The sequence below is a fragment of the Podarcis raffonei genome, chromosome Z (genome assembly GCF_027172205.1).
Source record: "Podarcis raffonei isolate rPodRaf1 chromosome Z, rPodRaf1.pri, whole genome shotgun sequence".
Lineage (NCBI taxonomy): Eukaryota > Metazoa > Chordata > Lepidosauria > Squamata > Lacertidae > Podarcis > Podarcis raffonei.
This window is the reverse complement of record NC_070621.1, coordinates 25,654,987-25,723,099: the sequence shown is the minus strand read 5'-3', so window position 1 is coordinate 25,723,099 and position 68,113 is coordinate 25,654,987. Positions and strand designations below refer to the sequence as shown.

General features: G+C 43.3%; 1 protein-coding gene and 1 long non-coding RNA gene across 2 annotated transcripts; one reads left to right on the top strand and one right to left on the bottom strand.

Annotated features, from left to right (window-relative positions):
- Positions 1 to 15,562: 15,562 nt before the first annotated feature.
- CHRDL1 (chordin like 1) lies at positions 15,563 to 64,490 on the bottom strand. Its single transcript, XM_053373840.1, has 12 exons — positions 63,889 to 64,490; positions 56,748 to 56,849; positions 49,660 to 49,772; positions 48,199 to 48,292; positions 37,786 to 37,931; positions 35,570 to 35,663; positions 34,233 to 34,300; positions 30,874 to 31,048; positions 24,805 to 24,999; positions 24,378 to 24,545; positions 22,701 to 22,790; positions 15,563 to 18,615 (listed from the first exon to the last, which is right to left on the bottom strand). Exons 2-12 carry the CDS (start codon positions 56,842 to 56,844, stop codon positions 18,485 to 18,487), a joined length of 1,371 nt encoding a protein of 456 aa, XP_053229815.1. The 5' UTR covers positions 56,845 to 56,849; positions 63,889 to 64,490; the 3' UTR covers positions 15,563 to 18,484.
- On the top strand, positions 31,025 to 34,530 carry LOC128406435 (uncharacterized). The gene is made up of 2 exons (XR_008328495.1): positions 31,025 to 31,334; positions 33,967 to 34,530. It is a non-coding gene; the product is annotated as an uncharacterized LOC128406435 (long non-coding RNA).
- Positions 64,491 to 68,113: the final 3,623 nt, after the last annotated feature.

Genomic DNA, 68,113 nt, shown 5'->3' with positions numbered 1-68,113 from the left:
CTGAGATCCCACTGGGTGCAGGCAGGGACTGAACTTGGACCTTTCTATATGCAAAATATATGCTCTTCCACTGACCTGTGCTCCTGTTTTATGCAAGCATGAAGTCGCTATTTATATACAGCGAACTCTCCATTTATGTGGGGTTTACATTCCAAGGCACCACATATCTAAGTGAAATCACATATATTTCAAACACCATTGTGAAAGCATGCAAAGACCATGTCCCGTTCTGCCCCCTTTGAATGACATTTCTATGACATTTTGAGGTCACTTCTGGGTTCAGCGCAATGCGTGTGTGCATGGTCAAATACCTATTGAACACACGTAAATGGTAGGGGTTGCCTGTATGATGAAGCTATCTCATAATATTGCACTTGTAGTAAAGGCTGCACCCCTATGTACATATATATCTGGGAGAACTCCCACTGAAAGTGGGGCTTACTTCTGAGTAGGATTGCACTGTAGAGAGTCTGTCCAGAGGCACGCCCCATTGATTTCAATTGGAGTTGCTTCCAGCAGGTATTAAGGGTGGTTAACCTGTGGTCTACCTCCAGATATTATTGGTCCACAATTCACATTAACCTCAGCCAGCAACATGGCCATTGGTCAGTTGGAGTTGGAAGGTGGAGTCCAAAATGTGGAAAACCAAAGTTTCCTTGCACCATGTTTATAGGATTGCAGCCTTATCAGCCCAGTCCTAACCTTGGACTCAGCTATACAACTGCAAATGAAACGCTTTAAAGTGTGTTTTAAGTGCAATATACATAGTGGCACTAGATGGCAATGGTGAGCCTTATGGAAAATTCAATGTATTTAAAAAAATGCTTTAAAAAAGCATTTTCAGGATGGTTTTGATATGTGTGTAGATTCCACCCTTGTCTAAGTAAGTCCCACTGAATTCAGTGGGCTCACACTCAGGTAAATGGGGTTAGGATTGCAGCCTTGGTTTCTTAATTGTTACATCTCCTGTACTGCTCTTGATTAGGGATGGGTGGCTCTGTCAATTTTGTTTCCTCTCAGTTTCTCATTTTTCTAATCTTAAATTGTGTTCTCCACATTGCCATATCAGTTTGAAAATTCATTTCCTTTTTCAAAGTCTACATAAAAACCCACCAGCATTTTAGTCCTTTGCATTTTTGCAAAGCGATTTCCTCTGCGATAATGCGTTTTTCTTACTTTCACCAATTTATGATTTTTTTTGGGTGCACATTGTACCCTAGTACAGTGGTACCTCGGGTTAGGTACTTAATTCGTTCCGGAGATCCGTTCTTAACCTGAAACTGTTCTTAACCTGAAGCACCACTTTAGCTAATGGGGCCTCCTGTTGCTGCTGCACCGCCGGAGCGGTGATTTCTGTTCTCATCCTGAAGCAAATTTCTTAACCCGAGGTACTATTTCTGGGTTAGCGGAGTCTGTAACCTGAAGTGTATGTAACCTGAAGTGTATGTAACCCGAGGTACCACTGTATATGAATTTTTGTTGACATTATTTGACTGCACAACTTAATTGTTTAACTTGGGAGAAGTGAGAATTCTGAAGGATGACTTTGTTTGGTTCATATCTTCTTTTGGAATGTGCGAATCAGGTAGGCTTCCCATCACAGAAACTAAAGTGCATTTAGTCCCCCCATCCCGCTTGATACATTAGCTCTTGTCACCTTCCTGTAATGTTGCATTTGGCAGGAAGATAAAGCCCACTGTTGCATCTACTCACTGGGGCTGGAGGAAGATGATGGTGAGAAAATGACGAGGCTTCACTTCCCATTATAAATGCCAAGAGAGATACCCAATTGCAGTCATACTCAGAGTAGACCCACTGAAAGTAATGGATCTAAGTTAGCGATGACCATTAATGTCAATGAGTCTACTATGAGTAGAGCTAACATTGGATATTTTCCATTTATTTCATTTGCCTTGCCCAATCACTGCTTCTAGTCAGTGAAAACGGATTTATTTATTTTATTTTTTTAAAAAAACACCTTCTAATTTAGTAGAGGCTAAAATGGGATGAGGAGGACATGTCGGGAGCAATCCTGAACTCAGCTCTCTGCAGAAACTATTGTTGGTCTCCAGCACATACTGCAAAAAGGGAATGGAAAGTTTTACTCTTCTGTTTTGGTACAGAGCAACCTGATCTGCACAGGCTTGGCTATTTTTGTTCTCCTTTGTTTACATTCTCAGTGCCTTTTCCTTTTTTTAAAAAAAAGACATGCAGGCACTTATCCTCACATTTACCCTGATCATAATGAATACATCATAGCCAAGCACATCCAAAGGTACATAAATGGTGAGAATCATTTCTGCATTATTTGAGCTGACATCCCCCATGCAGGCCCTAGGAAACTAGCTAGGTCAAATATGTCCCTATGGATCTGGTTTTTCAGCAAAAAGACCACTACATCTTCTCCTGCCCATTCTCTTCCCCCTGCCAGCACTTTGCTGTGAATTTCTGACTACATTGTATGTTCCACACTGACGCCAGCACTCCTTCAGTGGAAGCCCTCTGAGCCATCCTAATATAGCTGCAGAAGCAAAGCTATTTATTCTAGCCAAGGTGGTTAATCTCTGACACTGTGGATATTTAAGTTTTGTTATCTATGTTGGGAGGGAGCTTGAACTGAAGGGAGATGTGTGTTAATATCTCCAAACAATTTATGGAAATATAAATCTAAAATACGTTGCTTCACCAAATCCAAAGTTTGCTTTTCGCCTTACTTTAGCTAAAATTCTATTGAGAAATCCTGTTGTAGCTATCAACGTATGGACTAATTTAACCCAGCCACTATCTGGAATGCTAATGAGTGCTAACCTGGAAAGTTTCTGGCACTCCCCATAACTTGATCCAATAAGTCGTTGTTGTTGTTATCAGTTCTATACTGATATAAACACATATATCCAGAACTAAACATTACAGTACCTCGGGTTGCATATGCTTCAGATTACATAAGCTTCAGGTTACAGACTCCACTAACCCAGAAATAGTGCTTCAGGTTAAGAACTTTGCTTCAGGATGAGAACAGAAATCCGGCAGCACGGTGGCAGCAAGAGGCCCCATTAGCTAAAGTGGTGCTTCAGGTTAAGAACAGTTTCAGGTTAAGAACGGACCTCCGGAATGAATTAAGTACTTAACCCAAGGTACCACTGTACAAAAGAAAGTTTAAAAAGGTATACATTCTACATAATTAACAGGAAACTAAAATACTATCCTAAAGATTTCAAAATAAAACATTAAAAAGGTCACTACAGAATGCACATTTAACACAGCAAAGTTAAAAACAGAAAATAGAGCAGGGAGCAGCAGGGCTGACAGTGATACCTGGAGGCCCCCACAAGCCTGCAATGACTACTGGTCTGAATGGAAACATTGCAAGAGCATCCCAAATCTGTTCCAGTACTACTATACCTATGGGGAGGCACCTTCCTGTAAACAGTGGAAGAGGGATTATGAGAACTGCAAAGCATGGGAGAAGACAAAAAGTTCAGAGGCTAAGGACTCCCTATGCAAGAGCGAAAGAGAGCGGGTTATGGAGAAACAAAAGTATGCTCCGGAACTTGAGGAAAGGTCCTCCCGTAAGCTGATATCTGCCTCTGGATGAAGACAAACCCAAATGATGAGGCCCTGGAATACCAGGTGTTGGACTTCTGGGTGATGCCTTCTATGGAATCCTAACGCTGTGCTGTATAGAAGAGTTCTCAGCCATAAACCCCTGCTCCCAGCAACAACAACAAAATCCAACCCCCCACCCCAGAAAACATTACAAAAGGAAATCAAATATAAATGTGCATTTAAAACAGCATAATTAGCAAGATAATAAATTATTTTATACTATGTACTAAAGATGCCATGTTTGGCAAATTAGCTAAAGCTGATAACAGGAAAGATAGTGTACAGTTAGGTACATGAAATATCGTTCTCAGGCATTGATTTTGAAAAGATTCAATTGTTTGCAAATCTGTTACCCCAGAGCTATACAGACCAGCTGTTACACTGCTTTTGTCTGAAAACTTTAAGTGTAGGCTGAATTACTCGACCTCCTTTGCCAAAATAAGAATTGATTATTACCTTAATTGTTTGGCCAACATTTCTCTAGTTGACATGCAGGCACTTTCAAGTTTTACCCTGAACTAGTAAAAGTGATCTCTAAATATTTAAATTGTTTAATTTGAACTGTGATAGAGGTCCACCAACATTGTCTTCAATCCTTCTCAACCCCCATAACCTGTGCTTTACCATAACTGATAGCTAATAGTTCAGATGCAGAGTCACTTCAAAAACATAGAGGCAAAGGCTCAGCATAGCTTAAAAGTCAGGGGAGGGGAGCCTCCGCCTTCAAGCAAAGTTTAGCCTGCCAGGCCATGAGCCCCAAATCATGTTCACTTGCCCCACATCTGCCATTACACCTAACAGCTGGATCCTGAGCTGGAAAGCAGGATCAGACTCCATGTCTGAGTGGCCCTGGGGAGACCAGAGAAGAAAGACGCTTAATCAACTGTCACCATCTAGCTCCCATAGTGGCCCCGCAGCGGTCACCACAGAAGAACCTGAAGAACCATCTTGCACTGAGGGGAGGAGAAAAGAAAGAAGTTTGAGGAATTGTCACTGTTTACCTCCAGCCACACACTCTTTCCTCAGAGCCAAATCTGGCACTGGCCTCCTTTCTGGTTGGCATGTGTCCTTGAACTCTGATTATGAGTCTTGCTTTCCTGGATGGATGATAGGGAGAGGTGTGTGTGGAAACTATCCTACCACACAAAGGTAACATTTACATTTGTTGCGCTACCCGCCGCCTTGGGTAACTGGCCCCTGGAAGGTTTCCCTTGGCCTGGACAAAAAGGCTCCCCACTTCTGGTCTATATCAACGGGCAGCAGCTCCCTGGGGGTTCAGGTCAGAACCTTCCCCAGCCTTACCTGGATGTGATAGACTGAAACATGGGTCTTTTGCATGCTCTACGCCTGAAGTATGGTCCCTTCCAGTAGTGGAGGAGTTTGTGTCCCAGAATGACTCCTCCAGGGTGAAGGTTTCCAAGTGTGGGTCTTGGGCCATGATCCGATGGGAAAATTTCCATTCTGCATTTGCACCCCCCTGCTTGGAAAATTTTCCATGACTATTTTTTTCCATGGAAATATTTCCACTTTTGGAAATGTGCTGTTTCATAAAATTAATCAGTAACATAACATGAATTAACATAACAGAGATCAAACTGGGCACCAGTAGAGAAATATGAATAGTTGGTACAAATTATATATTTTCCCCATTTGTTTTCCTCATTCATGACTTACTTTATTTGTGTATCCCCTCCTTACCGTTTTCCTTGCAATTTTTTTGTTAATACTCTTTCATCTTTTTTTAAAAAAGTGTGTGTGTATTATATTATACACACACACACACACACACACACAAGTTTTTCGTTTGTATACCTACAATGCCCATGATGTGTATTTTGTTTTTCTTTTTTAAAGCAGTAAAGCTGTTGAATTAAAAATAAACAGTTAAAATAATTTTCTTTTTTAAAATGTTTTTTATTACAGTAAATATTTCTTAAGTATACAAAAACAGTGTGATGTCTCTTTCTTCAAGTTGTGATTTCTACAATTCAGTTGCATTTGTTATGAGACATTAATGATACATACAATGTTAGGTTAGGGGGAAAGAGGGGGAGTGGTGCGGGAGGTGGGGTCAGGTGGTTATGTTTCTATTCTTCTGTTTAGTGTATGTGTGGAGTTTTGTGTCAGCGTTACTTGTATGGGTTTTCTTACTATTCACTTGTTGTGTTTCCTTGGTGATGAGAGAGGTAGAGGGTGGCCTCGAGTGTGATTGGTTGTCCTTGGGTGGCTGTAGTGAGATTGATTTATTTGTGTGTGTGAGCGGGGTGTGTGTGTGTGTGTGTGTGTGTGTGTATCATCAGGTTAACCAGATTGATTTGTATGCTGTTGGCGGAGTTTTGTCATTATCTTGTTGGGCTGTGTACGTGATAAAGGGGAGCCATACTGGGGTGAAGGCGTCTTCTTCTATTTGTCCCCGTGTCAGTTTCAGTTTATTGGTTAATTTTTCTAATAGGGCTGTTTCCCATACTACTTGATACCAGTGGTCCATAGTTACTCCTGACAGGTCCCTCCAATGCCTGGCTATGATGATTCTGGCTGCTGAGAGTAGGTGGGTTATGAGCTCAATATGATGTGAGTGGGCATTATTGTCTTGGAAGATGTTTAGCAGGGCCAGTTCTGGGGTGACTTCTAATACTTGCTTAGTTATTTTGCATATTTCTTGTATGATTGCTGTCCAGAATTGTTGGATTTTGGGACATTCCCACCACATGTGTAGGTATGTGCCTGTGGAGGTGCATCCTCTCCAGCAATTTGGCAAGGTTCCTGGGTGTATTAGCACTAGTTTCCTTGGTGTTAGTTACCATCTGTAGGTGAGTTTCAGGGTGAGTTCCTTCCTTTTTGCTGAAATGGATCTAAAGATAGGTTTAGACCACATTCTAGTCCATTGAGTGAGGTTAATCTCATAGCCCATGTCATCCTCCCATTGTTTTTTGATTATGTCAAGGGGGTTTGTGGGATTTTGGAGTAGTATTTTATATATTGTGGATACCATCCCTTTGCCGTGTCCCTTTGTTGTTAGGAGGAGGTTTTCGAAAGTTGTCAAGGGCCTAGTTGCTGTTGATTTCACTACTGAGTAGTTTAGGAAGGCATGTAGTTGATGGTGTGATAGCCAGGGCATTTGGGTATCTCCTAGTTTGTCTTTTATTTCCTGTGTTGATATGGGTTTATTGTTTTTGTAGAAGTCTGCTAGGCGGTATAAGCCCTTGGCCTGCCAAGTTTTTATCTGGAGGTTTTGTTCTGCGTGGTGGAATAGTGGGTGGTGTGCCAGGGGTATTAGTGGGGTTGGGGTTGGGGACAGTTTACCTACTTCTTCTCTCCATGCTTTAAGCATGGTCTGTGTAAACCTGTTCAGCGCTGTGGGGATTTTCCTTAGTTTGTTTGGGAGGAATGGGTATGCTGTGGTGCGGGTATTTTCAATTGTGTCTCTTTCCAGGTGTACCCATCTAATTATGTTCTTACTTGTAGCTGTATTTGTGGAAGTTGCTCATATGCATTTTACTCTAAAGTTTTGGTGGAGTAAGATCTGGGGATTTAGTTTTGGAGCAGAAATTGTCAGAGCACAATAGACAGACTAGAGGAGCTCAAATATGGAAATCTGTCTTCATTACCTGGTACCCCTTCATTGTTTATATGAATAAACAAGATGGTAAATTACTTCCTCTGATTTAGCAAAGACCCTTGTGGTCAGACATGATTCCTAACCATTACTGGTCATTGGTTTTATGAGAACTTAGCCTATTTTACATTCTATTGTGCATTCTCCCTCAATTGTGAGAGTTTACAGCATCAAATATCAAATCTGTACCAAGAAATGAAAAATTTCCTTAATAAAGGATTGTGGTTGGGGGAAGATACGTAATAACACCCCATTTCATTGGGGGGGGGACTTCACATGGAAACATGCACACTGAGTCATGTGTGCACAAGGACACATCCTCCCATTTTCCAAAGCATTCCAGATATTTTCCTTTCACAACGCCACCAAGCATCAAAAGGACAGACTGCCGGCTCTTTGGGAAAGTTTTGCAACAAATAACTTCTGCAGCTGTTGAACATAATGGCTTAACACCACAGAAGGGTAACGTTTCCTTAAATAATTTGCCTAAATAGGCGGCACATGGCTGAAAGTAATGCCAACATTTAAAAAAGAACGAGACAAGCAGGAAAATTCGCAAAAATAGCCATGCTGTCAGCAGGGCCAGCTCAAGAAATTTCAGCGACTAAGACAAGTCATCAAATGCATCTCTTCCTGCCATGCAACCTGACTAGTACATTTTCTACATTTATATAGCACCAAGCACTCACCAGCAATTTGGCATCTCCACAGTGCTGAGCACCTGATAGCAATTATAATAAAGAAAGAGGAATATTTCTATGGTTGTACAACAGCAAGCACTCTCCAGCCCCTAGGCAGCATAGCCAGTGGTCAGGGATGATGTAACACTGAAGAATCAGTGTGGTGTCGTGATTAGAGTGTTGTACTAGGTCCTGGAAGAGAAGAGTACAACTCCCCATTCAGCTATGATGTTCACAGTAATAACGGTAAATTAAATCACAGTTACCCAGTAATGTGCCACTCTGGTTTAATGGAATGCCAGGAATGAAGTGCAAAACAGGTGAGCATGGCAACAGAAGAGCATTCCACTTTTACTCTTGTTACTGGGTTGATAAACCATGGCTTGTATGAATCTGGGAAAGATCATTCAAACTTAGCTCGTTTGCATTTCCACTTGTCCTGTGACTTCCACAGGTCCGAGTAGTTTTACCTTTGCCCACTGCTTTCCCCTGGAAAACCCACTCTTTAGTGATAAATCTGAACAAACAGCAATTGATTGCCATTTGTTCTGATTCCATGCTAAACAGTGGGTTTTCCCAAGGGAAAGCAGCAATGCAAACTGAAATATGGATAAGCCCGCAGTCAGTGAGGGCTGGCAGAAATGGAGTCAAAATGACCCAAAGGACAGCATACTTGGAGATCCTCGATATCTTCCTTTTTTAAAAAAGAAAGGAACAACTCCCCATTCCCTTAGCATATGTGTCAATGGCACTGCAGTCTTCTGGAATCATTATAGATTTTATTATAGAGATTGTAAAACTATCATTTCCAGACTGACGTGTATCTTTTGTTTTAATTCCCCCTCTTCAAATGATGACACAATTTTAAAGCTCCCCCTGCTCCTGCTTGTAATAGGAATAAAAGGTATCATTTATTTCAATGACCAAAGAAAGGCTTTTCCAGGATTTCTAAAGACACTTTCCAGTTGACTCACTGTTATGTTAACTCTTTCTTTTTTTAGTCTTTCTTTTTTGGAGTTGGGATAGTGGATGAGAAAAGAGGTGGAACATTGTTTGCTTTCCCTGGTTTTTAATATTATACCGGCTAACCCCACTCCAAGAAACCCCTTGTTACACACTATCAGGGTCTCTAGGTATGGTGTTAATGCTGGTGGCACTTTGAAAGACAGACGTGGGTAGACAGCCAGCCTATATAATCCTTCCTAGGCTGCCTTTAAAGGTCTATAAAATGTAATAAAGGAAAGAGCCTCATTAGTTGGAGGTAGGGGGGCTGATTGCATTGCCGACCACACTCAGCTTACAGCTGCTTCGTATGCAACTGTTTACCCACACAGCAAGACACGGGCTTAATTCACTTAGTAGACATAACATTTTAATTTTCTTACCTAGTACAACTTGTTCCATATTACCTAGCATGTATCTCAGACTGCAATCCTAAACCCACCTACCTTGGAGAACACCCTTTGAATCCCCTTCCAGCTCTAAAACTCTATGGTTCTATAAGATTTACTTCTGATTAGACATGATAAGGATTACTGCCTAAGTGAGACTGGTGGTCTTTGTCTCATTTCAGTTTAACTCTCTTCTGTGTTTGAATGCATGTTCATTTTGGATGCACTCAGCAGAATGTCATTTCTGACTATGGTGGGGGGGGGGAGAAAAGGAGATTCTCAGGGAAGTTTGAAGGTCTGCTTCTGTACATGTTCTGTGGCCTTTTGGGTAGAAACACTTTTCTTCCTCTCTCATAATACTGGAACTTGTGAACATCCCATGCGAAGAATGTTGGAATATTCAGAACAGATAAAATAAAGGACTCCTTCACACAGCACATAGCTAAACTATGGAACCCACATCTACAGGAGGCAGTGGTGGTCACCAACTTGGATGGCTTTAAAAGAAGATTAGAGAAATTAAGGGAGAGCAAAGCTACCAATGACTACCAGCTGTGATGGCTCTGTTCTACGTTCACTGTCATAGGCAGTATATCTCTGAATACCAGTGGCTGGAAATTACAAGTGGGCAGAGTGCTGTTGCACTCATGTTCTGTTTTGGGGCATCCAACAGACATCTGTAAGAAAAGAATGCTGCACTAAAGGAGTCATTGACCTGACACAGCAGCCTTCTCTTCTGTTCTTCTGTTCATACAGACTGACTTGAACTATATTGGAAAACCAACAGGAAGTAAAGCCTAAAAGCAAGTGATCTACTTTACCAACAAGTTAGTTTGCCTTTCTGCCTGTTGCCACACCCACCCACCGGTTCAGGTCAATTTTGCTTTACTCCTTATTAAAACAACATACTGAGTATTGAGAGTAGGGGAACAAGTGTGCTAGCTCCACCCTGCATTCCTGATGCCCTCCACGTTGGAGGGCTACCTTGTTCACCAGGGAGCTGTTCTATCATGTAGCTTCCCTTGCATGACACAGAACCCTGGAAAATCAGGGTTCTACATTTTAGAGCAGGCATTCTAGAGCACTGCAGGCAGGCAACCAAGAAGGCAAGTATGGTAGGATCTCCAGTCACACATCTCTCCTCCCCTTCATGTAGTGATTTCATTCAGTAGACTAACACTTCTAGCTTGGGTCAGAGGGTAGAGAGGCCCTGGGAAACAAACATCTGGAAAGTTAGGGACAAATCCTGGAGGAAATTGGGAAGGCAGGAGTGGAGAAAACATTGGTTCTGAAGAGTGCAGGGAAGAGCAAAGATGAAATCTGACAAAGTTCTGATCACTGCCAGAACTTTGATTTTACTGGATTTTCAGACACTAATACTGGCTGATACAACATTGGGCATGATTTCATTTTTTTAAGTCATTGGATCAGCTAAATACTGGCTGCGTTAACAAACAACATGAAAGCTGATCAGGGCAGCAGAGGATTAATTTCCTGCACAAATTAACAGTCACCGTTGGCTGCAGTAGCAGAAAAAGCTTGCTTACATACCAGTAGCTGTTGTGCAATTAAGCAGATCCTTCCACTACCTTTTTAAAAATTTTACATCAACCCTTGATTATATATTTGGGATTAGGATTACTTCCCCCCTGCTGCCTGCCCAATATGTAATAAATCTATTTCTTCTTCATCATAAACCAGCTGGGAAAAGAGCCACTGTGCTTGAAGCTGTTTGTCTGCTTTTAGTGGCTGACACATTAGCTCTTTTATGTTGTGAAATAAGTCTTCACTTTCTTAACATCAGCCAGGCCTGGTACATAAACCTCTTGCCCTGAGGGAGGCCTTACCTTTGACTGCTTAAGTGGCAATGTTTTTGAAATTCCACCCCCGAGCTAAACTGGGTTTATGATCATCCCAGCATGCATTGCACCCATGCTGATGGCACAGGGCCTGCCGGGACGAGGTGAAGTGATGCTGGCAAAATCCTCAAACTCTGTAAATTGTATTTCCACTTACACTGGCTTACAGGTGATTTCAATTGTACAACTACAGATTGCCCTTTCCTCAGATATATCACTTCAGACTGTAGTCATATTTGTGGGAAGCTTCCCATCCATCGCTGTGAAAAACAATAAAGCAAACTCTCTGCATACCAGCAGCCAGAAAAACCATCTCATCAGGAAGGAGGCTAGGCTACAACATTATTTATACATACATACATACATACAGTACATACATACATACGTACGTACATAGTTATAACCCAGCCTTCATCAAATGCTCCCTGGGTCTCTGACTTACAGAAACATCACACTTAAAATAAGCACAATGTTCCTTTAAAATACTAAAGTAAATCCACAAACACCACCAATAGGAAGATAACAAAACAGGGGGACAGAACTGCAGTGCTCAGCCATGCACAGGAATACAGGAGGATAGTAAACACCCATGCAAACAAAGGCCTGGGCAAATATGTGTGTCATGACTGATCATTGAAATAGCACATGGTGATGGCCCAAGAAGCATCCATTCAAGAAATGGGGAGTCACCATGGAGAATGCCCTCGCAGGTGTCATCACCCCTCGAACCACAGAGGGTGGTAGCACTTCCAACAGGGCCTCCCCTGCTGCTCCCCTTCACGCCTAGGCAGGTCATTTTCAGATAAACCTCTCTCCCTGACTTTCTAGCTTTTCATTCAAAGTAAATGGAGGTTTTGTATTGTTGTTTTCAGCATTGAGGAGCACTCATACTATGTATGATTCCTACCTATTTGACTCCATATTTAGTCCTGCTGCTAAATTGGGTTTAAAAGCAAGGATGCTGGGTTAAATGACATCTGCTGTAATTGGCTGCATTCACACAACAGTTTATTCCATTTTCCCGATGTTTCTCTAACAGTTAACTTCTGCATTATATTTGAGTAATAAAACACAGCATAAAAGCCATGTCTGGAAATATAGCACAATACTGTATAGGGCATGTTTAGCTCTTATTTCCGTGTTACTTGTTTTCAGAATAATCTGTTTGCAAATAACACAGAAATTAGCACTAAATTGCAATTATAAGTACTTATGGTAAGAACAATATATTAACAGTTAACTATTCCGAAATCAAAATACTTTTTTGTTTGTTTGTTTGTTTACATAGAAGAAATTCAGATTCTTTGACTGTATGGGGCACAATAGAATTGAACAAGTTTCCTCCTATAAATATCTAGGCATATGGTTTCCTGAAACTGTAAGAGTGGAGGGTATAGGAAAAATATGCCAGGAATAACGTGGAACAAAAACAATTTTCTAAAAGGATGGGGAATTTCTTCCAGTAGCTATCCAGGTTTATAAAGCCAAATATTATTTTTGGGGCACAAACTTGGTTTCCTGATTTTAAGCATTCATTCAAAGGAACTCAAACATTTCCCCCTTAAGGTTAATATTCAACATTTCAAGGCATGGCACTTGAGCCACCCTTAATCTGGAAGCCAGCTTGAACTCTTTAAAGTGCCTAGTGTGGATTTATTCTATTCATTTTTTGGCTTTGCTGCTATCTTGTGTTTACTCCTAATGCCTTGGCTTCTAAGGTGATGTTCTGTTCTTTTGAATCACATTGGCTGAAGGCTGTGGTGCAAAAGGTCACTTCAAGGGTTTTTCGCCTTCTTACCTGTTCACTCAGGATCTAAAGGGTGCCAAATCAATTGTTTAATAGCGGCTTTCTGGATATAGATTTCCAAGCGCTCCAAGGAATTGCACAGGGATCCTGCTTCTCCCAGTGGATGTGGTTAATCATGTCTCCCCTGCAGAAATTGAATGCCATATTTGGAATGGTAAACTATGTATCCCTGAATGTAGGAAGGTTTCATCTTTGACAAAGTTTAATGTTCTCCCTTCCAGTTTGTTATAAGGTAGGTACCCAATGAACCATAGATGCTGCCCTTGTAACAATGTCGAGAAGGAGTCTATCTTCCATGTCCTTTTCTGGCAAGCAGTTACAAGAGACCTAATAGATCCCATTATACAGTCACTGCCAGGGCACTCTTCTGAGTCTCTTATGGTCGGTTTGCTCCAGGGTTCCAGTCATGGGGCAAGTGGCAAAGTTTGTGACTATGTCCAGCCATACTAGACCACTTATGACTCTATCTCTCTATATCTAATCTATCATCTATCTATCCGTCATCTATCATCTATCTGTCTATCTATCTATCTATCTATCATCTATCTATCATCTATCTATCTATCTATCTATCTATCTATCTATCTATCTATCATCTATCTCTATCTATCATCTATCTATCTATCTATATCTATCTATCTATCTATCTATCTATCTATCATCTATCATCTATCTATCATCTATCTATATCATCTATCTATCTATCATCTATCTATCATCTATCTATCTATCATCTATCTATCATCTATCTATCTATCTATCTATCTATCTATCTATCTATCTATCATCTATCTATCTATCTATCTATCTATCTATCATCTATCTATATCTATCTATCTATCTATCTATTATCTATCTATCATCTATCTATCTATCTCTATCATCTATCTATCTATCATCTATCATCTATCTATCATCTATCTATCTATCTATCTATCTATCTATCTAATCTATCTATCATCTATCATCTATCTATCTATCTATCTATCTATCATCTATCTCTCTATCTATCTATCATCTGTCATCTACACACACAAACATTTAGCATTATAATTCTGTGTTTTTCAGTTGTATTAATGTGTACTTTTATTACTTTTAGTAATTGTCAATTTTTATAAAATTAAATGGTCTGTTGAATGCAAATAAAGTGTTGTTGATGATGACTACTGCAATGCATTGTTTGTGGGGCTGCCTTTGAAGACAGTTCAGGAACTACAGCAAGTGCAAAAGGTGGTAGCTATATTGTTAATTGGGACAAGAAGGCACAAGTTCTAGCCTGACTGCACTGACTGCTGATTTTGTTGGACCCAATTCAAACAGCTGTTTTTGACCTTCTGTGGCTCAGGGCCCTGATAGCTAAAGTCGCCTTTCCCCAAATGAACTTTCCTAGACCCTGATATCAACTGAGACCCTTCAGGAAGGTCTGGTGAGTAACACTGAGAGAACAGGCCTTCACTATATTAGTAACCCATCTACAGAATGCTCTACCCAAGGAGGTCATCTGGCATCAACTTTATTTCTCATTTGGTACCCGGCGAACATGTTTTTGTTTTTCCAGGGTAGCATCAATGAATGGATGTTTTATTCCGGTTATGTTTCAATATGTTTATGTATATTTATTACTGTTTTACATTCCTGTTGTAAATAACTTTGGGACTTTTGTTGTGGGGAACGATTCATAAATTCAATAAACCTAACCCTAGCCTGCCTTTCATTGGTCACCAGCAGTCACTGACTAACATGCCTCATGGCGTTGTAGTGATGACCAAACGGAGGGGGAAGTTATGCATGTCTCCCTCAGTTCCTTAGAGGAAAGACCAGGATAGATAATGGAAAATGTTTGGCTCATTCTGCAGACAAAGAACACATTACGTAGGTGTTGGTTCTGAGAAACTCTCAAAATTAGAATATGTGTTGCCTCTTTTGTGAAAAGACTGCTTTACAGAATGGCAATTGTCTAACACAATGAAATGCACATTAGGCCCATCCCCATGAGAGAGAAACTTTCCAGTTTGGAACAACTTCAAGTTTATTAACTTATAAAAGTGATAGAACAAATACATAAATAATGGTTACAAGTATGTGTCTTGGGAAGTGGGTGGGGAGAAGCCCAACCTAAACCCAGGCTATGGTGTATATTTGTTAATCTTAAGCAAACTCACTATATTGGTGCTTCCTTTTCCTTAAAAAGTTGTTATCATACAAATAAATACACAGTCTGCACCCCACCTTTCTTGTCACAAATACAGAAAGTAATTCACTTTTCTTTCAAAAATAAAAAATAAGTACTGTACACTTTCCATGAACTTCCCACCTCACAGTGGTATACTCCAGAAATAGGTATACCACACCTTATCTGCTAATAATTAGGCCTAAGTGCTCATTCAGTTTCCACTGAGAGAGGTGCTTGATGCTTCAGATTATACTTCCATGTCTGGGAAGAATCACTTTGTAGACCACTCTGGCTGTGGTGGGACTAAATCCAACGCTTCTCTTCTGTTTGCAAAACAACTCCCACTTGCACAACATAACTTCCCCTCCCTGCTACAACCCCCTCATGCAAAATCTGTTCCAGATGGTGTGTGTGTGTTTTTTTTTTGGGGGGGGGGTCCTCTGGAACAGCCTTTGTGTGTGTATGGGGAGAAGCAGAGGAAAGGGAAGTGGGGTGTTGGATACAACTCCAGCATTGCACCTGACAAAGTAGGCCTTTGGCTATGAGAGCCCACACAGCAGACTTCAAATGTGCACCAGCTGTTGCCGTAACTTTACTGTGATGCAGGAAGGTGCCTTCTGCTGAGTCAAACCATCAAGTTCAGTATCCTCTACAACAGGGACAAGACAACATGGTGCCCTCCAGGTTGCTGGACCACAGCTTCCACATTCCTGACCATAGGCCATGGAAGTTGAGGGCTGATAGGAGCTGCAGTCCAATAGCATCCGGTGGGCTCCACGTTGGCTATCCCTGATCTGCACTACTGACTGGCAATGACTCTCCACTGATTCAAGCAGGAGTCCCACCCAGTCCAGGCTTACCTGGAGAGTGAACCCAGGGACTAAACCTGGAATAAAGTGTGAGTTCTACCACTAAGGTAAGGCCCCTTCCTTGCTGTGTCATTTGCCAGTTTTGGTGAGCGCTACCTTCCTGAAATGAATCATAACTAAAATATTGATCAGCTCCTACCTTCCGTTTTACATGGTGTGAAACAATGGACAGAAGCTGATGGCAGGGAGGTTGCTTAGAAAGCCAGGTGCAAATGATATAGCAGTGAAGCCATTAGCATAGCTTAATGCATGAAGCAGGAACTGGTATAGTTGAAAGGATCAGTGGGAATGTGGGCTGCAGTTTTGGCAAGAAATGATACTTCCTTCCCCAGGCCAAACTGGAGGCTCTTCCAGACCTACTGTTTACAGCACTATAGGTACTGTTACTTCTTGTTTTCTGGAGTGAAATTGTAGCAGACTGCCCACCCCATTGGTCACTTGTCATTGTTCTTTGGAGAGTGGTATCATATTTTCACATTGAGAAAAGTTCTGTGCCTGTAGCCACACCTCTTCCATTCTCTTGTTCCACCAACCAGTAAATCTCAGAATTATGAGCACAAACACAAGTTACTGATAGGCTTTTTGCAGCTGGGGTGTCTGTGTGCATGTGCATGTAGGTATATAACACTTGGAATTCTGACTCTATGGGAATTTAGGAGCATAGGCAGCAGGAACTACTTGAGTTCACTGCTTCTGACTGAGCTAGCCTCTAGTGTCACTCTATCAAAAAGGATAGGGAAAATATGGGAAACAGAAACTGCTGAAACTCACCCCTCCCCCCAAAAAAGAAATTGGGAAATTGCATGACACCTTCCTCACAACGCAGATCTTGCAGAACTGTTCCAGAAATTCCACAAATGCTGGATATTTTGTGACGGAAGAAAAGGTAGTCTTGAGGACTGCAATGTTGCAGAATAGCAATGGAATGACAATGATGCCATGTGGAAACACGTAGAAAAATCTGGAAAAACAGCAGCTGAAGGTATGATTGGAAGGTCCCTTAACTGTGTGATTACATTGTGTGAATGTATTTTTTAAAGACTAAATAGCAGAAGTATGCATGTAAAGGAGCTGCAACTCTTCATTTCCCAGCTACTCAATGCATAGGATTGGGCCCCCTGGCCTACTATTTACTCTTAAAAAATCATTCTCAAAATGCATATTTCTTTTTCTCCTCTTCTCCATCCCTGCAGGACATCATAAGCAGTTTAAAGTTCTTCATGTGCTCCAGGGATTATGACTTCATTAAGGCTGCTTAGCGGCCAAGATGCATGCTAAAAGGGACCACAAGAAAACAGCTTTGAGCTACCTATACCGAGTTGGAAATGAGTGAAAATGATTTAAAAAGGAGCCTTTCCCTCAAATTAGTAGAAAAATAGAGTAATTTGTGCTAATGTCTGCTATTTCAACAGTTAACAGGAAAACTATGCATTACATGCTCATGCACGCAACAACACCCTGATGCCAGTTTTCGGAAAGCAAGGTTAAGAGTGGAGAAGCAGGGGAATGGACAGGGAGTGCTTAAACTGAGGTCAGAGGCAAATTATGCCCTGCCTCTGCCTCTCTGTCTGCCCCTTGGAACTCTCCTCCAGCCACAATCCCATCACCCTGCCTGTCCCATGAACTGTAAAAATATCCCTGGATTGCTTGGATAGAGAGATGCACGCCCAGAAAGCAGCATGGCTGGACTGGAGCCTACTCTGTAAAGGTAAGAGTCACATCCATCGCCACATCCACCCCTGGCAGGTTGCGCATGTGGAAATGTGACCCTTCAGCTGAAAAATGTTCCCTGCATCTGGCTTAATCCTTTCATCACCAGCCCTTTTTATGATGATGATGATGATGATGATGATGACTAAAATCATTTCTCCAAGCTACTCCACCTGGGCAGGGGGTTGTTTTCCACATCTGTGTTTATGAGGGATAAGCACCTTTCCTGCCTGCCTGCCTGCCTGCCCCTACTCTTGAAGCTGCTATGCTCTTAAAACAAAACAAGACCTGCATCAAGGCAGTATTGTACATTTTAACATGTAATGTGTCATTAGCCCCAGAGGCACTGTGTCAAAAGCCATGGTACCTGTTAGTCTGAAATCTCACTTTATATTCCAAGCTCTCCAATACTGCTGTCAGAGTCATTTCCAGATCTGCATATAGAACATTTTCATTTTTGTTGTTAGGCCTTTTCCTTGATCATTAAGCTTGCCGGATCTAATTATTATTTTTCCCAAACCAGTAAAGCCACGACCCTTTACATGAAGCTAAACCCTCCCGTTGTCTCCTGCCAGTAACACAGCCTCCTAAGTCTTCCGGAGAGATACTGAAAAGCCTGAGACAGATCTACATGAAGGAGCAGGTTACATTGGGCATGAGATGAATATTGACTTGCATTATAAGTTTGGCTTTTAGGGCTTTTAGGAGAAGCAGATTAAGCCCGCAGTCCAGCTGCAGATCCATGCCTTCATCGGCTTTCTGGCGTTTCTCTCTTAGCAGTGGTCCTTCTCTGACTTCTCCAGGTACAAAACCTTTACCAAATCTTCCAGCTCTGTCCTGCACACCCGAGCTTCACACATTTGGCTTATCTGAGCTTCTCCCTCACTGAATATTTTCCACTGGCCTAAAACAAAAACACAAACAAATATTTCACTTCAAAGCAGGGGCACCAAATATATCACAGCACAGAGAAGCTTTTTATCATGTGGAAGCACATCCGAACCCCAGAAGGTTGATGGCAAGAGCCTCTATACGTTCATGTCTTTCCTAGGAGCATTTTTATCCCAAAGACATTTGGGTCTCACTGGTTTACATTAGCATCGCACAGTTCCCTAAAAGATCATGGAAACTGTAGTTTGCCCCGTGCAGAGCTGCAGTTCCCAGTGCCCTTAACAAACTACAGTTTCTGGGCTTCTTAGGGAGAAGCCATGTGCTTGAAATGTACGGTGTTGATGTGACCTATAGTTATCATTGGAGGAGGACATGGCTGCCTGTCTGGAAGCTTGAATAGCAGCACTTCTGCTAAGAGGTGAGGAAACACACGGCAACATTTTGTTGTAGACATAATACCAATGAAAGAACTACATATTGACTCAAACCACAAGGCTTTAAAGAGTCAGTCCATCCATTCAGTTGCCTAACATCAACTCTAGAACCGTGAAGTGCAGAGTGACTGAGAGATGTACGTGCAATGGTAAGCTTTACATGCCTACTTTGCTACTCTTTGCTGTGGCCTTGATGTCAAACTAGGCATTATTGGGAAGCACTTGAATAAAATCTCTTGTGGGCTTCCAAGGCACTAACAACGGCTACAGACAGAAAACAGAGAAAATCCTGTTTGCTATTTGTTCTTTCCTGCAACTAACTGTGGAAACATAGAAAGCAATGCATAGGCAGAGGCAGGTGCTTTCCCTTTTGTATCATGCTCATTCAGTGGAATCTATTTGGATACCTCCAAGGTCTTCTTTACACAGCAAAAAAAATCCAGAGATTGCAATTTGAGAGCAAAGGCATCTGGCAGCACAGACAAGGAATTCTAGGGTGTTCTAGCTCTTGCTGACTATCTCTGATCAGATTACAATTTGGCTCTAGGGAACTGTGTATCCCACCCACTTGCTACATATCAGAAATTCCTGGAAGAGATCAGTTAAGAAGGCTTAATTTTGCCAGTCATTCTTGACTTTCAGTAGGCTTCAGCTTTTGACTCACTCCACGTACATGTAAACAAATCAGAGGCTGAAAAGAATCAAGGGATTGTTTGTCTAGTACCACTGATCATGTAAACAGCCCTTTGATTCACACAAATGAAATAAAGATCAGAATATTTTCGAAAGTTGCTGCCTTGGAATTTTTCTTGGTATGGTCAGATTGTGGGCTTCTCTAGACAACCTGTTTATTGAGCACCCATCAGGGCTGGATTTAGATGAAGAGAGGCCCTAGGCTACTCCACTTGTGAGGCCCCTCCCCCACCCTCACGACTAGAAGAAATGGAAGTTTTATAAACAAAATTGAGTGAAGCCAAGGATGATGGTGGGTATTTAAAATTCTGCAATTCACAATTTCTCCTCTAAAGGAGATAAGATATTATTGTTTAATACCATAGTGATTTTTAAAAAATGCATAAATGTTAAAATTGACACTGAAAAACATTTGCAATAACTGAACTTTGTAAACCTTTTGTGGAATAAGCATTAATTTTTAGAAAAATGAAGTTGTAATGTTATTCTTAAAAAGAACACACATTGAGTTTACAAATGTTATTGCCTGGGAAGTGTAAATAATATGATCATAGTTACCTGACAATGTGGCACTTTTAGAATCTACTTTATGTTGTCATTAAACAGTCAGTTTTAAAATACATATTAAGAAGTAAACTACAACCATCAAATACAGTAAGACTAAAAATGTTCCCCCCCTAGCCTTCCTTATAGCAAAATCATCCAAAACTTCATCAAAATTTGTTTGTATAAGTTTGTCACTTTCAGTGTACAGAATGCTCAGTGCAGACAACCTCTCTTGAGACATTGTGGCCCTTAATTCATTTTTAATCCATTTAAGTCTTGAAAAACTCCTCTTCTGGGTATGCTTCCATCAACAGTTCAACACCTTGCTGAATTTCTTGCTTAGATGCTGTCAGATTAGCAAGAATGGAAAACAATTGTGCAACATCACTGTACACAGTACTTCTTCTTTTTAAAATGGCTTCAAGTGCATCTAATGTAGGAATTAAGGATTTTATCCTAAACTTATCTCTTGAAGAAAGTGCATCTAAGGCACCAGGTGCACTTCTGTCATTTCTTTACCGTTCCCTTACTCTTTGTCTCCTTGTTTTGTAGTTAACATTTGGCAAGGTGGCTTTTGCTTGTTTCTCAAGCTCATCAAAATCTTCTCTAGTTTTCCTTAAAAAATCCAGAAGTGAACTGTACAAACTTGCACAAGAACTCAATAACAGGTCTGATTTCTGAAGGGCTTTGCTGACCTTGTGAAAATGACCTAGCACATGGGTCAAAAAATAGGGCCCTACTGGCTGGCCCTGAGTCTCATAGTTGCTGGGCCTGAGCTGCCCTGCCCTCACATGAAGTTTGCAATTTTGGGAGAGGGGAAACTGCCTGCTGGGGGGTGGGTGGGCTGGGGAGGCCCCCTAGATTTAGAGGCCCTAGGCTTCAGCCTACTTAAAGGTAAAGGGACCCCTGACCATTAGGTCCAGTTGTGGCCGACTCTGGGGTTGTGGCACTCATCTCGCTTTATTGGCCAAGGGAGCTGGCGTACAGCTTCCGGGTCATGTGGCCAGCATGACTAAGCTGCTTCTGGTGAACCAGAGCAGTGCACGGAAACACTGTTTACCTTCCTGCCAGAGCGGTACCTATTTATCTACTTGCACTTTGACGTGCTTTCGAACTGCTAGGTTGGCAGGAGCAGGGACCAAGGAATGGGAGCTCACCCAGTCGCGGGGATTCGAACCGCCGACCTTCTGATCGGCAAGTCCTAGGCTCTGTGGTTTAACCCACAGTGCCACCCACACCCCCTAAGCCTACGTAGCCCATACATAAATCCGGCACTGGCACCCATCCTGATTTGCTTGCAGGAAGCTTCTGTGGAAGTTAGATTATATCTCATCTAGACTGAGCACTCATTCTGATTTGTTTGCCTTGTGAATATATGACAAAGGACATCCTGACTTGCTCGGAGGGTGTTTATAGGTCTTCCTATTATTTGTTCACTCCACACTTTCTAATGCATTTCTGTCTCACTTTCTAAACTGCAAAAAGTCAGATTCTTTTTTTTTAAAAGGGCTTTGTTTCGCTAGGGTAACAAAACCTTTAACTGTGGAAATCTAAAGTTCTGATACGTGCTTAAATTTCGCCCACAAAATAGTGACAATGTGGAAGCACCCTTTATCGAGACATTGGCAAGCGAAGTTAATTTGCTTGATGTGCTAATTCATATAAGCACACAAGAAGAGCCTGCTGGATCTCCTCAATGACCCATCATCCTGTTCTCACAGTGACCAGCGAAGCATGCAATCAGGATTCAAGCACAAGAGCACCCTCCCCTGCTGTGATTTCCAGCAACTGGTATTCAGACACATTACTGCCTTCAAGTATGGAATCTACATTACGGCCAGTAGCCATTGATAACCTTCTCCTCCATGAATTTGGCTAATCCTTTTTTAAAAAAATCATCCAAGATGGTGGCCATCACTTCTTCCTGTGGAAGCGAGTTCCATAGTTCAGCTATGTGCTACGTGGAGAAGTACTTGCTTTTGTCATTCCTGAATTTCCCAACATTTGGCTTCATTGGAAGTCCACAAGTTCTAGTGTAACAACACAGGGAGAAAAACATTTCTCTAGCCACTTTCTTCATGCCATGCATAATTTTATAAATGAGGGCTGCCATACGTCCAGATTTTCACTTTTTGAAATATGGCAACCTTATATAAACGTCTATCACAATCATTTTGCTTTATGTTCCAAAATGATCAGATCCAAACGTCTCAGAGACAATGGTACAATTAACCCAATTAGTAAATTGAGGATGCAACCCTATGCACACATTGAGACCAGTGGGACAGACTGAAGACATAAAGGTCTAGGCTCTGCGTATGGAGTGTGTGTGTGTGTGTGTGTGTGTGTGTGTATGTGTGCGTTGGAGAACGTATTTCTTCACAACCAAGTTTTTGTGAAAAATCAAAGAAGGTGTTTGACTTACTCAAAGTGGTCTTTGTGATCTGCTTGAAGTGGCGTAGTTCGCTGAACTCATCCTTGGATACTGTTTGCTTGTCAAAGTGGCTCAGGATACCTGCAGCAAATGGTTAGAAGATCACACTCATGAACCACCTTCTGCTTCTTGACACCATGCCTTGCACAACTTGATTGCACAGCTTGAACCACCAGCGAACTGCACCATATTGTGCAGCAATTGGGCACCAGTAATTATCAGGATTTTCGACAGGCTTTAAATGTTTCCATTTGCTCCAGCGTCAAAAAAGAATAATTTTGTACAGACAAATCTGACAACAGGCTTTCCTTGCTTTATCCACAAAGCTTCAGCTCATCCTGGCTTGACTAAAAGCAAATCCCTTATCAATAGTGGGCTGGGGGAGCAGGTCTGCATATTTTCTGCTAAAATGTTTTAACAAGTAAGAAAAAAGTCGAAACATACAGGGGTTCAACACAACCCTGTGTACCTTGTAAAAACCAACAAGTCAACCAAACAACAACCAAGTAGACTTTGAAGAGTGCCTACCTTTGTTTGCCCATGAAAAGTTGTGTCAGAATAAAGTGGTTAGTTTGTTAAGGGGACACAACTCATTTTGTGTGTGTTTTTTAGTGCTAGATGCAGAAACTTGTTTTTATATCACATTTGGAGGTGGTGCAGGGGGACTGGGGAGACATTAACCTGGATCATGGGTTTCCAAAAATTTTGGACCAGAGGGCATTCATTTTGGACCCATCACAGAATTGCTACTGTGCAGGAATTATCACAGATGGATGTTGAAAGGACATAGCATAATGGCTGATCCTGTTAAAGAGAGAGGGGACCACAAAATGCTGCATCAGTAGGGAGAGAAAGCACCTACATGAGCTACCAGCATGCTTGTTTGTTTAGAGAAGCTCTTTACACTCTTCTCTGCTCAGAACAGAACTGGGCATCAAATGAAACATGGGTATGTTGAAGGGGCAATATTCAATGTAGGAGAGGCTGAGCCTGTGCAAAGAGGAACTGAGCAGGAAGAACAAGCAGACTCTCTTCTGATGTGACTTTTAAAGGGGATATTTACTGAAACCTTTTGAAGGTGTCATAGGAGGTACTGGCAGGCACACTCCAACCTAGATACTAGGCAAACTCCGTTTGGCAAACTCCGACCTAGATACTAGATAGAATGCCTTTCTCAAATTGTTTTACATAGGCACAGCAATCTTCTGGGGAGGTGCTTCTTATCATCTTGTCTTATTTACTGTTTTATTTTCTCCTCCCCCACTTTAATGGATTGTCCTAAATGTATTCCTTTTGCTATTCCCGTTCCTCGCCTCTCTTCCTGCCACACCCTCTCTCTCTCTCTCTCTCTCTCTCTCTCTCTCTCTCTCTCTACCTTCTCAGTCTCCCTCACTTTCTGCTACTCCTTTTACCCCTTTCTTCCCAATTCCACCATTCCTTATATCTGCATAGAATAAGGCTGAGAACCACAGGTTGCCAAGCTCTGCTTTAAGTTCTTAAAAATACTTGACTCCAATTTGTTTGCTTTAATCCTAAAGTCCAAAACCCACTTGCTTGGGAGTAAGCCTCACTGAATTCAATACAACTTCTGAGTAGGCATGGTAACACAGATCCATCCCCCCCCCAAACACACGCCTTGATGATGGAAAGAGAATGTTCTCTGCTCACCTTTTCTAATGGTCCACATGTGGATTTTGACTTGCGGTGGTTGATCTGTCTCCAGCGCTATCTTGCGTATGGTTTCTCCTTCCTCAGAGAGAACAGCTTCATAGACAGGGAGCATCTCTTCACCACAGAAGTAGTCTTTGCTGTCAAGGTTCTGACTTCCAATTTCATCTATAAGGGAAATAGGTCGATGCATTCATATTTTACTTATTACATTTTATTCTCTCATTTACTCCAAGGATTCCATGCCCCCCTCCCTGTTACAACTCACAACAATCCTAGGTTGTATGTTAGGGTTAGGTTAGACTGAAATGCCTGCCGGGTCGTGGCTGTTCCCCTGTGCCCCGTTCCACAGATGCTAAAAGACTCAGGGTCTGAGAATGGGGTTGTGGGCTGCCCTTTTAAACCCAAAGCAACCTGTTATCCATACCTGGGCAGACTTTACAGCACTTCCCTTCAATTTTCCTTGGATGCTTGCAAGGATATTGATCGGGGCAATTAATTTTTTTGCATTCTTGCTTGGTGACGTTGCAGGTGCACAACACACACTCCACGATTCCGTAGGACCGAAGGTTAGGGTGCCAGGATTCTCCGTGGGAGTAGGTTTTTCCATTGGAAACACAAACTGTGGTGAAAAATGAGGGGAGGGGAGGACAAAACAAGTAGAACTTAGATAGCTGCAATAGGGATAAAGTAACCACAATCTTGCCCATTAATTACTCAAAAAACATGGCACATTTTACCAGCCCATATTTTACCCACTTCATCACAAGAATATTGTGCGGGACTTTATCAAAAGCCTTACTGAAATCAATATACACTGCATCCACAGCATTCTCCTGATCCAACAAGCTTCTAATTCTATCAAAAAAAGAACTGAGTTTTGTCTTGCATGATTTGTTTTTGAGAAACCTTCTCCCTGCAACTGTTGGCTACTTGTGTATACTCTTCCTTCATGGTTTCCCCATTTTTCCATTTCTTATACATGCCCTTCTTAAATCTCAGCTCATCTTTAAGCTACAACCACACTGGTTTCTTTAAACGCCTTCAATATTTCACCTTTAAGAAGCTCCCATCCCTCTTGGACTTCCTTGTCTTGGAGCATTTCTGACCATGGAACCTCAACCAATAGTCCCTTAAAAGCTTTTTGAAATCAGCCTTCTTAAAGTCCAGTGTGCATGTCTCACTACACTCAGCTTTCCCCTGCCGCTGTATAATGAAACCCAGAAGGACATGATCACTTCCTCCCAAGGTTCCCTGTACTTCCACTTTGTTGATCAGTTCCTTCCTGTTGGTGAGGACCAGGTCCAAGACCCCCTTGCTGCTTCTTTCACCTTCTGGGAAATGAAATAGTCAGCGAGGCAATTGAGGAATTTGTTTGACCTTACATTCTTGGCAGAGTTTGAGTTCCAACAGATATTGGGGCAGCTGAAGCCTTCTACAACTACTATATCTCTTCTTTTTGAATGTTTGGTAATCTGCTCCAAGTCTTCAGTCTGGCTTGGTGGTCTGTAGGGTTAAGGTCAACATTGTTTCCCTCTCCTACAATTTTTAGCCAAATACTCTTAATCTGCCGCCCATGCTCTAGGATCTCTTCACAATTGTACACATCCTTTACATATATGGTCTGCAAATAAAAAGCCAATGGTGCAACCACTTAAAAACAAACAAAACGCACAACAGACCATTGAGAACTGAGCATGCTCAGTAGCCATGTAATGCTGAAAGTCAGTGGGGTGGGGGAGCCGAATGCCCTGTCTGAGCCTCTAACATGGCCGACAGGAGCTGTTAGGAGGTGAGGAGATACACAGCAACATTTTGTTGCAGTTTTATATGTCACCAGTAATCTTAAAGGCATGTTTAGGTTCTAATGCTTAATACAGTGCTATCTTCTAAACACATACAGTATGCATGTATGTTTAGGAGATCCATAAAAGTTTAACACTGCAGGCCTGTGCATGTCTACTCAAATGCAATACTCACTAAATACTCTCAAGTAAGGTTGCAAACCTAAGCATGTCTACTCAGAAGTAACTCCCACTAAATTCAATGTGGTTATCTGCCAGGTAAGTACATCTGGGATTGCAGCCCAAGCATGTGTAAGACTGCAACCTAAATGTATCTCTATTTAAATAATAATAATTAAAGCAATACTTTCTGCATTAGGACTTGAAAAAGCCAAGCACATCTAGCTGTGAGAAGTCTACAAACCCAAGCCGAGTAACAAATTTGTCTGGCTGGCATCCAAATGTGCCTTTCAGACCTTTCTAAACATCTGCAATGAACTTCATGGTCATTGATTTGGTATTTCAGGAATCTGGAGTTGTGTCGTTTGGCGCCAAATGTGTGACAATAAGACCGTGACTTCAAAGGGGAGCCTCTCACCCAATGAGATGTTCTATCCCCTCTTTCCCCTGGATGAAGTAGCCATCCAATCAGTAGATAGCAATATTTCTGATCTATTTGCACAGGTTTAATAGCAATTGCTTGCTTGTCGACTGATACAGCTGCCTCCATGTCTCTGCCAGCTAGAGGTGACTACTTAAAAAAAGTTTCAAAAGACACTTATCAAGTGTATACATTCTATCACCACCAAATAACCATAGAAAACTGCCTTATTCCAAATGAGATCACTGGTCAACCTGGCCCATAATTTTTCAACACTGACTAGCATTAGCTCTCCAAGGTTTCAGATAGGGGTGTCTCTTCCACCCTCAAATCTGGAGATGCTGGGAAGCTTCTGCATGTGAAGGATGTAGTCTGACACAAGGGATGTAAGAAGGCATCATTTTCTATTCTGCCCTTTATTCATCCCTAGCAGAACTGTTTCCACTATGCTGCAGTTCAATTTCCACCAGAAATGATGCTATTTATCTCACATTCTTCTGTGGCATAAGTATGTAACTTACATAATTTTTTCAATTCAATATGTCAGTTATTCCACGCAAAGGAAATGCAATGCAAATGAGGACAATACATAATCAATGATTTATTATTTGTAGATCGAAAGCAGCAGCAGCAGCAGCAACAACAACAGTGAATACTAATCATATTCATTGGTTTGATTTCTGTTCTGGACATGAATAAGTAAACAATAGTAATCTCCACTACCATTTCTATTTTCGTTGGAATTATTTGACATCCTTATCTCGCAGTTAGCTTTTTACCTTCCCCTTGCATGTTCCTAAATTAGGGGTGCTGCTCTCAGTCTTACTTTGGACCCGCTAGTCCCTCTTTTTCAATATTAGTTCTCAGGCAAAATCTGACATCTCAACCACTACTACTGCTTCTATTTGGATTCCCTGTTCTACAAATACCACAGCACAGATGCCTGCATTTTTTTAAAAAACAAGATTTTGGGCAACTTCCAAAAATCTTTGTTGGAAGTGGGGAGGAAGGGGGAGCACTGATGTTGGCATGCCCTTCTCTCGCTAGATAGGGTGGGTGCCTGTAGAAAGTGGAGGCCTTTGTCTGCATTTACAATGGGCCATAAGAACCTCGAATCCTATGGCATTCATGCCCATGACCTTTTTGAAGTTACCTCTCCAGTTAATTAATAACACTCACACTAATTGCATAGAACAAAAGGAAAAGACCTCATCAGCATTCTTGCTTCCATCTGGGGGTGGGGAGGGAATCTTGGACTCTGTGAGAAGCACATACAAGCCCCCCAAAACTGCCCCCCCATTGATGTGGTATCGTGCATGGGAAATGTGCTATTCATTTGGAGGCTTTTTATGTACTGAAGCAAATCAGTTAGAAATTGCTTTGATGATATCTTCGTGTGTGAACTGGAGGTCGGAGACATTGCAGCGGGCGGGGATTTCTTGCTTTGAGATCCAACATGAAACATCGGCCTGAGCTGAATGTTATTCCATGATTGTTCAGGTGGATAATAGACTCTATAGCCAACATTCCTTCAGTTAGTTAATACCTTGAAAGATTAGCTGGCCATAAATCAAAGGCTTTTACCATATTGCAGGCCACTTTTGAGATTCCGTGGACTGTTGGCTTTGTGCAGAACGGCTTTTTCTACTTCAAAACCTTTTTACTACCCTTTTGGGTTTCACTTTGCAAACCTCCGAGCTCATTCACACAATCACTAGTGGGAAATCCTATGCATAAGTTGGGGGGAGGGTTCTGCTTTGTGTGTGTGTGTGTGTGTGTGTGTGTGTGTGTGTGTCATTAAAGCTTTGGCACCATCCTTTAGTCTGCATATTTTGCTGCAGGGGTAGCCAATATGGCTCCCTCCAGACAGTTTGTTGGCATTCCAATTCCATCTGCTCCATCCAGCATGGCCACTGGTCAGGGCAGATGAAAGGCACAGTCCAACATGTAGAGGGCACCACATTGGCTGCCCTTGCTCTGCTGTAACTAAGGATGCTTGCAGAATTCATTCTGCATGACTTCTGATCTGCACCTTGCAAACTAATATACAGATTGCAATGTGGTTATCCTGTGACACAGTTAGAAATGGATGAATACCAGTTTCTGGGAACTGCAGGTGGAGAGAGTTGCTGTTTTGCTCATGTCCAGCTTCCAGGCTCCCAGCAGGAATCTGGCTGGCCACAGTGAGAATCGGATGCTGGACCAGATGGGCCACTGGGCTGGTCTGCAAGGCTCATCTTATCTTCTTATGAACCTCTTCATTTGGCTTTCTTTCACTTTCTCATTTTTCCAGCCTTAAATTCAGTTCACTATATTTCCTTATCAGTTTGTGAATTCTTTTTCAAATGTCCTCATGAAAATTCACCAGGAGTTTGGTGTGAATTCATTTGAAGATACACATATTTGCATGTGATTTCACCCAATATGAACTTTTTTGCAGAACTGTTTCTCCTAATATAATGCAAAATTTGGAGAAGTGTGCATTTTGGAGGACAGTTCTTTTTCGGTTTGTATATTGCTTAAGAAAGTGTGAATTTGGTGGCTCTACCTTTAAATGCAAAACAGAATAAATTTCTCCTTCACTCCTAGGTACAGTACTAAGGTGCACATAAAAATGCATGTTTTAGGATAAAACATGGTTATAAATGCATATTTTTGTGAAGATTCTTCAAAAAGTACATACTATAATACCAATTTTAATGCAGGGTTGTTGTTTTAAAGTAGCAGATCCATGCAGAAATGGAATGCAACAGACTTAGGGAATGAAAATATCTGAAAAACCAGAAAGAGAATGCTTAACCCTCCCTAACTGTAACAAGCTTAAGCCCATGTAATGGGGGTGGAGTGGGGTAGAAATTTATATCCCTATCTACCCTTACTTCCATCTTCTTCTCCCCCTGTGCTAAAATTTAGATTGCAAGGTCCTAGAGGCAGGGACCTCCCCTCTTATTCTTTGTATAGTGCCATGCACACTGATGATGCCCAACAAACAACAACAATAATGCATTTATGATGTAACACATGACACAGTATTTGTGTGGGCATAGATCTGATGGGGTTTGTGTCTACTCCCTGCAAATTCTTCCCCCATAAAAAGGGTGGATATACTGCTGGAATCAAGCACATGTGATGTACATGCATGTGGGCCTTCTCTGCACTTGATGCACCGCACCCTTGGCTGATGATGGTGTGAAATGGCCTTCAGTAATGTCACATGTATTTCTGCAGCAGTACTGTATGAATCCTACCACCTTGCTGAAGCTGTGCAAACTGGAAGAGGCATAGCATAGGAACCTATGCTGATTCAGATTCATTGGTCCCTCTGGCTCAGTACTGTCCACACTGATGGGCAGCAGCTATCCAACATTTCATGCAGAGGGCATTCCCAATTCTACTTAGAGATGCTGGGAATTGAACCTAGAACCTTCTGCATGCAAAGCAGATGCTCCCTCGGTCTGGTCAGTGCCTGGGCTTTTGACTACTGGGTACCACATGCTTTGGGTTCTGTGATGGAAAAATGTGGGATATAAATGTAAGCAAAACAATACATATACTAAAATTAAAGTCCCCCCTCCTTCTCCCTGTACCTGACTGATGTTTGAGAAAACAAGGCACCACTCCTGACTAGTGTAAGTCACTCTTTGCTCCACCTAGCTCAGGACCCCATCCCTCCCTGAAACTTTCCAGGTAAAAGTGCAGCATGGCTTGCTGAGGAGAGAAAAAGTGATTAAAATAAAAATAAGCTGGAGAAACAAAAATACTTTCACAAGTCAGCAAAAGCAAGCTACCAAAGGTGTTTGTAGAAGCTCCATAAAATGTGCAGGAATCCCAGAGATTGCCTAGGACAGACTTCCTCAACCTCAGCCCTCCAGATGTTTTGAGACCACAATTCCCAGCATCCCTGACCACTGGTCCTGCTAGCTAGGGATCATGGGAGTTGTAGGCCAAAAACATCTGGAGGGCCGAGGTTGAGGAAGCCTAGCCTAGGAGCCCCTCCAGCCACAGACTTGAATCTGGGGCCTTCTGAGTTGTGTGTAAGTGGTGCTGGGTTCTTTCCTCCAAACCCTCTAAGAAGACAATTACAAAAATAATAATAATACATTCCACTTACTTCGCCCGTGCTTCTGTTTGCTGTTGAGGACAATCTGTACAATAGTCCCAGAGGCCTGTTGCATATCTGGCAGGGCTCCTCTGTTACTTCTGCCACCAGGGGCCCGTGGAATGCTGGCTGGCTGTCGGGAATTGCTGGGTTGAGGGTCATAATGGGAGCGATGAGGAGAGTGCCTCTGCATGAAAGATAGAGAAAGAGAGAGAAAAACCCTCTGAGAACAGGAATAGGAGAGCTTCATGAGACTGAAGGTTTTAGAAGAACAATCTTATGACCTCTGTTATGGAGCCTCTGTTGTCAGGACCACATTCCATGAGGGTAGCTCTGTCCACGGGTGCCTCCAGACTGTTGGCATTTTGCAGGAAGGAACTTTAGGCTTGTGCCTTTAAAGTGGATTAATGTGCTCAGTTGCCCTAGCACAACAAACCCATTCCACAAAAGAAACAGACTTTGCAGTTAGGAAAGTAATGGGGAAAGGCATTGAGAAGTGTGGGGTGAACTAATGATTAATGGAAAGAAGTTTAAATGCCACTTAAGTAAATCAGGATGAATGTGCTTTGTTGAAAAACCTCCCCGCAAACAAAACATAACAAATGCTTGGGAAAGACTGGGTACAATCTGAGCTCCTTGCAGGCTTTGTGCAAGGATCCATGCTGGCTGGGGCTAATGGGAATTGGAGTCCAGCAACATCAAGATGCTAAATGGTAATGTCTTCACATAAACAGCATGTCTTCACTGCACTCTTTTTGGTGCCTGCTAAAAACGTTTTTTGCTTCAGCAAGCATACCTAGATGTGTAATCTTGATAATGATGATGATGATGATTTTATTATTTACACCCTACCCATTTGGATGGGTTTCCCCAGCCACTCTGGGTGGCTTACAGCCCATCTAAAAACATCAAGCATTAAAAACTTCCCAGTACAGGGCTGCCTTCAGATGTCTTCTAAAAGTTGTGTAATCCTTTATCTCCTTGACATCTGAAGGCAGGGCGTTTCACAGGAAGGGTGCCATTACCGAGAAGGCTTTCTGCTTATTTCCCTGTAGAAGACTGATGCGTGTTTTAATTTGGTTTTTAGCTTATTGCAGATTTTAATTATGTTTTGAATGTTTTAAACAGTTGTTTTTAACTGTTTCATTTATTTATTTTTCTCATGATTTTCTTAATACATTCTTTTTGCAAACTGCTTTGAAGTTTTATTGCAATCAAGTGGCATATAAATCTTGCGAAATAAATAAACACAAACAACAGCTATACCTGGAGGGCCACAGGTATGCACCCACCCATGCACCAATACCGTTAGTACAGAATAAGGTACACCCTCTTCTTCTCTTGGACTTCAACCATAATCCATTTTTGGGGATGTTGGGAAGATTTTCAGGGAAGAATAATGCAGCTGCCTGCCCTACTTATCTCCAGGGAAGACTACCATATGCATAGGCTAGCACACCACAAGCTACTTTCATAAGTGCTTTCCTATGGATGGAGTCTAACACACCTAAATCTCAGCCTATGCTGGTTTTGCCCATAGTTGTCATAGATACTTCACATATGCATTTTGCTAAAGGTGCTCTGGAGTTACAGGAGCTCTCGATAAAGTATTGTCTGGTAAGTCCCCATAGGGTTTATGGTGCACTTTCTTTGGTGATGCAGTACTGGTGGCCAACTCAAATGGCCAATGAAGAATCTTCCATGTTTTGTGTGTGTTTAAAATGGTGATCATTTTGTCCTGGTAATGTCCTGGAAACTGTTCTAACTTCATTGGTGTTGTTGGGTGGAGGAGATGGTGGCAGCTGGGAGATGTTATGAGCATTTTTTAAAAAGACAAAAAAGAGTCCAGGGCAGGGATCAATTATTTGCTCTAACACACGGGGTTCTCAGATTCTCACCCTTGTCAGATTAGGTAGTAATTTGGGGTTCCTTTCCATTTCTTGCAGAGTTGAGGGCACTTGAGTCTATTGATTCTAGTGGACTTAGGTTTGCCTAAATCTGTTTTGGATTACAGCCATTATTTTGAGCAATGAAAACATTCATTCTCTCCACACCCACACCCCCTCTCCCTCTCCCTCTCTCTCTCTCTCTCTCACTCTCACACACACACACACACACACACACACACAGAGGCATTTGTTTGTTTTTGTTAGGTTTTGCTACTCACATTTCAAAATACTGAGCTTTCATTTCAAATTACTCTGTTGTAACAATCAGTTCTGCTGGACTGAATATCTGACAGTTTGGTTTCATAATACAGACACCAAAATCATTGCAGACCCAGATTTAGTTCCTCAGAATGAGTTGGATATACACACTCCGAGCAAGGACTTTGCTCCAAACTTCTGTAGCCCTGAGGCTGTGGTTGGGGAAGCATTCTTTATCATCACTGGCCAGAGGTCAAAGAGCTGCTGGGGAGTTCTGCTACCTCCATCTCAGCAAGAAGGCCAACACAGGAAGGGGAACAGCAACAGCTCATTAGTAGGGCATCTGTTTTGCATGCAGAAGGTTCCAAGTTCAATCCCTGGTGTCCCCAGGTAGGGCTGGGAAGGTCCTTATTCCAAAATCCTGAAGAACTACTTCCAATCCTAAGATCAGCCTGTCCCCAACTGGACACAGAGTCATGAAGTTGGAAGGTACTTGGAATGCCACCTAGCCCCCACCTCCTTCATTTCTGCCAATGCAGAAAATCTGCTACTACCACATCACAGATTGGTGGCCACCCAGTTTCTGTTTAATAGCCTCTGACAAAGGAGAGTCCACCACCTTCTGAGACTGCCTGTTCCATTTCCTGCTTTTGACCTTTGAAATTTATCACTCTACCGCTGCACTCCACCCGAAAAGTCTCCCCAAACGCTTGCTGATTCAGTGGCCACAGAAATGGATACAGACGCTGTTCTGATTGGCAATTCAGTATACTCCAACCACAGAAAATAAGCAACTGTTTATGTTTCCTTCACTGCTAATTCTTTTTCTTAAACAAAGGATGTTTTCTCCCCTTCCCTCCTCCCCAGATACATGAGATATACTCATGCCCTTGATTGCATTTCAACTATTCATGGGCTAAATTTTTTTTGATAGATTTTCTTTGTCTTTTTTTTCCAGGAAAAGAAAGCCAGGCCTCTTCCAGTTTCAAGCCAGTGAACTTCAAAACGAGCTTTAAGTTTTCTATCAATTTAGTCAACGCTTCAACTACCAGAGGACGTCTCAATCACAAAGATAAGTCTCGCTACTATGAAAACATCTGCCAGAATTTCCCCCTTTGAAACAGGATGGGTGTGAAATGAACAAAAGACACAACAGCCTTGGGTGTGTGCACAACTCAGTAGGAAAGTTCTGTTTCTTTTGATGAGATCATGGACTTCACTTACAGCTTCTCTGTTGGCTGGTTGCCGAAAGATGTCACCATCCGAGTTGTCCCACGAAGACTCCCTGTCTCCTGTAGTCAAGAGACAATGATGTCAAGAATTACTGGGGCCATTTGTGATCCCCACCCTGATGTCCCTGTGTGTATTGAAAGTGAAGATATCAACATGGAGGAGTTATATTCAAATGATAGCCTGAGGACATCTCTATGGAGCTTTCTACTGTTTAACTAAACTGGAAACAGAACTGTCCTAAATTCTGAAACAGCCTCAGCCTCACTGTTGAATAAGAGAATTGACTTTTGGCATGTTTCTGGGGTTCTGGGGCTCCAGGTCTTCATGGTTTCCAGGCTCAGGTTTAATATCAGGACTTGGGCCACACACTTCTGCATCTAGTACTGATGACTAGAAGTGCTTGCAGATTTCAAAGCACACCAACCTGGTGTGCCACTTTAAACAGTCATGGATTCCCTTAAAGTTCTGGGAGCTGTCCTTTGTTAAGGGTGCTGAGAGTTGTTGGCAGACCCCAGTTCCCGTCACAGAGCTACAAGTCCCAAAGTTGTTTTGCCAATCAATTCCTCTTCCTAGGAAACTGTGTTGACAACTAAGTATTGTGATTTCTGCATCACAGGGGGTTGGGCTAGATGACCCTTGGGATGCCTTCCAACTCTACAGTAATCTACAGTGGTACCTCGGGTTAAGTACTTAATTCATTCCGGAGGTCCGTTCTTAACCTGAAACTGTTCTTAACCTGAAGCACCACTTTAGCTAATGGGGTCTCCTGCTGCCGCTGCGCAATTTCTGTTCTCATCCTGAAGCAAAGTTCTTAACCTGAAGCACTATTTCTGGGTTAGCGGAGTCTGTAACCTGAAGCATATGTAACCTGAGGTACCACTGTAATGCTATGACACTACTTAGCTAGGTGGACCAATGGTCTGGCTTCTTGGCAAGGCAGGTTCCTGTGTAAAAGTAACTTTAGGGGAAGGATCATAGCTCAGTGCTTAGAGCTTTCTCAACATCTTCAGGTAGGGTTGCAAAACAGACCCCTGTCTGAAACTCTGGCTGGCTGTTGTCAGTGTCGACAGAACTGAGGTCAATGGACCAGTGGTTTGACTCAATATAAGGTATCTTCCTTATACTTATGTTCCTAAGTTTCCTTCTACCTTAGTGGGAGTTGCTGATAAGGCTGCCCCAGCTACAGTAGTCATGCTGATGAATTCAGTGTCTGAAGAAAACAGTGACATTCCGGCTGCCTGAATGCCATGCTTAATTGTCGAGCTCTTTCAAGACATGGGCAGGTTGGGCTTGGCATGTAAGAAATTGCATACATATATATATTTTACCTCTGCAAACTGGGCAGCACGATTCTGGTGTGGACACTGGAGACGTGCAAGTTAATTTGGGACATGTCTTCAAGCCACAGTATACATTTCCTTCCTGCCATTAAACACACACACACACAAACACAAAAAGATAAAAGTAGGGCTAGTTAGTGCATGATGCAGGTGCACAGATTCAAATGGCAGATGGTTGCCATAACAGCAAAACAATCCCATGCACATTCTTTACCTTTTATGAAGCGTTATTTAATTGCAACAAAGCTTAATATGATGAGCTGCTGTCTCTCTCTATATATATCAAAGCTCTGGAATCCTCATAATGCTCTCATTTCACTGACCTCTCAAATAATCAGATGTAGAGGAGGACTGAGAATCTCAGTAGCAGGAAGAGGTGCATCCTACCTATTACCTTCAGCACTATGAAATGTGTGACAGGCTGAAACTGCCCAGTTGCCTTATTCTTGTGACTTTCAAAAAGTTCTTTTGGGCGGGATGGGGCACTGGAGTTTCTTTGAAGATTATAAATTCCTTAAAACAGGGATGGGGAACATGTGGCTTTCCAGATGTTGTTGGACTACCAACCTCCATCAACCCCATCCAGCATGGCCAATGGTCAGGGATGATGGGGCTTGTAGTGTGGCAATGCCTGCTCCATCACAGGTTCTGCAGCCCACCTGATAACTGTTTCTGAGAAATGTTCCATGTTGGATACCTCATCTTTTAAAATAGAGAATGGAGCAAAGAATCTCACTGGTTCAAAACCAGAGATCAAAGTGACTTACAAAGGATATATATTGCTCTCCTCACCCAACTGTAGAAGCTGTGTCATAAATAGTTGAAGCCTTGGCAATGCATGCACTGATTCAGTTACTTGACAGTGTCCCTGCTCCATTTCCCTTCTATTATTAATAACATCAATAAATTTATTAGTCACTTATTTGCCACAGTACTTGTCAGGGAACTGACATCAGAGCGAGAAGCGAAGGGGAGGCTCCCAGATTCTGCTGGCGAAGGACCCAGCACTAGGAGGAGAAGCAGCCCGGTAGAGGGGGAAGGAAATCAGCGCAACACCAGGGATAAAGGGGGGCAGATGGGGGAAGCGGAGAGAGAGCTCCGGGACTCTTCACTGGACATCAGTGAGGAGAGCACAGGTCCTCCACTACCCATGCCCTCCCTGCGCAGAAGACTCCCGCGCGAGAGGAGGAGGAGACTGGGAGTCAAACAGATTCTATGCTGGAAGAGGTTTAAGAAACGCCCACAGGCAGATTCTGCCAGCGACTGAGACAGCCACCCGGAGATGGGCTGTGCAGTCAGAACGGTTTACAAGGCAATTTAGCCTAGAGAGGCGGCAGTTTACGCACGAGTAACTCATACCCATTACAGTACTCAAAGTGACTTGCAACATTTTAAGCAAAAAAACAAATGCACACATTAAAATCAGCATTAAAAAACCAGCCTACATTAAACATCCTACCCACAAAAAAGGTCATAGGTATTTGAAAGCCAAAGGCCTGATTAAAGATGAATGATTTTGCCTTGGGTTGGAATATATGCAACAATGGTGCCAGGTGAGTTTCCCTCAGCAAACTATTCCACAAGTGTGCAGGCAGAACTGAGAAGGCCTGGTTCTCATATTGCCACTGTCCAGACCTCCTGTAGCAGGAGCGCATGTAGAAAGGCCTCAGATGACAAATTGCAGGGGCTGGGATGGTTCACATGGGGAGGGAAGGTCCTTGACGTATTGAGGACCCGAGCTACATAAGACTTTATAGGTCAAAACCAGCATTTTGAAGTGGGCCCAGAGACTAATTGGTAGCTGGTGCAGTCAAGCCAGGATTGGTGTTATGTGCTCAGATGTGACTGAAGTTTGAATGTAATGTTCTGCAGGTTTTGCTGAAGTTGACTGATGTCATTCTATTATAAAACTAATAAAATATTTCACACACACGAAAATAATTCTCCCCAGACCACACACCTCCTGGTTCAACTTTGTACCCTGAGTATTTTTGCCTGGTTGGAATGTGTCCTTGAACTCTGATAATCCTTCTTGCTTGTCTGGATGGAGATGAGTGGAAACTAGCCTACTGTGCAAATGTAAAATTAACATTCCTTGGCTTGCATTTGCCTCTGGCCCTGCCCACCATTGGCACAAAGCCCTTGGAAAGTTGCTCTGAAGGGAATGGGCCACAACACTGGTTTAACACAATCATGTGACTTACGGAACAGCTGCATTGGGCACACTGGTTGGCTTGTCTGTTCTGGAAGAGCCCCTCTGCCACAAACATCTCCCCGTGGTAGTAGGTTGTGCCATTGTACTCACAAGACTTCCGGGTTATCTTACTGCCAGTAGAAAAAAGTGAATCATCTGCAAGAGGGCAGGAAGAAGAGGCAATTTACAAAACAAAGTTATCTCATGTGTCTGCTCTGGTGTGGCAGGTAGAAGGGCTTCCCAACTCACAGAGGGAACATTCTGCTCTCGCTCTGCCTGGATCCCTGCTCAACTCTCCCAACAGGGTAGTAATGGCAGATTAATCCCCCAGAGATAGACTGCCTTATCTCTTAGATCTGTTGTCTCACTTTCATTAAGAACATCAGAAGAACCCTGCTGCATCACACCAAGTCCCACCTAGTCCCTCACTCAGTTCTCACAGTGGCCAGCACCAGGGTTCAAACCAGGGTTCCCTTGGGCAATCAGGAAGAGCACCACAAGCTAAATCGGGGTACCAGCATGGTGTCCTCCAGACATTTTTGGACTTTGGCTCCCATCATGTCAGGCATACAGAGAAGCGGAAGAACCAGATGGGTCCAATATGGTACTGGTGCCCCAGCTCTGGAACACTCTCCTGGAAGCATGGATAGTCATAGGTCTGTTGGGAGTTCAATGTTCAATGGAAGTTTGCTTGCTCTTTCTAGCTTTCGGGAACTATGGTTTAGAGCCTCGAATTGGTTTTGTTTTGTACTGCTAATTTTGTGGTTCTGTTATTTATATTGATATTGCTTTTATTTTGCTGCCCTCTCAGCTGTATTCTGTGGTTTGCAATATATATGATTTTTTAAAAAAATGTAAACTGCATTTTTGAGATCGCTTGTGACAAAAAGCACATTAAATTAATGAAGTGAATCACAGAATTCTTAGAATCAAAGAGTTGGAAGGGACTATGAGGATCATCTAGTCCAACTCCCTGCAATGCAGGAATCTTTCACCCAGCATGGGGCTTGAACCCACAACCATGAGCTATCATGCTTGTCCATTGGCCCTGCTGGCTGGTTGATGGGTGCTGTAGTTGAAAATCACTAGGCTGGCTTCATTAACAGATCTTAGTTAGCATGGCAATGAAAGACCCCCTATTGAGACCCTTGTTAAAGGCCAGCCAAAATGTCACCCTCCAGAAGTTGGCAGCTGAAAGCTCCCATCATCATTGTTCATGATGTCTGGAGCTGATGGCAGCTGTAGTCCATGACATCTGGAGGGCACCATTTTGGCTACCTCTGTCGTAGAACCACTGTGTGTCACAGCAGGCAATACAAGGCTAGTTGGACCAGGGGTCCAATCATCCCACCTGTTCATTTGAGTTTGTGTCTCTGAGGACTTTACAGAATAGAATTCTGGTTTTAATAACCCCAAGCAGCCAATTATTCCTTGCTAGTTCATGCTCAATCACAGCATGTCCAGCTATGGCTGGGAATGTTTCCAGCCTGAAGTCCTGGAGAACTTCTTCCAATCAGTATCAACAAGACTGAGTTGGTCTGACTCAGTATACAGCATTTTTCTATGTTTCCTAATTTCTGTTCGATGTGCTTCTAGAGCATAGGATTAGTTAGCCTCCCCTACACACTGGAAATATTATACGTTTGCTTTCATGCACAGCCATTTGAAATAAAAGCTTTATGTAGCACTAAGAACAAAGTGTTTGTTTGTTAGAACTGAAATAATGTTGGCATGCAAGGAATTCATTGGGTTTGGAGGCCCAGTGCAAAAAGATGCCCCCTCCCCCAATTGGGTTTCCTTGACCTCCAGAATTCACGGGTGACTGCAGTTCTTTTACATCAGTGGCATAAAATCATGTAAAAAGAAACTCTCCATAATTATTGTGCTACTGAGGAATGCATGAGGTTTTTTTGGGTTTTTTTCCCTTCTTCTTCTTCATTTGTTAAGCTGGGCACTCAACCAAGGGAGCAAGAGGTTTCAGGTTTTAGGCATATGAGCTAAACAGTGACATTTGGAGGGCTCTGTGAACCATTTACTTTGTCATGCGGGCACCTCAAAGCCTTTGAACCACCTTCTGAAGTAGCAGGAAAAGTAAATGCCAGGACCTCTGTGTTGTACAGTATGCACAAAATCCAAACAACTTACAGCCTCACATGCCTACTTGATCCCCTAAATCCTAGATGGCTCCTTTTCTTATCTATATGTCCCTGGTGCATTTTTACTGCCATACATCTCATGCACGAAATATTAAAATATTCAGCACTTTGAAAGCCAGAATCATGCCACTCAGTACATGTAAAAGGGTCATATAGAGCTATACTATGAAATACAAAAATGGTGCACAGTGTGAAAATAGATATGGGGTTCAGGGGACACCTCTCATAAGATATTTTAAAGCTAAAATGGCACTCAGGCAAGGGCAAACAGGAGCAAGTGCTACTCAGGTGTAGAGTTCCCACCCGCCGGACCGGTGAGGGGTTCTTTGCAGATGCAATTCTGCAATGTAATTGGCACAATTATAGTGCATTAGTTGTGGATTTATGCAGGATCACACACACAGTTCTGCTTTATCAGCAATGCTTCCCCAATGTTACTGTATTACAGCTACCTGGACAGGGACTCTTGAACTATAGCGCAACAAAAGTGAGAAAATAAATAAATCAGAATGTTTGCGTTATGAAAAGTTACATCATTCAGGAAAACTGCAGGACATGCCCCACTTAAAAAGGAAGCAGTGTTACTGTCCCAAAACCTTTCCACTGCAAGCATTTTTGAAAACAGGAGCATCTATATACCATCATAATACCACCATGAGGACAAATCTTCATAAATGTATTATGAGTGTTGGATATTCTTGGATTTGGTTGATCCTCTGACTTACTCAGGGAACAGACTTGCTCAAAATTTACTCTAACTCTTTTATTTTCTTCAATCCTGGTTGATAAATGCAATGTATATCCTTTTCGAAGAGGTAACAGGGAAATGGAAGGGATCTGATGCTAGAAAAATTGTATTTGCCTGACTAATCTTTTTAAATTTCTAAATGACAATACAATTAAAATAGCAAAAGGTTTAAACACTGAAAGAAGAAATGATATTCAAACCAGGAGCATAAACTCCTCAAATGAAAGAAAAAAACACTCCTGATTTTTTTTTCTAAAAGGGGAGTTTGTTTTTTTACTAATTAACATCAGAGCTACTGGGCAATGTTATTTTCAAAGCCGACGGGAAACTTTCCAAGGATTTAAACGTGCTTTGAAGCAAATGGGGAATCCATCTGCCGATAAATCGAACCCCAGCAGTTCCAGCCTCAAATCCTTCAGCATGCTGTAATTTAATATTTAAATAAAATACAAAGTGATTTGGGTGAGAGCCCAAGATTTGCTTTCTAGAGTCAACTCACTGGGTTACTTTTTCAGCAGTGGCTGAGAGCAATAAGACAGGATTGGGAGGCGATCCAGCATCAAGCAACTGCAAATGTGGATGCTAACTGCCTCCATATGTGCAGCCTTAAGGCGCAGGTGTCAAACACATTATGCTACCCAATGCTTTTTGAAAGCAACTTCAAGGGCTCCGTTAAGCTTGCAAAAGCCAATCTATTCCAGCAACTTGTCCTTTAACACAGCCAGCCAGTAGCACACGCAAGATCACCCACCGCTTGGAGTGATTAAACCAGTGTGCGGGACGTGGCCAACCCAACTATATCAAGTTATTGGTGAAGTTTCAGTTCTGATGCTCAGGTTTCTTCAAGCTTTTCCTCCTCAATGGTTTAATGTTTGTGGGTGCACATGTGGCTTAATTTCCTGCGTTTTTCTTTCTATAGTGGTCTAAATAAATCATTCAAGGAGAGCAAGAGGAAGCTTCCATTTCAATTTGCCCCTAGAGCAGTGCAGGCACGTCCAACAGGTAGATCATGATCTACCAGTAGATCACTGGACGTCTGTGGTAGATCACTGGTAGATCACTGGCTCCCCCCAAGGAAGCTCGGCAACTTTGGCTCCCCTAAAAGAAAGCTCAACAACCTTGACCTGAACCCTAGTTTTTAATCGCAGTCTCTTGGGAGTTGGCCACCCCTGCCCTAGAGCATAGAAGATTCTAAGCAGATTCCGTGGGGAAGATTCCACCTTGAACTAGGGATAGGGGAGGCCATCCTCTCAGTCCCACTACCCTTGCAGATGTGCTTGGTGGGGACATGGGAAAGGACCTTCTCAGTGGCTGCTCCCAGACTCTGCACCAAAAGCAGCACAGCAAAGTCACCTGCCTAATGTCCAAAGGAAAGGAGTTCCACAGCATCAATGCTGCCACATTGAAAGATTGTTGCCTTGCAGCAAACATTATACGGCACTTGGAAAAGTGCCAGTTCTATAGATCAAAGCGGACATACATGGGGTAAGGTGATCCTTAAAAAAAAAAAAAAGCTTGTTCCCTTAAGCTTTTAAGGGCTTTACATTTCAACATTAACACCTTGACTTTGGCCTGGTAATGAATTGGCAGCCAACATCACACTCAGGGCGGAGGTGTAATATGCTGGCAGGGTCTCACCCCTGTAGGCAATATTTAAAAAGCAATTTAAGCCACCCAAGAGCAGCTCCTGGTGCCACCTGCATTATTTAAAAGAAGTACCTCCTTTTCTCAGTCGCACAGATTTCTAAGCTGAGGCTTGGAAGGACAAACATACATTGACTAAAAGCAAAGCACACAATCATTGCTCCTCTCAGTGCTTGGCCACTCCAAGAAGGTGGCTGAGCAGAGAGGAAAAACAAGGAGGATGAGTTGGGTCAGGAAGCTCCAGAGATCAGCGGTGGAGCCCCTGTTGGGATGTCGGCCACAGTCAGGGTCCAATGGTGATAAGTTCCTAGTAAAAAGTTCCCCTTGTCTAGGGATGGGCATCCTCCATATTGAGCCAGTTTGTCATGAGATGGAACTAAAGTCTGAACCCTCTTATTTCAATCTTATTTCAAAGGACAAATTAATATAAATAATTTAAGATATGCATGGAACACGTTTATGTAAGAAAAGAAAAGGTTGTCTAAAGGCTGCCTATCTGACTTCTTTTGCTGTTTTACGAAGTGATTTCTGTTCCCTAAGAGCAGCTATTGTCTTATAGTTAAAGCTATGGTTTTCCCAGTAGTGATGTATGGAAGTGAGAGCTGGACCATCAAGAAGGCTGATCGCTGAAGAATTGATGCTTTTGAATTCTGGTGCTGGGGGAGACTCTTGAGAGTCCCATGGACTGCAAGAAGATCAAACGTATCCATTCTTAAGGAAATCCGCCCTGAGTGCTCACTGGAAGGACCGATCGTGAAGCTGAGGCTCCAATACTTTGGCCACCTCATGAGAATAGAAGACTCCCTGGAAAAGACCCTGATGTTGGGAAAGATTGAGGGCACAAGAAGAAGGGGACAACAGAGGACAAGATGGTTGGACAGTTCTTGAAGCTACCAACATGAGTTTGACCAAACTGCGGGAGGCAGTGGAAGACAGGAGTGCCTGGCGTGCTCTGGTCCATGATGTCATGAAGAGTCGGACACAACTAAATGACTAAACAACAGCAGCAACAACAACCAGAGCAGCTAGCTAGCTTATGGGGCTCCTGATGCCCCACATTGAAATCGATGTAGCAAGTTCCTTGAGAGTGACAGGTTTTGATGATGAGTTGTCACTCTCAGGGTGGGATTTATATATTTAGCATATATACATATTTTATGTTCAATTTTCCTTTAGTCTTAGAGCAAATGGAATGCAAAATACATGAAGTTTACGTGAAATATGTAAAAAAAAAAAAACCCCCTTAGAGCACATCGTTAAGATCATTTGCTCCCAGCAGATCTTGCCATGTTGATTTCAGTGCATATGACAGCAGGAGCCATGTGCACTAGATAGCTGCTTGTAGGTGGCTGAAATTAGTTGTTAAAGATTGACAGCAAGAGTGAAACCTTGCCAGCATATTACACTTCAACTTCAAGAGCTGCTCTGGCTGCCAGTTTGTTACCTGGCCAAAGTCAATGTGTTACTACTGGTATATAAAGCCCTTAACAGCTTGAGGGGCACCTTTCGAGCCAATCCAATCAAAGGGTGACTAATCCATTAAACATTGCAGCAATCATAATCGTGCTGCTAATTTACTGCCTTTCCCAGGAACTGGAATCTCTGTGTGGCTACCCCATGTGGTGAGTCACTGAACTGCAGGTGACAGCCTTCTCAGTGAAAAGCTTTCTGGGCTGACTCTGCCCACCCTAGGGTACTCCTACCGGAAGCTGCCCTTAGCCCCTGATGGACCCCAATGCCTTTGAAATGGAAAAGCAGATTCAATGTGGGGAATTTTTAGCCAGGGTTGTGGCAGGCAGAGAAAGAGTGGAACTCACAGTGTTTCCCAAATGTGGGTCTCCAGCTGTTTTTGGACTACAACTCCCATCATCCCTAGCTAGCAAGACCAGTGGTCAGGGTTGGTGGGAATTGAAGTCCGAAAAGAGCTGGGAAACACTGCTCTAGACCCACGGCTCGGTGTGTTAATTGCATTTGGGCAACTCACATCTTGTCCAGTTTGGCCTTAAATGCCAGTCAAGGAGATGAGAAAATAAGGATGATTTAGAACCATGCATTTCAGTGATTGCTGAAACTATTTTTGTCTAGGCAAGTCTATCCAGACACGTAGTTATTGATAGGTTTTTTTTAATCATCTTTAAAGGTTTTCCATTTTTCTTAACTGATTTCATTGATGATTTTAATATTTCTTCTAAACCGCTGAGAAGTTTTACCACAATCAAGCAGTATATACATTTTGTTAAATAAAAACAAAAACACCAAATGCTGCATCCAGTCTCAATTTCTCCTTGTCCTTATATGGGTGATCAAAAACTGTGTCTTATCCGTCCTGCTTTTACTTGCTTTTTTGTTCTTTCCATACTGGAATAGCAAAAGAATAAAAGGGAGGGGGACTGAAAAGTGAGAAGGAAAACAGGTTGAACTTGAGACGTCCTGAAAAACCATAAATTCACAGGAGTGTGGGCATAAATATGTAGCTAATCATAAAAAGTTGCTGGAAGGCTGAATATAGTCTGGAGCACAAGCTGAAAAAAGTTCTTGGAGCCAGATGGTCTGACCCACATGGCAAAAGATGGTGGTATCCAGTCAAATATAACTGGAGATCAAAGCAGGGGGTGGAAGAACCAGTGGCAGTGCTAAGGACTGCTGTGTACAGGTCTTATTTATTCCTGTTGGAAATTTGTTTGACTTCACTGTCAAGCAGTCAAGATTTGTTTGTTAGTTGGATTAGTAACACTTAGTTACTTTCAGATGTAAAAATGAAAGCCTGAATACACCTACCATGCTTATAGCAAGTCTCTAAAAGTATGAATGGTATTAATAATAAATCCCATGTGTATACATAAAGAGCTAATGATTCATGGGCACGTGCCAAATTTATGGTGATATTTATGAGAAGCTGTGGCCAAAAGGTTTCCAAATGGCCTGTAACCAACATAATGTGACCAACATGACACGAGACAATTAATTGATAGGCACCCACAAATAAATGCCTCCTAAGCAAGACACTGTGCATACAACACTTTGGAGCACCCAAACTTAGCACTAAGCAGGATCGCAAACTTTCTTAGTGCTGGACTCAGGAGAGTGAATGGGCACACTAGGGAGCTCCCTGCAAGGAGCTCTTGGGCACATCATCATCACAGTAATAGTAATAGTAATAGTAATAGTAATAGTAATAGTAATAGTAATTGTTGTTGTTGTTTATACCCCACTCATCTGATTGGGTTTCCAAACTCCACACAGAAAAGGAAAGAAGTCTCCTCCCTTCCCTTTTAAACTCACACTTGTTGTGATCTTAAAGAGGGATGGAAAGACTCCCAAAACCTTTTCCCTCTCATCCATGTGAAGCCTGATCTTGTTGTGACCTTAAGGGGTGGATGAGAATCACAAATGTTCTCAAAAGCCTTTGGAAGTCTCCTCTCTTTAAGACTTCAATAAAATTGGGCTTGAAGGGGATGGCAGAGCTTCTTTCTCCTTCCCCATTCAAGCCTGATTTCTCTCTAATGGGGGCAAAAGGTATTCTGATAGGTGGGTGGCCCAGCCCATCTGTGAAATTTGGCCCATAAGGGAGATCCTGATAAGGACCTGGCGCATGGGGACAAAAATGGTTCCCACTGCTGCTCCAGATGTATCCACCTATTTAGCCTAGCTAGGGAGAGCTTGTCCTTGCCACATGGATCTTCCCACAGGCAGGAGGAAGCTGAATGAAATTGCCTCCCTCTCTGCTCAGCCTGAGCAGCTGTTTTGGTCTCAGTGGATAAAGATGAAATTCTGCCCACGTGAATTACTAAACTGGTACAAGAGCCTCTGCTCAGTCCCAGTGTTCAGTCCTGTTCTACATTGGCTGCTATCAGCAACAAAGCAACCCTGTAGCCCTCTGGAGAATGCTGAATAAATACCTCCTTTGCAACCCTGTGTAACTAATACCCTTTTAAAACTGGAAACGGGGAGCTGGAGAGACGGTGGCAGGAGCAGAGGCCAAGCATCAAGCCTGCCAGACGTTAGGCCATGTCGGGAATTTTGCAACAAATCCAAGAGAGATCTCGCTTCGTCTGCATTGTACAGTGGTTCTTAACAATGAACATATAATAAATGTACAGTCTGCAGGAGTTTATTACGCAGCGTATGACCCAGTTTATATAGCCATAAACATCACCAGCTCTCTGCTTCTCTGATTTACAGTTCCCCAGCCTAATTATGAAGCTACATTACGTTGCAAGAAAGACTCCAGTTGTATATGGCTTTTATTTAGGGTTATTGCCTCTCCCAGACAACCATTCAACGACAATTTTCTGCTCATTTGGGCATGGGGCCAGCCTTTGATATAGTCTGCCAGTAGGATTTAGAGCAGGACCCTGGGACTGGAGGACAAGGAATTTAACAACCTCCGAGGATGACATCTTGAGTGCAGGGTGGCTCCCCAGACGTTGCTGACCTACAACTCCCATCAGTTCTAGCCAGCATGCCAAATTGTCAGAGATGGTGGGAGTTGTAGTCCAGTAACATCCAGCAATATATGGACACTGGGCGCCATTTTGAATCACAATCGTGGACCAAAATGTCACTTTGGCATGACTTCACCTATTTTCTGATGTAGGTTTGACTGCCTCTCAAAATATCACTGCAAAACTCAACACAAGGGGAGTAGTGGAGGAAGGGGAGCGGAGGGGGTGGAGCGCCATGGGTGGCACTGGGGCTGCAGGGCGCCCTACAGCACAGGATGTGACGTGGGACGCATGTGGCACACGACCTGCAGAGCTCCAAAGTCACCGCCTCCTTCCTGGCCACCCTCCAGCTGAGGGGGAGGCGGTGGGCAGACTCCCTGCAGGCTCCACGCAGTGTGCCCTCTCCCAGTTTGGCCCGCCCAGTTGGTGGCTAGCCCCATCCCCATGAAGGGCATGTGCACTGCCCCTGGTGCCTGAGTGGCTAGCTATGCCACTGCACAAGGGGCCCTGTGGTGAAGATGAAGGAGATGTCAATGTATGGCTGCCATTTTGAATCAAGATGGTGGACCAACAATAGGACTTGGGCATTCTTGCACAAGTTTTTTGGCATAGGTTTGGCTACCTCTCAAGATATAATTGCCAAACTTGGCATGAGGGTTCCCAAAGTGGGAGCAGCAAACTTCACTGTTGTTTGGATTCCTGATGTCATTTTGAATCAACATGGCAGACCCAAACATCACCTTGGTGTGACTTCACCCATTTCCTCCCCCCCCCTTTTAAAATATAGGTTCTCAGAGTGGTTTAATAGCCAATACCTCTTCACAGGGAGCTCCGTGGATTGTAGCTCTATGAGGGGGAATAGTGGTCTCCTAACAAATCTCAGCACCCTTGGCAAACCACAGTTCCCAGGAGACATGACTGTTTAAAGCAGTATAATAGTGCTTTAAATGTATGCTGCATGAATGTGGCCCAGATGGGCCTTTGGCCTGATCTTGCAGTCAGGCTCCTCTTGCATTCTAATGAAATGCAATTCCTAGGACAAACAGGACTGTGCCTGCAAAACAGCACCTAAAAGGTGGATTATAGTGCAAGATAAACAAAAACTGAGTGCTCTGCATGCACAGAGGAACAGCACTATTTGATGTGGGATTTATCTAGCCAGCTTGCTCTGATAAAATGAGCAGAGGCCATATAGACATGGTACTGACGGCTTGTGGGGAGGGCTAGGCTCCCCTCCAGGCTCCCTCAGCCAGTCATCTCCTGAGAATATGGGCCTCTCTTGTCATAAATGGAGTGTATAACAGCGTTTGCTGCATGAAAGCATTCCATTGTTATTTTTAGATGGGGAATTTGTCTGTTTGCTCTGCCCCAGCAGCATCCCAAGCTGAGTGCAGTTAAGGAGCTTTGTTATACTGGAAATAAGACTTTACCTGGACACCGTGGGCAGCAGAGCTGTGGCACATGCACTGGATTGGGGCAATGCAAGTTCGGGCACCTTATTCTGTTGCACAACACGTTCCCATTCTGGAGAAATAAGTTGAAGAGAAGAAGGGTTATTTCTGTTCAGCAACCTCAGCATGCAGAGCACTTTACCATCCTGGCCTTGCAATAGCTTTCCCATTTTATGGATGAAGATTCATAAACTAAGCAAGATATCCTTCCTAACTTCAGGCAAGTTAATGTAAAATTCCACTATGGTGAGCAAGAAATTGAGCCTGATGTAGAGTTATGCAAATGAATGGGTGGAGTTTATACAGACATTGGTCCTCATGATCCTCAATAACTTCCATTGAATTCTATGGGGCAAAATAATTGGGGTTCAATTTGAGATACCCTTAGGAGCAGGGATGGATTGATGTGCCCATTCAATATCTCCATTCCATTCTGCATTAATCTATGATTTTTTAAAAAATAAAAACATGCATATTTGAATGTATTTTCTCATAAAAGGCAAAGGTAAAGGGACCCCTGACCATTAGGTCCAGTTGTGGACAACTCTGGGGTTGTGGCGCTCATCTCGCTTTATTGGCCGAAGGAGCAGGCGTACAGCTTCCGGGTCATGTGGCCAGCATGACTAAGCCGCTTCTGGCGAACCAGAGCAGCGCACGGAAACGCCGTTTACCTTCCCGCCAGAGGGGTACCTATTTATCTACTTGCACTTTGACATGCTTTCGAACTGCTAGGTTGGCAGGAGCAGGGACCGAGCAATGGGAGCTCACCCAGTCGCGAGGATTCGAACCACTGACCTTCTGATCGGCAAGCCCTAGGCTCTGTGGTTTAACCCACAGCACCACCCACGTCATAGACACTTCTAAATCCACAGTCCCCAAACACAAATTTTAACATGCATTTTGCTGCATTGTTGAGTCAAGAATTGAGCCATGGCATGCAAAACCCAAACGGTAACTGTGTCCCTCTCTAAATATTAACCAGGGCAGTACAAATCAGGTTAGTTCACTTCAAAAGGCAAAACTGAATAACATCTTTTACAGTGGTACCTTGGGTTACAGACACTTCAGGTTACAGACTCCACTAACCCAGAAATAGTACCTTGGGTTAAGAACTTGGCTTCAGGATGAGAACAGAAATCGCGCGGCGGTGGCGCAGCAGCAGTGGGAGGCCCCAGTAGCTAAAGTGGTGCTTCAGGTTAAGAACAGTTTCAGGTTAGGAACAGACTTCCAGAACGAATTAAGTATACGTAACCAGAGGTACCACTGTAGTTGGCTCACTAGGTAAATTGTGAAAATAGCATAGAATTGAGCTAGGTTTATAGCAATCCCTGTGACACATAGCCTGCCCATCATAGCAAAGGGCATTCCTCTCTTGTGTGCAGTGGTCACCATCTGACTATCAGGGCTGAAAAGCAATAGAATTAGCTTCAAGGAACGTACCTCTGAGCAGAGACAGTTAACGCAGTAGACAATCCCATAAGGCTCTAGGTATGGATGCCACCTTTCGCCTACACGATACTTTTTATCTTGGAACACACAGTAAGTCTCTGAGTCTGCAAAAGAGAAGAGGCCAAGATGTGAAGGGTGAGCAAAGGGGTCTGTGCAAAAGCAGAGTGGGTAACCATCATTTTAGGAACATAGGAAGCTGCTGTATACCAAGTCAGACCATTGGTCCATCTAGCTCAGTATTGTCTACATTGACTGGCAGCAGCTCTCCAGGGTTTCAGGCAGACAGAAGACATCCCCAGTCCTACGTGGAGATGAACTTAGGATCTTCTGAAGGCAAAGCAGATGCTCTACCCCTGTGCCCCTTGGGGATATCTTACTGTACAGCTAAACTTCCACATGTTTATTAATTTATTTAGCAATATTTAAATCCCCCTTAATCCACAAATACCTTCACATGGCTTCCATAACACATAAGAAATTAGTAGTAAAATAAAACTTTAAAAACAAGTAGGCATAAAGATGGTCAAAGTATAGATAACACCAGCAGTTGCAAATTGGAAATTGCATTTGGAAATTGATCTTACTTTTGTAAGTTTCCATTCTGTTATTGCATATTTTATTATTCCATTCTATTTTAGATTCTAATTGAAAATGGACAGAATATTTTGCGGAAAACCAAATGCCATTTTTGAAGAAGAGGAAGAGGAACTTAAAAGATGCCAAACATTTGCTGTTCAAGGAAACGGGGAAGAGGACAAGCTTCCATTTCTGGTTGCATCTTCTAGCCTTTGTCCTTAGCTTTGCCTAATCTCCTGCTAAGTGATGAGCCACTGAACCTGATTGTGGCTCTCTGTGTGCTCTTTAACCTGCTTGCCTTCCTTTCTAAGACCCTGCTTCTTTCCAGGCAGACATACAGTTAGCCAAAGGGCCCTGAAGCCTTAAAACAATAACAACAACAAAACCACCAACCACCTCAAGGTTGTGCTATAGGGTAAATGTACCCAACAACCCACCCACATCTAGTGTCCTCCTTTATAGAGAACAAGCTGCCAGAGGGCAGGCCTCCATTTGAAGGCATTCTCTATTTCCAGGGCTGCCTGGTCCAAGTCTTGTTTAAAACTAAAGAACACTAAGAAGGGAGAGCAGGGAGGCACTTGAAGTTGTCCATCAACAATCAGCACTTGGATAGCAGACTGAGCATAGGAACATAGGAAGAGCCTGCTAGATCAGGCCAGAGGCTCATCTAGTCCAGCAGCCTGCTCTCACAGTGGCTGAACAGATGCCTTTTGGAAGCCTGCAAGCTGGACATGAGTCCAACGACACTCTGTCTACTTGTGATTCCCAACAACTGGTATTCAGGGGACGAAGGCCTCTCTCAGTGGAGGTAGAACATAACTGTCATGGCTATTGCCTTGTCCTCTATGAATTTGTCCTGTGGGAGTGAGTTCCACATCTTAACTATGTGCTGTGTGAAGTACTTTCTTTTCTCAGGCACAGCAACCATCTGGTCACAGTCTCTTTCACTAGCATGACATATACTCCTGTTTAAATTTGCATTTATACATAGAAATCATTACAGTGTTACCTCGGGTTACATATGCTTCAGGTTACAGACGCTTCAGGTTACAGACTCCGCTAACCCAGAAATAGTACCTCGGGTTAAGAACTTAGCTTCAGGATGAGAACAGAAATCGCACGGCGGCAGCGGGAGGCCCCATTAGCTAAAGTGGTGCTTCAGGTTAAGAACAGTTTCAGGTTAAGAAAGGACCTCTGGAACAAATTAAGTTCTTAACCCGAGGTACCACTGTATAAGCAAATGTTATCCACCTTGAACCCCACTATTGTTCTGAAGTATCTCCACAAGAGATGACATTTTTTGACCCCAAAATGATGGGGGGGGCCACAAAGAGCCTTTGAAACTTTGCAAAAGGCAAACAAGAAAGGGGGGGGATTCTCTTATTTGTCAAATCTCCCTCCCTCCCTCCCTCTCCTCCCGCTCCCACCCACATGGTTTCTAGCAGCAAAACACAAAAAAGTAATGCTTGTTTAAGGTTGCTTATTTGTTTACAGTACTACATGCAGGTCCGACTGTTTGGATATCTGAATCTGTGCTGTGTATAGCAAGGTTTGGGTACTAATTCCTCGTGTTTGGATAAGTGAATTTTCATTCGAGTGTTTGGATAGCAGGACCTGCATGCATTCTTAACAGTACTGCAAGTTTCCTGAAAGCACTTGAAGGAGCCTGCAAAGTAGTATTAGACAACAGACCTCAGATTGATAACTTCTGCACCATAGAAGAGTTGTTGAGAGATGGCCATTTAAACCTGGCCAATATGATCTGCTTTCCTTCCTTCTGCCTAAAAACAGAGTGCAGGCTGTGTGGGGCACTGTGGTGGTTTGTGTGAAAAGATCTGCTTCCACTTCAGTCGGCTGTGGGATGAATGAGGCTTTCATGTCTGAGAAGCAGTGAACTGGGGATGCCACCGACAGCCCCTTGGTGATGCTCCTGCTTTAGACAAAGCTATTTGCACAGCTCGTTCTTGTGAATAAGCTCAGCCGAGCAAAGAGAATGCCTCCCTTGGATCACGTCCATCTCGTCCTTCCCTTTTGTATCCCTCTACTTGCCAGGGAAGTTTGGTTAGAGTTGGGAAATATGCTTGTTCTGTGGTCAACTACTATCACATAATACAAGAAATAAGCCAGAGAAAAATGGCACCTACAGGTACAGCAGGGGATTCAATGGTTTCCAAGTAGCTTCAAATGAGATTTCCATGGCTAGCCCTACCATGAGGCAGAGTGAGGCAGTGGCCCCAGGTGGCAAATACTATGGAGCTGAGAGTGGACAGATCTATGGGAAGAATTCAGCATTGTGCTCTTCCAATTGCTCTGTCAGTGCAAGGGTTTCAGCTTGCCCAACAGAATGATCTCCCTCACCTCCTGCCATACACTGTTCTGGAGGTTTCCAGACTCCCCAGATTTTTGGGCGGGTGGTGAGGAGAGAGGAAGGGGGGGGGAGTCCCACTGCACTAGTGGAATTCATTTCCTTCTGGCACATGTACATCTAGCCCTATGTATTCTACATGATCTGTCCTACGGCCCCTAAGGTGGAAAATGTTGAGGGAAAAGGCTATCTAAACAATCAAAGGGGACGGAGCAACTCTCCTGTGAGGAAAGATTACAACTTCTGGGGCTTTTTAGTTTAGAGAAAAGGTGAGTAAGAGGGGACACGATAGAGGTGCATAAACTTATTCTTGATATGCAAAAAGTGCATATCCTGTCTCATAATACTAGAACTCAGGGTAATCCAATGAAACTGAATGTTGGAAAATTCAGGGCATTTATTTGCACAATGTATAGCTCAAGTGTGGAGTTTTCTCCCACAAGAGGTGGTGTTGACCACCAACTTGGATGATTTTTAAAGAGGATGAGACAGATTCATGGAATGCTATTGCACTCAGGGCTTGCTTGCAGGCTTCCCACAGGGGTATCTGGTTGACCACAGTGAGAACAAGATGCTGGAGTAGATGGCCCGTGGTCTGATTCAGGAGGGCTCTTCCTACGTTCTTGAGCTAACCTGCAGTGCTCAGGTGGAGTGGAGGCAATGTCAAAGCAAGATTCAACTGTCACTCAAGTCTGGGGTGGGGTTGTACATGGAATGGGGTCAGCAAAATGTCTTGAACAATTTCCAGTGATCACCAAGTATGTCACCTGCCATTCATGACTTTTGGCAAGCAATCTCATGTCCCATAGATTGCTAAGATCAGTGAAAACTATTCTCAGATATATACGGTATTTTTGTTTCCAAAGACCTCATTAGTATGTTTTACTAACTGCCTAGGCAATTTGTTTCCTTAAATGGTATTGCATCTTTTATTTGATTTATCTTAGATAAATATGACCTGAAAACTTCAGCACATGACTTCAAACTCATGGGATGGAACCCAGGTGACCTCGGTGATGTGTATAGCAGTGCTTAAAATGGAATGAAGCAAACTCTGCATTTGTTATATCTGAGGTAAAACAGACCCACCAGCTATTACATTAGATTCTTGACAAGGCAATGAAAAATATACTCTTGGGGAAAACAAAGAGTTCATTCAAGATAAAATAAAATTTATCAGCTAGCTAAATAGGGGAAAAACAGTTAAACATGCTTAGTATAAAGGCAAATGTAACAATAGGAACATGCAAAGTAAGGCAATCTTGTGGGGAAACCAGTCCCAAATTATTAAATGTGAATCAATCCCCCCCATCCCCACTAAGTCCCTCTGAACTCAGTGAGACTTACTTCTGAGTAGACATGGATAGATTTATGCTGTAAATGTTATATTCAAACAAATTCAAAGTTCAGTTTCTGTATTAGTTTTATTGCAGTGCTTATAAATATGTTAAGATTATGAACATGATAATTTGTCCTTTGCTGGAAGAGTTGTACACATAAGTATATGTATTTCCTAGGGATGGTCACCTGACATTATTTAATTGCAGCTTTCATTTTGGATTGGGCCGGCATTGCATGCATTTCCAGATGCTCAAGTTGGCTTGCATCATATTCATTCATTATGTTAGTAATTAATTTTATGATTGATGCATTTCTACAAATGGAAAAAAAATCCATGGAAAAATAAAGTAGTGGAAAAAGTTGCAGAACATGTTTTCCCTTTCCTTTCCCCAACATTTCCCTCTGAGAACAGTCTACCCCACATAACTGGTGCTGGATGGGGATCAACAATGATGGTGGTAGTCACTGCTTTTTTCCTGGGAGCTTCAAACCAAAACTTGTGCTCTATTGGCCAACTATTAAGACTGGATTTTGAGAAATAGTGTTTTCATTTTTCTTCAATGTTCCGGAATTCATTGTCTACAGAAGGGAAAATTCTGTGGGTGGGCATTCTTGCGGCCAATCAGCAGTGAATGAATCCATCAATACCAGTTGTTGGTGAGCACAAGTAGTTGTTGCACTCAGGTCTTGCTTATGGGCTTCACTTTGGGGCATCTGGTTGAGCACTGTGGGAAGAGAATACTGAGCTAGATGGTCCTTGAGTCTGATCCAGCAGCCAGCCTCTCCTTATGTTCATCTACAGCTCCACCTGCCTTTCCATCTGGAAGCCTAATATCTAAGCTGTGTCATCATCTGCCAGGGGATAGACAAGACCACCCCTATCCATGGATCCCTAAGATCAGCCTTCCCCAACCTGGTGCCCTTTAGAAGTTTTAGACTACAGTTTCCTTCATTTCCAGCCAATACAGCTGTGCTATTGAGAAGAGTAATCCAAATAAGCTGGAGGGCACCAGGTTGGGGGAGGATGTCTTATATTCTATATTTATGATGGATTTTAATTGTTGCAAGTTGCTTTGGAGATCCAGTCTTGATTGAAAAGTGGGGTGTAAATAAACCAGTTAAACCAACCTTCATATCAGCTTTAGAAAAACAAAACATTTTTGGTGTTGGAAAACCGTTAAAATGATATACACTGAAATTCAACCAGGGGGATACGAGGAAGTCACTTAACAATGTTACTAAGTTTGGTTGAAATATAGTGAGATTTATGTTTGTTTGTTTGTTTGTTTGTTTGTTCATTTGTTTGTTTGAAAAACTTTTGGAAAAACCAATAATTTTTTTTGAAAAAAAGAAAGAAAAACAAAACATTTATATTTCTGGAGTATATCAGAACAAAATAAAAATTGTTTCCATGTGCAATACTGTCTTTGCAAAACAATAATGACTGTAATCCCTTGAGAGAACAAGACAACACCACCATCTTATCATTGGATCATTTTTTTCACTTCTCTGATGAATCAGATGCCCTTGCTCTCATAGGTAAAGGTAAAGGGACCCCTGACCATGAGGTCCAGTCGTGGCTGACTCTGGGGTTGCGGCACTCATCTCACTTTACTGGCCGAGGGAGCCGGTGTACAGCTTCCGGGTCATGTGGCCAGCATGACTAAACTGCTTCTGGTGAACCAGAGCAGTGCACAGAAACGCCATTTACCTTCCCGCCTGAGCGGTACCTATTTATCTACTTGCACTTTGATGTGCTTTGGAATTGCTAGGTTGGCAGGAGCAGGGACCGAGCACCCCATTGCGGTGATTTGAACCGCCAACCTTCTGATCGGCAAGTCCTAGGCTCTGGGGTTTAACCCACGGCGCCGCCCGCGTCCCATGCTCTCATAACTACTGTTTATTCAATTTATTACTACAGTTATATCCCACCTTTTCCCTGAGGAGCTCAAGGTGGAGTACATGGTTCTCTCCCTTCCCATTTTAGCCTGTGAGGTAGAACAGGCTGAGAGGCAATGTGTCCTACTCATTGTAAACTGCTACACACAGTGCTTTTTTCGGGGGGGGGGGCAGGGGTACGCATACTCCAAAACTTTTTGTGAATCTTTGTACTTTTGTCCATTTACTGTATTTATTTTTCCCAATTTGATCTATGATCATTTTCATTAAAATGTGGACCAAATCTAATTTCTCTCCCCTGCATTCCTGCCAGGGCTGGCCCAAGACATTTTGGCACCTGCGGTGAACTACAAAATGGTGCCCCCTCCCAGCCAGGGAAGAAGGGGCGAGTGAAAGAATAAAGATCTACATAAGGATAGGCTGCACCTGTGGATCCTGCCACCTGAGCCAGTTGCCTCACCTTGCCTCATGGGTGGGCTGGCCTAAATCTCTGCAACCCATCTGTCTGCCACTGCTGTCAGATAAGCTTTCCAGGTTCAACCTACAGAGGAGGTTGACCTGGAGGCTGACCCGACTGAAGAGCACTTTCCCCAGGGCTTTCTTGGAGCCACCCATACCATAGACTCTGCCCTTTGCAGGTTTAAGGGCCATGTGTGTGCAGATTCAATTGATGTACACCACATGAACATCCAGGGCATGGATTGTATATGCAGGAGCTTACATGTATTCAGGTGTAAGTACAGTACAGTGGCTCTTGATCACCTGGAGGTTGGGATGAGTCCTGTATCCACATTTTCACTCTATACCTTTCCATTCTACACAGATGAATGTATGGCCAGGGCTAATGACACCAAAGACAGCAGGATTCTAGCTGGCCTTCAACAAGAGTTTTACTCACATTTTCCTTGTTCTGTTTTACTTCCCTCAATGAAAAGAAGGCAGAGCACACAGGCCAAAAGGAATCGAACGTTTTCCAGTGTCCACTTTTTCCTCATCTTTGCTGTAAAGAAAAGGAAGGGGGGAGGGGAAACAAAAACACATTTGCTGTCAAAGAAAGCTGGAACTGTAGAAGAAAACCCAAAGGCTATTTACAAAGAAGTCCTCAAAGATGATTAGACTCAGACTAGAAATCAGCTGAACTGCTGGAGCAGGAGGGAACTCTGTAGAGGTCTTTTGCTAGTGCAGCATTTTTCAAGCTTCCTTCCCTCTGGGAACTCCTGACACATTGATTTGTCCACTGCAGAATCTCTTTGGGATTGCAAAAGATTCTGGCATTCTAGGACACACTTTCATCTGATGCAAGGCATGAGTATAGCTTGGTGCAGATACAATGCTAAATGATGGTTTAGTGCACAGTGGGGCCACCTATGGCCCAACCTCAGCCTCATCTTAGCCTGCTCAAGTTCAGTTCAGACCTCTAGCAAGAGTAAACTTTCACTTCCCTGACTGCCTGCCAGGTGAGGATGGAATGGAGATTGTATGTGTGTGGGAGAGTGCTAGGTTAGCTCCGGCCCTTCCCACAGTCAGAATGTGCAGATGTTCACATCTAGTTTACCATCATGTGAATGAGGCTGTGCGAAGGTTGTGCTTGTCTGCCCCCCTCTCCTCACTTTTTATTTTGCACACCGCAAGGAGAAGATAGGAAACTTTAGATTTTATTTTTCAGTTAACTGCAGTTTAGCTACGGTTTACTGAAACAAGCCAGCTTCATAAACCAAGTGTTGAAGTTGGCTTGTTTTAGTAAACCATAGTTTAGACTAATCACAGTTTGTTGAGGTTCATGTGAAAAGACAAAACTCTGGTTAGTTAAAAACAGAAGCAAAAACTTCTGTCTCCTCCTCACAGTCACTTCAGAAGAGGGTCAGGAGGTACTTGAACCTAAAGATCTTGCAGGCTCATTCTCATTACATCATAAACCATAATTTATCATTATATCTGAGGGAGGGCAATGACCACGCCCTGCAAGGTACCCAATGCTCTGCTGAGGTCAAATTTGCAGGGGAAGATCAGTCATAATAGACATTGATCAAGCTCTGGTACCACCAGAATTGGAATCATGCTCAAAATTGAACTCAGCACCTTTGCTTGTTAGTGTATCAGCATATATGCATGGTTAATGGAGACATATGCAGACTTTTTTTTTAAAGAAACAATTGGAATTCTGATCTGGGTTGGGTTTTTTTAGGTGTTATTGCTTTTAAAAACCTTAGAGCTTCTCATTTCTTATCAAAGACATGAGATAAAAAGGTGGTGATGAAACAACAGAAGCTGTCTGATACTATTTCGTACAGATTAATGAAAACTGCTTCTGAGAATTAAAATAAATTAAAATTGAGAGCTACATTCAGTGCATGCCATGTTTTGGAATTTCTGATGCAACCTTTAATCCCATTCATCCTCTTTAAAAGTTGCTTAATGAGAGGAATGCTACGAAAACCAGAATTTCCAGAAGACAATGCTCTGCATGTGCATAACTATTTGTTAATTTCCTTTTTTTAAATCTGAAGTTTCCACTCTTATAAATATGCATGATTAATTTTAATAAGAATCACGTGGGGTTTTTTAAAGTGTTTTCGGCAATAGCTTCTTTAATTCCTGTATTACTTTGTAGGCATCCGCTTTTGCAACTGTTTCCACTCCTCTTCATTATAATCAGACCGGCACCCCCCCTTTTTCACAACAGCTAAAACCTGGGGAGGAACATCTGCTTTCAAGGAAATGGATTAGCCTGTTAGCGCACAATATTACCCAATACAGTGTGTGACAGCTTTTACTAGTCCAGTGTCCTCCAGATGTATAAGACTACAACTCTCATCAGCCCCAGCAAGGCTGGCTGGGAGTGATGGGAGTTGTAGTTCAAAATATTTGAAGGGCACCAAATTGAGAAAGACTGGAGTATGGCAAAACCAAGCGAGTCACGTTTCTGAGTGGGCCAACCTCATCTTCACCACTGTCCCTGCTCCCCATCCACATGCTTTCTCTATCCAGACCCAACCCACACAATCGCCCAGAGGAGAGTGCAAGGCAGGCAGAGAGAGCAGATCTATCTCTTCAAGCTTGTCACTGCTTGCATACTCAGAAAGTGGAGGTGAGTAGGCATGGACAGATTATTGCATTGCATTTATATCCCAACTTTTCTCCAAGAAGTTCAAGGTTGTGTACATGGTTCTCCCCCTCCCCATTTTATGCCACACAACAACCCTGTGAGGTAGGTTTGGCTGGGAGGCAATGACTGGCCCGAGCTCACCCAGTGAGCTTCATTGATGTGGTGGGATTTGAACCCTGGTCTCCCAAAATGCTGCGCTACCACTGGCTCCCAGGAGGAGGAGCAGCAGCAGGAGGAGGAGGGACAGGAACACTGAGGTCACCAGTGGCAGAACTTGGCGTCTCAAATTTCAGCGACACCCTGTGCGATTCCAGAATCCATCATCTCCCCATCTCTAAAATGACCTTCCAACATAGGAAACTCCCTAATACCTGCTCAAATCATTGGCCCACCTAGCTCAGTATTATCTACACAATCTGGCAGCAACTCTCTAGGGTTTCGGATGGGGCTGTTTCTGAACCTTACCTACAGCTGCATGAGACTCGTAGAGGTTGGTTTTTCTGTGATAACCATGTGCTCAGCCAATGAGCTCTACAGGCTCTTGCTCATCCCAGTGGGGCTTTAGATTTGTGTTTCTCAAATCCCTTATTAGCAACACTGGTCAGAATTTTGCAATGTTTTTTTTAAAAGATATTTATTGAGTTTTTCCACCTTTATACATTAAAAAATCAAAAAGAAAAAACAAAAAAGTTAAAAACACATAAAGTTTACAATCCTTATTTTCAATAACTTATTTCCCTGACTTCCCCACACCTCCCCTTCTTATATTCCAATTCAAATTGTTAATTCAACAAGTTCTTGTCCCCAATTTTTGACCTTTTTATATTTAATTCATTTTTTAAAAAAAACCAATTTTAACTTATAAACATCAGTATTTAAACATCAGTGCTCATTCTTAAAACTTTTTTCTAAAGTCGACCCAAATTCCCTTCCACGAATTCCCCAATTTTCATACTAATAACAAACAAAATAAAAAAAACAGATTATTATTCTGCACCCTTTGGATTCCCAAACCCCACCCCCCCTTTCCCGGTTTCAATCCCCAACAAATGTCCATCAGTCTTAGTCTACTATCAGCCTGGAGACCTCACGTCCGAGGCTCTTAATTCTCTCTCAATTCCTCTCTGCCGGTTTTTTTGGTAGTCCTTAATATTAAACACCAGATCTCGGAGAAGCTCTGTCCCGATAGGGTCCATATTTCTTCCAGCCAGACCTCCATACTTAAAAGTGGAGCCTGAATCTTGTTTCTTACTCCTTTTAAGTCCAAATGTCCCAAAAGCTCCAACTTTCACCTTAATCAAATTTGTAATCCATAGGTCTTCAGATCTCCACATAAGGAGATCTCTCCATTCTTCAATCTTCAATTCAAAACAGATTTTCATCATCCAGTACTTATTTTCCTTTGTAGCCATCATGTCAGGCCTCTGGCTCTCCTTTGTCATCTGCAACATTACATCTCCTCCTTCCTTTTCCTCAGAAACAACATATATCTCTTTCTCCACACTCTCAAATCTTTCAAGTTTCTCTTCTTGTCCAGCTGCATGGACTTCATGAGTCAAGTCCTTATCAAATTCAATGGATTTGTTTACTGTTAAGTCCAGAGTTGTAACATTTGTAGCCAAAACATCAATTTGGCCTTGTAACTTTCCCAAGAGAAGAAACACTCTGTCCAATTTAGCTTGAATTTTTCCTCCTTCAGCCATTCTTGTAATGTCCCAAAATCCCCTCTAGAGGGATTTTGGTTACTTTATCTTCCTTCCAGTTCAAATCCAAAAATCAAGTTAGTTTGTATCAGTTCTTCCTTGTTTTCAACAAAATATAACCAAATTGTAGCAAATATATCCAGCAGAGATAGCAGAAACAAAGTTCTCTTTTTCCTTCTTGACAGCTAATTTGACAGCTGTCAAACTCTTCTATATCTCCTCAACAGGCTCTCTCGCGGATCACTCCCGGGTCCGGGGGGGTGGCACTTCAGCTCTCAAAATTAGCTCTTATCCTCCAGTGAAATTACTTATACTGCCAAATTGTGAAATTAATGTCTTTTACCCAATAAAGAAGAAGAAATTCTCTCGACCTTAGTTAGCTAGTCCTTGCTTTAGATTATTTATAAGACGGGGAGATGGACTTCCTGTTTGCGCCTTCCCCGATCGTGCCTAATTAAAAAAAATTTTTTTCTTTACAAATCCAATTTCCGTATTACTCACGGGTGGTTGCTTTTAGAGTCCAATTGTTCACAAGAAGAAGTCAGTGCTCTCCGACCATGGCATGCGGCTTCACTCCGCAGGAGAAGCAGTCGACTCTCAGCACCGCGCCGCTCACCCCGTCCCCCGTTCCAAAGCCTTTAAAAAGGCTCCTTCGCGGGTCGGGGGGGCGCAAATGGTGCCCACCGAGTCACCAAGTTCACAGGCTTCAGCGCCTGTGATTTCTGAGGGTCCCCGCGTCGCCGCAGCGGCAAGACCCGGATCCTGCGGAGCCGATTCCCTCCGGAGCTCGGAGGGAATCCGCCATTAGCCGATGGCGCTAACCTGGAAGTCCAGAATTTTGCAATGTTTTGAAGTAGTTCTGGGTTAGTCACTCCCTCCACCTAACCTGCTTTACAAGGTTGTTGTGAGAACAAGTGAGAAAAGAATGGCAAAGCATTTCACATGTTGTGAAGAAAGCACTGCAAAAGAAATTTCTAAATACTACTTCTATCATGGCTTAGCTGCATTTCCACCATGCCTTTGGAGATCTGCTCATAAGGTCTGTGTCCAATCTTAGGATGGAAACCACAAATCTTTAGCCCTCCAACTCTGTCTTCTTTCAGCAAGAATCCCTTATTCGATCTAAGCTAAAAAGCAACAGCCAATTACCGGTACCTTCAACTTTGGCGACAAGGCAGATCCTTTCATTTAGCTGTCCCTTTATTCTGACTGTGTTTTGTGCCAATATAGCATTCCAACACCATGTTACCAAGATCATATATCATCATTTAAAAATTGTTGGTATACCAGGGGTGGTATGGGGAAACCCCCGCCCCTGCTCCAAAAAAGAGATACCAACTAAATAGTACAAAGAATTTGCAGAAATGTACCCAATCAGCTCAATTTGAGCTGGGGGTTCCTGTCACTCAAAGGTTTACATTTGTACCAGAATCCACCCTAAAGCTGTTTCCAGTGAACCTGGTAGATTTTACAAAATGCTTTCCCCCATCACTGAGCTTCTGAAACCAGTGCCTAAGCTTTCCCAGCAAAAGGCATGGCTTAATGAAATGCAGAACTCAGCCACAGGGGCAGTTTAATTCAGTGCCAATGGTTATCTCAGTGTTAGAGCATCTGCTTTAAGTGCAGAAGATCTCAAGTTCAATCCCAGGCATCTCTAGGTCGGTCTGGGATGCTCCCTGCCTGGAACCCTGGACAACCTCTGCCACTCAGTGGAGGCAATACTGAGCTAGGCAGACAAATGGCCTAACTTGGTATACACCAGCTTCCTTTGTTACCTCTGGAGTATGTGCCTCAGATCATGTGCAGAGTGTTTTTCCTCATCACTGGCTCACTGTAGGTGGCTTCTTTGTATCTGGGATTGGGCCTACTGGTTTCTTAAGCAGAAAGGATGCTTGGGGGATTGATTGTACCTTTCTGTTCAGTGGGGCAGGTGGGAGGCAGGTAAAAAGGGGCCAGGAGGACAAGCTGCAAGGTAAAAAACCATTCAAACACATGCAGAAGCCAATCCATCTTTACCCAGATGTAAGCACCACTATTTTCAGTAGGACTTCCCACCAAGTGAGTGTGCCTAGGACTGCAGCCCTAAAGTGCTCCAAGTGTATATTGAAGGGAGGGAATGAAAGAAAGGTTTGCTGCTACTATTGTTACATCAATGTGTTCAGTCAATTTTTAAATGACAAATTCAGGATGGGAGACCTAGTTATTGTGCTACAGGAAGCAAACAAGTACACACACACACACACACACACACACACGAGGGAGAGAGGGAGGGAGGGAGAGAGAGAGAGAGGGAGAGAGGGAGAGAGGGAGAGAGATGGTCTCATTGCATCTTAAAAACCCAGTTTCATTTTGGCCTTTTGCCACAATTGTCCCAAGGGTACCACAAGATTCTCTCTCTCTCTCCCTGCTCTCTCTCTTGTCTTTTGCAAGATATTTCAAGCAATATACAAAGGACCCCCCCCAAAGATATCAGTTCCAATTGCAGCTAGGCAAACAATATCCATCTCAAAGGAAGCAATGCTAACCTCCCAGAGCCTATTTACATTGGAGAGACATCATGCCCCCACAAAATGACATAAGAGCTCAGCTGGATCGGACCAAATGGGGCCCAGCTAGTTCAGCATCCTTTCCTCACAGCGGTGACCAACCAGATGTCTTTGGGAAGCCCACAAACAACAGGTATTCAGAAGCACAGCCCCGTTAGGCTGCTGGAGGCAAACAGAGTTTTGTGCCAGCTTAAAGCGCGTGCCTAAAGCTACTCACGAATTCAGTGGTACAGACTTACTCCCAGGTAAGCGTGTGAAGGATTGCAGCCTATGAAGCCTTACCTGGAAGGGAAGTCCCAGTGAACTCAGTGCGGCTTGCTTTCATTGTCGACATGTGCAAGGCTAGGGGTGTGCTGTAAAACTGCGGTCCTAAGCACACTCCCCTTGGAGCATGTCCCATGGAACGCATTAGCACTTGCTGCTGAGTAGACATGTCTGGATTGTAACTCTCACATACCGCGATCCTAACCATTTCTAATGGGAAGGAAACCCTATTGGATTCACTGGCGCTTCCTCCCAAGTAGGTGGCGTTAGGATTGCACCCTGAAATAGATGCAACGCGTGCAGCTGTCGAGGACCAAAGACTGGGGTCCTCCGCACTTTTCTGCGGAGGCAAAGCACAACCAGGTTGGCCGTTGACTTGACTCTGCACATCAAAGAAGGACCGCCGCCCGATATACTAACCTGACTTGTCAATTTCTAGCGTGCTTCTTGCGCACCCTCTGAAGCGGCAGCCTCAGCGACTTTCCCCTCAGCCCTGAACTGGTCCAAAACGCCGGGCGGGAGGCGCGGTTTGTTCCTAAAAGCGAAGCGCGCTCTCCACAATGCACACACGCACGGAGGGCTCCTGCTCCACTGCAAAGGGACGAATCGCACCGGCCTGCTCACTTGGTGGTATTCACCATCGAAGTGTGTTTGTGTGGAGGAGGAGGAGGAGGAGGAGGAATCGCACCGACAGCAGCCTTCAGAGAAGCAGAGAAGGAGCGGCTGCCGTTTCAAGAACAAACGCGGAGGAGGAGAAGCGAGCGGCGTCTGGGCCGTCGGATCTCTCCAGAGCTTTTGGAGTGGCCAGAGCTCAGGGAGGGTGCGAAGACTCTGCTTTTCTGGAGGGGGGCGGAGAACGAGAGACACCTGCTGTGCCGGCCGCCCACCGCCGCTGCCGCCGCCTTCCCCGCCCCCCAATGTTCTTGCCAACGAGAGCCGTCGAGTGGATGATGCGCGCCTCACCACGGATCCGCCTGTCGGGGCGGCTCTGCAAGCAGCCGCGGCTGACTGAGTGCTGAGATGCGCCTCCCACAGGCCTCGCTTTCTTTCTCCTCCTCCTGCTGCTGCTGCCGCCGCCCCCCACTCCACCCCCCACTTTCTTGGCACACAAATGGCGATTGACAAAGGTAGCGCCGGGTGGGGCTCCTTTCCTTATTGCCAGGGAAGGTGGGGAGGCGAGCGAGGACCGGTGTACAGTGCCACTGCTAGAAAACATTGGATGGAGTGGGTCAACAAAGTGCCTGGGGAGGGGGGAGCGAGGGAGCACACCAAAAGTGTGTGTGTGTTTTGTTTTAGCCTGGCAAGTGAAGCAGCCAAGCAAGGGAATGATGCCACTTAAACAGTTACTTATTTATATAGTATTTAAATTATTTATAACCCACTCTTCATTGTTTGCACAATCCCAGCATGAGGAAGAGCATTAACATACAGCGAAACATACAATGTGCTTCCCTAAAACAACTTAAATAGAAATTCCTCCATTAGGAACCAAATGCTGGCCTTTCTCTTTCCTGATTTGCACCCTCAGAAAGCTCACACTTATGTCACAAATGACATGATCACACACACACACCCTTCTTGGTGCCAATACCCTCACCTCATAGCACACACCTTTATTTATTTGGACACATTGACTGCATGGTTGGTTGTTTGGTGTTAAAGGAAGGTCACTCCGACTCAGAGTCCCTGAGCATGTGAAAACTGCCTTTCCTTACAGGTTGCTACAGGGATCTCTAGCAAGGTGGGGCATGCAGATGTTTCCCCCCTCTTCTCTCTCTAACCTGGCCTGTGATGTACTGGTGGTAGCCACAATTTTCGTGCATTCGTGCATGGTGAGCTCAGTTGACTGTTTGCCAGGGAAATTAGGCTGAAGAAACCTAAGAGCTGTAAAAAGAAAGATACGAAGGAAACAGATAGACCCCCTCCCCAAGTAAAAGATGCCATGCCCTTCAGTCTCCTTCTTGCCACATACCAGTTTGGACACGGGGTGAATGAACAAAAGCCACAGGACACAGGAGCTGTGCATTGTAATCACAATCTACATAAGGTGAGGAATGAAGAGGGGTGGAGTTGTCCTCTTGATTTTTTCTTCTTCTGGCAAGGGTTCTCTGCTTCTAAAAGTTGTGCAGAAGAGAGATGTTCAGCACTGGTGGTGCTACCAGGACAGGAATTTTGAGATGAAGGCCAGGGACCAGCAGTGCAGAAGGAGCGGGTTGGGGGTGGGTGCCCAATGCAGAAACAGGTTCCTTCCTGACTTATTGCCTGTATAAAAGTGTGGTTCAGCTGTCAGTGTTGCTGGCTTCTGTGTTTGCGAATAGGAACGTAGGAAGCTACCTCTTACCAAGCCTTTGGTCCTACAGATTGGTCTATCTGGCTCAATATAGTCTGATCTGACAGGCAGCAGCTCTCCAGAGTTTCAGGCCAGAGCTTTCCTCAGCCCTATCTGGAGACACCCATAAATAAACCTGGGCATATGCAAGGCAGATACTCTACCACTAAGCTTGTTCCACACACAAGATGGGGTGCCATCTTGTTGTTGTCCTCAGGCAACAAAATTTCTTGCACCTGCTCTGCAGAATGATGTCCCAGTGTAGTTTATGGATGTGGATGCGTCAAGCAGCTAATTCTCCCTTTCCCATTCTTCATTGTCCATTTAGATGATTGAGTTAGTCTTGTGGCCCTCCAGATGTTGTCAGATTCCAAACCCCACCATCCCAGGCCACACTGACCATGCTGGCTGGGGCTGAATTGGCACCCCACCACATCTAGAGGGCTGCAGATTCCCCAGGAGGTGTCAAGGTCACCTTGACATTCTGTCAAGACTGGCTTAAACTCCTGACTCAAGTCACATCATATGCTTGGTCAGACTTTGACGTCTCTGGGCTTGTTGTGACCCATGGAACTAATAGGAAGAGATCAGGGAAGAAAGCCTGAGCAATGATCTGAGAAAAAGGGTGAGAAGATCTTTAAAAGGCATCATTGTCTGGAGGGAAACAAGTGACAGCTTATTTCCCCCTCCCCTTAATTTGGTAGCAGGGCATGGGAGACTTAACACTGCTGGCTAGTCAGGAGTCCCCCTCCCCTTGACCCCAAGACAGGCCAGTAAAACTGAACACTGTGTGTAGCTTGTCTCCCAGGAACTTAAGACCTTAACAAAGCCCAAGAAAGACGCAGTACAGGGCAGTTAGAATTTGCCTAAAAGGTGTTTCTCAGCTTCCATTGTGGTAGGCCCTCTCATCAATGGAAATGTGTGTTCTGGATAGAGATAGGGAAGAAATCCATTTTTTGACTGCCTTTAAAGGCAAATCCTTTATGAACTTCCTGAGATGATACATGAATTGAAGCACAGCCATCCTTTGAAATATGCATATCTCCAAATTTCACAATGCAGTTTAAAGTAGTTGTTTTTAATTGTGTTTTTTTACTGAAAATTTCAATATTTTATTCCTTTTGTAAACTGCTTTGAGGTCCTTTTTTTTTTTACAATCAAGTGTTATACAGTGGTACCTCAGGTTAAGAACTTAATTTGTTCCGGAGGTCCGTTCTTAACCTGAAACTGTTCTTAACCTGAAGCACCACTTTAGCTAATGGGGCCTCCTGCTGCTGCTGTGCCACCGGAGCACGATTTCTGTTCTCATCCTGAAGCAAAGTTCTTAACCCGAGGTACTATTTCTGGGTTAGTGGAGTCTGTAACCTGAAGCGTATGTAACCTGAAGCGTGTGTGACCCGAGGTATCACTGTATAAATTTTGTGAAATAAATAAAATAAGCGTATGGTTGTGGACCAGAGTATCTAAGAAGTTGCCTTTCTTCCAATATCCCACATGACTTGCTTAGATCTATGGATGAAGATCTGTTAATGGTACCACACACCCCTGCAGTAAAGTGTGCAGTGTGTTGAGCATGTGCTTTTATTTGTTTATTTACTGAATTTATCATCTACATTCTTCTCTGAGGAGCTCAAGGTGACAAAATTGTTCTCCCTCCCCTCATTTAACCCCCACAACAACCCTGTGAGGTAGGTTAGGTTGAGAGGCAGTGGCTGGCCCAAGTTCGCCTAGTGAGCTCCATGACCGAGTGGGGGTTTGCACTCTGGTCTCCCGGGTCCTAGTCAAACACTCTAACCACTACGCCACATGGCCGACACTGGCTTACAGCACCAGTTCTCTGGAATTTTCTTACCTGTGGAAGTAATCCTCAACATCATTATGTTTTCAATAGTTGTTGGAAATGGTCACTTATCCTCTTCCAGGTCGGCGGTGGTTGCAGTCCCCTTGCAGGTCAGCCACCATTCCTGGCAGCCAGGACACACGGACTCACCCAGCTGTTGAAAACTATCCAGCTGGCCACATTGCACACCAGGAATTGCCCGCCAAAACTCCATATCTGAATGCGTCAATCAGGGGCACTCTAGTGCAAGGGGCCTCACTGGCAGACCAGGAATCAGATGTTTCCATCCCGGTCCACCAGTGACAATTCTTTTCTTCCAAACCTTCCCAAATCAGTGTGAAGTTTTTAAGACTGTTTTTATTATCTATATTACATTTTATATTCTAGTTTTGTGTAACACTTGGGGATTCTTTGAATATGGAGCAGGTATGAGTTCTGAAATAAAATACAATAATTAAAACAAACAGACCTTAAAG

Coding starts and splice junctions, on each gene's coding strand:
- CHRDL1 (XM_053373840.1), bottom strand. CDS start 56,844: ATGAGGAAAAAGTGGACACTGGAAAACGTTCGATTCCTTTTGGCCTGT. Junction 49,773..56,747: donor TAAAACAGAACAAGGAAAAT/GTGAGTAAAACT, acceptor TCTCTTTTGCAG/ACTCAGAGACTTACTGTGTG. Junction 37,932..48,198: donor CTGCTGCCCACGGTGTCCAG/GTAAAGTCTTAT, acceptor GCCCTCTTGCAG/ATGATTCACTTTTTTCTACT.